At 31.4% G+C, this 72,089-nt stretch overlaps 3 protein-coding genes across 3 annotated transcripts; 2 read left to right on the top strand and 1 right to left on the bottom strand.

Moving 5' to 3' along the window:
* The first annotated feature begins 5,682 nt into the window (after positions 1-5,682).
* On the top strand, positions 5,683-12,309 carry LOC139498839 (uncharacterized). The gene is made up of 7 exons (XM_071287412.1): positions 5,683-5,806; positions 6,407-6,594; positions 7,458-7,537; positions 7,893-7,958; positions 9,422-9,508; positions 10,625-10,744; positions 11,684-12,309. The coding sequence occupies exons 2-7, from the start codon at positions 6,417-6,419 to the stop codon at positions 11,807-11,809; spliced, it is 657 nt and encodes a 218-aa protein (XP_071143513.1). The 5' UTR covers positions 5,683-5,806; positions 6,407-6,416; the 3' UTR covers positions 11,810-12,309.
* A 20,973-nt stretch (positions 12,310-33,282) lies between these two features.
* LOC139498838 (uncharacterized) lies at positions 33,283-51,696 on the bottom strand. Its single transcript, XM_071287411.1, has 12 exons — positions 51,576-51,696; positions 47,817-49,234; positions 44,364-44,501; positions 42,550-42,753; positions 41,780-41,881; positions 40,153-40,263; positions 39,635-39,816; positions 37,964-38,109; positions 36,263-36,308; positions 35,156-35,342; positions 34,241-34,367; positions 33,283-33,788 (listed from the first exon to the last, which is right to left on the bottom strand). Exons 2-12 carry the CDS (start codon positions 49,144-49,146, stop codon positions 33,737-33,739), a joined length of 2,625 nt encoding a protein of 874 aa, XP_071143512.1. The 5' UTR covers positions 49,147-49,234; positions 51,576-51,696; the 3' UTR covers positions 33,283-33,736.
* A 211-nt stretch (positions 51,697-51,907) lies between these two features.
* On the top strand, positions 51,908-64,436 carry LOC139498837 (MRN complex-interacting protein-like). Its single transcript, XM_071287409.1, has 5 exons — positions 51,908-51,962; positions 58,845-58,964; positions 60,827-60,973; positions 61,448-61,665; positions 63,435-64,436. The coding sequence occupies exons 2-5, from the start codon at positions 58,845-58,847 to the stop codon at positions 64,342-64,344; spliced, it is 1,395 nt and encodes a 464-aa protein (XP_071143510.1). The 5' UTR covers positions 51,908-51,962; the 3' UTR covers positions 64,345-64,436.
* The last annotated feature ends 7,653 nt before the right edge of the window (positions 64,437-72,089 follow it).

Raw genomic sequence — 72,089 nt, 5'->3', positions numbered from 1 at the left:
ACAAACAATGGTAGGTTAACCCAAAATAGCTTAAGGTACCCCGACGTCTACATACTGATTACATAATTCAACTCTACATTATATAACCTGCTTTATACAATGTACATGCACAAAGTTACAAGTAACCCTTATCATGCTCAATGTGTGTATATCATAGCTATTGACCGAGAAAAAATGCAATATCACTAAGCATATTTAATTTAAACGAACCGTAAAACTTAACTGCATTTGTCACAAGACGTTTGATAATGATAGTGAATTGTTCTAAAACTTTAAATATCTGTAAAACACTTATAACAAAAAAAATACTGAAAATCAGATTAAATCATTCGCAAGAGTAAACAATATATTAGGCCACACCAATTTAATTCCTTGTTCGACGGACCCGGAAATGTAATCATGTCCATTTCCCGCACCGTTTTTTATAAATATTATAAAAAGATCTCAACATTTGGTTTTAAAATCACAGTATAACCTTTATTTAACGATTTTAAACATATATTAAGCAACCCACAACACTGTAACTATATGTGAGAATATTTGTTTCAGTATGAAACCAATTTATTCCAAGAGGGAGTGCTTCGATATAAATATAACAGCGGAAATACCTGTACAGAACAAAACATTGGTGTCTTTCCCCCAGACTTATATTCCCTATAAAAAAATGTTCGTTGTTAAAATAAAGTACAAAAAAATTCTGAAGGATTTGCCTTCAACTGCAATTATGATGTATGCTGACAGTCATACACGCTGCAGGTTTGTGCACCTGTCCTGATTGATTCAGGGACCTGTCCTTCAGCAGTTATCGTTTGTTGATGTGGTTCATTGGTATTTTCCCGTTTGGAAATATAAATTAGATCGTTGGTTTTCCTGTTCGAATTGTGTACAATACTAAGTTGTGGTCCCTTATAGCTTGATGTTTGGTCTGGATCAAAGCTCTGTGTAAAAGACCGTACTATGACCTATGTTTGTTATTATCAGGTTATCCCTCAGACAAGGGCCTTGAAGGGGTCATTTTACCATGTTTACTGTTGTAGAAAAGAAAATAGAAACACTAAGGATTTGTATAGTGCTATTATACAAAACCTTTGAAAACTTAGAATTTTTTACTTAAAAAGAGGAGAAATACATTATATTTTAAACAACTTTTCTAAAAGAGGGGTCCACTTATTTTGAATAATATTAACTGTTAAAAGTAAATGTGTAAACATGGTTATAGTCCAGGAATATTAAAAAATTCTTGGACATGTTTTGACCATTTAATACCATATAGATATTATAGTTCTTTGGGGAAATATTAGCCCTTTTGTACTAATTATGTGTTTTTACAAAAAAAAATATATTTTTACTTATATTGACCCTTCATAAAAGGGATATTCATAACATAAAGGGGTTGTTCTGAACCTGATTATGATTTGGATGGAGAATTGTCTCCTTGCCAGTCACACATACATAGACCAGATTTAATTATTCAATTATTTCTTGTTGAACAGGGAAAAAATACTTCATAAATTAAAGAAATGTCAAGGTACAAGTGATAAATGAAGTTTTGATATAGTCAAAACCTACTGTTTTATGTTTACCAAAAAAAATTATAATCGCTCGCCTTTACTTTTTAAGCTTCGCCTCAAAAACATTTTCAAATTTTTGCAAATTCAATATTTTTTTATTAAAATTTTCAAATCGCTCGCTCGCCCCAATTTTTGGAGTCCAAAAATCCGTAGAACAAAAAATTAAATTGGTGTAGCCTTACCACATGATATTTAAATGTCTGCATTTCAGAAGAATTTTATTTTGTCGATGCACACATTTATTCGCTTCACTTGCTTTTTATCTTTATTTCTAATCGTGTATTTACTATATATAATCATAAGGAAACTAATGTTGCAAGTTATTTGCCTTGTGTGGTCGTTTCGATAAGGTTTTCTATAATTAAGAAATTATTTAATTCAAAAACAACAGTTATCTTTAAATACTTTGGACAATTATCTACTAGCAATTTTCTGTTTGGATTGGTATAACAGTTATATGGTCATAATTATAAATCCACTGTTTCCAAAACTTTAAATTTTTCAAATTTTAAAGCTTTTCTACCTCAGGAGTAGATAATATTTATATTTGGTAAAACGTTTAGGAATGTCTGGTCCACAGTGCTCTTCAACTTCGTATTCTATTTGGCCTGGTTAACTTTTTTGTAGATTTGAGCGTCACTGATGAGTCTTTTGAAGACGAAACGCACATCTAGTGCAAATGCTGAATTTCAATCCTGGTATCTATGATGAGTTTATTTACTGATCTTTTCTTCGTATCAAATTTTTATCTATGTATATTCTATTATCAATATTCTTATGTACTGTTTGAATGATTGATATTGCGGATAGATTTGTATCGTTTTGGTTTTTTTATGCTTTGATGACGAATTATAATAGGAATACATTTTCCACTCTGCTTATATATAATAAATATTGTAAAAGAGACCAGGCTCATAATTTTGTAATTCAGAAGCGCGTTCCGTTTCCAAAACACTCAACAGTTATGCTCGAATCAAGATCGTTAAGAGAGCAAATCAATTAAGAAGTTGAAGTACATTGAAAATCCAAAATTCGAAAATATCTCCGTATACGCGTGTTGTACTGTGTATAATAGGGTCTTATTAGGTTATACAAGCAATAGTGACACATTCCCTTATGTTAAAACATGGATTTTTTAATTTACCGTTTTATCAGAAAATATAAAGCAAAAATGTTAAATAATTGACTTTAGAATAATAGTAAATGTATTCCTCAATTTAGAAATACAGAATATAGAATCAACTATATAATATAATGTTCATACTGAATGTTAATGACATCACTGAAGAGACATGTATTGTCGAAATGCGCATCTGGTACAAGAAAATTGGTACCGATAATTTTATTACTACCACTGGCTCGATGCCTCTGCTGGTGGACTACTAGTCCCCGAGGGTATCACCAGCCCAGTAGCCAGTACTTCAGTACTGGCATGAAAATAGGGATTTTTTGTCTTATTAAAATTTGCTGTTACAAAATGATAGAAATTATTATACATAAAGGAATGTATCTCCCTCATGCAAAGCTCTGATTCCTTTCACAGATTTGGCTATACTTTTTGGTCCTTTTGGATTATAGCTCTTCATCTTTTATATAAGCTTTGGATTTCAAATATTTTGGCCACGATCATCACTGAAGAGACATGTATTGTCGAAATGCGCATCTGTTGCAAGAAAATTGGTACCGTTAATTTTATTAATGCAAAAAGACAACAGTATCATGTACAAAAGTATAAATTGTCGTACTTGTACTTAGTTTTCATTTAATCATAGTCCTTCAAATAGCTATGTTTTCTACTTGCTCTCCGCAAGATTTTCTTGATACCATTGAGTCTTTAATTGAATGTAAGATAAACTGTTCAAAGTGGTTTCATTTGTGTGCGTGTTTTACAATTATAACTATATCTACAGAATGTTATCTTTTAGAGCTACAAATACGCATATCTTATACTTAATTTTTCGGTTGATAGGCTTGTATTTTACTGTAGAATTTACTATTGTCGATATGAACATCCTAGAACAAAATTCAGAACATATTTTTTTTCTTCTTCGTGTTGTTACGTTATGTGTTTTTATATTCTTTTGATATTTCTGAATAATTTAATTTTGGATGTAACGCGTCTTCTTATTGGCTGACGTTATTTTGCTATCACCCCATAGACATAATTTAGTCATGTGACCGTGACGCCATCAACGTTTTTTCATGGTTTTCTACGGTTTGAAATGGAATTTAAAATTAAATTATAAGAAATGACTGTAATAGTTTCCCTACATGAAAACTTTGACATTGCACAACCACTAAATATTTAAGGAATGACTGTAATATTTTTTTCTGTCTATTCGAAATAACATAAAAAATGTAGAGCACACTGTTAAATAACCCGCTACGCGCGTTATTCAGTGTGCACCAATTTTTTTATGTTATTTCTTCATAGACAGAAAAAATATTACAGTCATTCCTTAAATATTTAGTGGTTGTGCAATGTCAAAGTTTTCATGTAGGGAAGTATGGGTCTATAGGAAAAACATTCCGATATGAAATGCAAAACCAAATATGAACTATATATTGCAGTCTGATATGTTGCCCTTTGACACTTCTGTTGTTGTGCAATTGTTTTTATTTCGATGACTTGATATGTTGCTGTTCAAATGTTCAAAAAAACATTGCCTTGTCATCAACTTATATTTTGGTTTTTTGTTTTGCTTTTTATGGAAGAGACTACTAGTTTACCGAAATTATAATAGATTTCTTTTAAATGAAAAGATTGCAGAAAGCGGTTATTTTTCCTTTCGTACATTCATATTTTTTTCTATAATTAACTTTGCCATTAAAACGGGAGGTTTGGTATGCCATAAAACCAGGTTCGACCCACCATTTTTTTTCTTAAAATGCCCTGCACCAATGCAAGTCAGGAAAATGACCATTGTTATATTATAGTTTGTTTCTGTGTGTGTTACATTTTAATGTTGTGTTTCTGTTGTGTCGTAGTTCTCTTATATTTGATACGTTTCCCTCAGTTTTAGTTTGTACCCCGGATTTGTTTTTCCTCTATCGATTTATGAATTTCGAACAGCGGTATACTACTGTTGCCTGTATCTATATTACTGCCTATACATTAGATACTTCCTAATTTAATTGATTCGTGCATATTTGCTAAAACGTATTAAATTTCAATGATCATAGTACATTTCTACCCCGTATTAATGAATACAGATTTCATAAATTGGATTTAAAGTCTACAAAATGCAATAAATCTAAAAACATGTCATGTGGAAGTACGATACTAGTAATGAAGGCTAAAGTTAACAAACGGATATTCCAACGCATAACAGGAAATAAGATTGCAATGCCTTGACATAAAAACAAAATAGGACGAAAAGGCAAACAGCCGTTCCTAGAACACATCATAGAAAACTAGAGACTGAGAAACACACACTCACCAAAAACCACGGACGATTTTAAGTGTTTCAGAGTTGTAAGCAGATCCTGCTCCGAAAGTGGCAAACGTCGTGATTCTCCCTTAACGATAAAACTTGAAGGATTTTTAATGAAAGTTGTGTATTTCATACTTTGTTTTGTAAAAATATTATTTATAGAACAATTTATATAATTATCTACAATTTTTTTCTTATGCCTTTAACAGACCTGCCTATACAGGCTTTAAATGTACAGTTGCAGCTAAATGATTACATCTAAGATTCCATTTTGATTAATATCAATTGGTTTAATAATAATGTAAAACTTGACTTAAAAGATTTAGTATTTATTTTATATTAAAATTTTGGCAATATAATGTATACATTAAATAATAGTTTATGCTTTAACATAGATATTGTGAATGCATAGTAGATTCGAGCGTTGCATTTGCGAATGATATAGACGATTAATCCGCTATCTTTTGTGAGTTTCTAAATGTTCTTAATATATTTTCATAATTCACTAAGTTTCATTAAAATACAAAATGATACTTCATAACACCTTGATAAGAACCTTTTAAAAAATGTCACAAGCTACAATAAAGTGAACGACGAAAGGTCAAGAGCAATATGAATTCCTTACGTAAATGTATAATTTAACGTTATATAACTTTGGTTATGCATGATATGGTCACGTTTATTTATTGAAATTTAATTCAGCGGTATAAAAAGGAAACACTTTATGAATATGTTTAGGGTTGAAAATCACATGCTGCATTGCACGTTGAGGCCAGTAGTTAAATCTTAGGATAAGATCAGGCAAGTTTTCTATTTATTTTATAATATGAAGTTCTGAATTTTTTATAAATCGAATATGAAGGAATTTTCTTATGCTTAAAACATTATAAAATTATCAGAACAAAATAATAATAAATATATATTAAATAAATATATACAAAAAAAAAATGAAAGAATTAACGGATTATGATTGTCATATTTATCATCAAATCCCGTATTGTTTGACTTTATAGTTTATTTTGTTTGGCTGCTTCCTAATTGGCACTTTTATTCTAAAACCTTCTTCTTAAAATCATCTTCAGAAATGATATCGTGCATTTTATGATGTAATCAATGCACTTATGTACAAAACATGCTCAATTCCGATTTTCGGAATTATTGCAGGTATATATAATGCTTTCAGAAATATACTTTTATATCTCATAAAATATATGTTTTACAACCATTAAGAATAGTGGAATCTTCGGTATTTGCAAGTATATACAACGGAGATCTTTTTCTTCAGATTTTATATATAAAAAGATTATAAATGTGCTTTAAGATCATTAACAGCAATAAAATGTAACTATAAAACTATTTCGACGTTGTTAAACTCTCTCCATTTACTTATCATAATCATAGGTCTTAGAAGATGAAGTACTTAATCAAGCCAAAGAGCAGTACTGCGAAGGAGAGACTGGGATCCAGTTTCAAAGGATTTGGATCAATCCAGGTGCTCTTAGGCCTTGGATGCATGATTGTGGGGTCCGTTGCAATTGGAATAGACAAAAAAAGCTTAGACAAGTCAGTTCAAAGATATGAAGCAGAAAGTACGATATATTTATGTTCCTGTCCATCTTATTATATATACGAATTTATGTAAATAACCTTATTATCAATGGTATAAGTGTAAATAAATCAATGGTAGAATTTTTGTTTTGGTAATAACTCATAAGTTTTATGTTAAGGGGCTCACGGGTATAAATCTTTTTTTTTTTTAATTTAGGATTTGGCTATATTTTTCTATAATTGAACTTTATTATATACTTGATAAAAAAATGAAATAAGATGGGGTCATCGTTCATTCAAGCTCACAATCTGCCGAAAGAAGCCTACATTTTTTGTTAATGTCCTTTTTTTCTGTTGAACTAATAGGAGAAATAGAGGTGATATCGAAATAAAATAAGAACTTAATTACAGAAATCTCTAAAATTTTACAATTAATAAGTTTATGTACAGTTTATTTGAAAACAATAATGAAAAACCGATGAGTTAAAAAAGATATTTCCATTTAAAGCCAAAAAATGGCATTTTTGCACCAAAGGGAGATAATTTGGAGCTTTTTCAATGATGTTAACATTTTATAAGTCATCTGTGGTCAAACTGAATCAATTTGTTTGGGTGAGTTTTGTACCATATCATAAGGTAATAACTGATAGTGTAATAAATAAAATTTGTAATGAAAAAAAAATAATAAATTTATTTTTTTGCTGCAATTTTGTACCCGCGAGCCTCCTTAACCGTTATTCTTCATACATTGTTTTTGTTGTTTTTCTCTTATTCTCATAAATGTTGCATTAGGATACAACTTACTACTATTTACTACATTTATTAAATTGACGTTGTTACAATTTGCAATAGATTTATTTGATACAGCATTAAAATGGATTTTTTTTTTATTTTCCGAATCTAGAAATCTCAAATGGGACTTCCTTTGACGTAAACTATGTTGTTCTTGGACTAGATGTTAGTGCTGTTGTTTGTGCCCTCTGGGTAAGTAGCATATCAAATGTTTTAAGAACTTTGCTTAAATAAACGAGCATATGAATGAAAAGTAATTATATTGAGAAAAGTTTTAAAAAAAATAAACTACTTCATACTTATTCAAATTTAAAGAATAATGATGATAATATTTGAATGAACAAAACAAGATGAAAAGGAAAAAACAGATAACACATATGTTCTTATTTGCTGATTGTCATTTTATGCAAAGATACGTGTATATAACATTGGCAGAAACCGCGAAATTTAAGTAAGCATTTTTGATAAATCCAACTTTTTAACATTTGCTATCTTTTTTATGTAAGTAGTTTTTTTTTTTTTAATTCTACATTCTGTATTTTCAAAGGTCCTTGTCACAGGAGCAGTTCCAGTTTGTATGGCAAGGAATAATGAATACAATTTGATAAAAACGGTAAGGTTTTAATCATTATTATCATGATTATATGCTGTTGTCAAATCTTGAATCCTTATTTTGTAGATCTGAAGATATATATTTCTGCAACAAACGTTTTGCGTACAAATGTTTTGGGATAAAAGAGGGACGAAAGATACCAAAGGGACAGTCAAACTCATAAATCTAAAACAAACTGACAACGCCATGGCTAAAAATGAAAAAGACAAACAAAAAACAGAACACATGACACAACATGGAAAGCTAAAGAATAAACAACACGAACCCGATATGTTCATCCAAATATCTCTTCGTTTACTAAAAGAAATGTTTTAACTGATACTTAAATAAAAAAACGATATTTCTTATTGTCTAGTAATGCTATATAGACAATAATAGTGCATTGACTTGACATATCAACGATATAAGGATGAGGCTTAGAAACGGAGAAATGCGAGGCTGTGCCGAGCTATTTCCCCGTTTCGGGTCGTCAATGCACTATTATTGTCTTTATACTGCAATCTAAAAAAAACATTGTTAACTGTTGTTTTAATGCGTTAAGATTATTAATTTGATTCAAATATTAGGGGAAATCTCCTTTAAAAAGGCCTTATATCATGCTCGCAGAGAAATATACAACGCAATGAAATGTATATTTACCTGTTGAATCAATATTTTTTTCGGCAACAAATATTTAAATATTCATGAGACAAAGTGATATCGGGTCAGTGACTTTATATGACATAGAAATATACAGTCAATACATTTTGACTGCTCAAATAGAACGAGAGCATTATAAGTACACTTATAGGACCACAGATGAATTATCACGTTATAATTGGTTAAACGCCGTCACGTGGTGACCCCCTATGGATTTTACTCACCCTCTATGGATCCGTAGGGGTCAGTAGCGAACCATATAACTTATATTAAGATGATGGTGTCAATACGTCGCGATAACAATCTATTACGGTGCCATGACTATTGTTCATGTAATAAGTGTTTGATTTTAGCGAATTAATCCAAAATTGATCCTACAAATTAAGTCGACAGTAATTTACATTTGTTCAAATTTCGTAATTTGATTCAGAATAGCCAATAATAATACACAAACAAAAACAAAGGGAATTGCATAAGCTTCAAAAGAGCAAGGCAATGTGTTTATAATTAAGGAATGACTGTAATATTTTTTCTGTCTATTCGAAATAACATTAAAAATTTGGTGCACACTGAATAACGCGCGTAGTGGGTTATTTAACAGTGTGCACCACATTTTTAATGTTATTTCGAATAGACAGAAAAAATATTACAGTCAATTCTTATAATTTAATTCTAAATTCCATTTTAAACCGTAGAAAACCATTAAAAAACGTTGATGACGTCACGGTCACATGACTAAATTATGTCTATGGGCTCATAAAATAACGTCAGCCAATCAGAAGGCGTTACATCCAAAATTAAATTATTTTAGTTTATTTTTGTAGAAAGTGGTTTTTATGGTATTTAGCATCATCTCAGCATCATTGTTTGTACCAATCATTATAGGAGCCGCCGTCGCCACCCATGTGCTCGTAAGTCATTTTTTTAAAAAGTTTAGAATATATCTCACGGAAAGTATTGACGCAATGTCTGTCATTTTATCTATAAAACTACATTTGATTTCTATTCCATGATATTCATCATTTGTCTGGAGGGCTGAGTTTATCAAAAGTAAACTGACTTTGTACAGGCATTATCATATGTAGAAAATGGTGAACTAAACCTGGTTTTATAGCTAGCTAAACCTCTCACTTGTATGACAGACTCATGATATTCCATTATATTGACAACGATGTGAAGTCTAACTACTGTATTACTAGACTGTGAACACTGGGGTTTTGAGTTCGAATCCCGCAAATGGTAGATGCTATCGACTCCGATGTGCTCGTAAGTCATTTTTTTTTAAGTTTAGAATATATCTCATGGAAAGTATTGACGCAATGTCTGTCATTTTATCTATCAAACTACATTTGATTTCTATTCCATGATATTCATCATTTGTCTGGAGGGCTGAGTTTATCAAAAGTAAACTGACTTTGTACAGGCATTATCATATGTAGAAAATGGTGAACTAAACCTGGTTTTATAGCTAGCTAAACCTCTCACTTGTATGACAGACTCATGATATTCCATTATATTGACAACGATGTGAAGTCTAACTACTGTATTACTAGACTGTGAACACTGGGGTTTTGAGTTCGAATCCCGCAAATGGTAGATGCTATCGACTCCGATCTTGATTTACTAGTTTTCCTACCAAATATCGATTGTTCTTTTTGGCACTCCGATTTCTACCATCGAAAAAATAAAGCAAACAGTAGTATACTGCTGTTCAAAAGTCATAAATCGATTAAGAGACAACTAATCCTGGTTTCAAACTAATCCGAGGCTAAAAACTGACTGTCACAAAACAGCTCAATAGGGCTGTGAGATAGATAAAGAATTCAATAATTTACCTGGAACAAACTGTAAATAAGAAAAGATTACAACGATTTTGCTTTCGTCCAAAGCACCTTTCTTGATTTACCTTCATCAGGAACACTCAAACCCACAAACTTGAGAGCCAGGGATTAACTTTTCATCCAAATTACAGCTTATTCAATCGATCTGCAATTCATAATATATTGTTAAAATTGGTTTTTTTTTAGCGAGACAGCCACGTGGGGTTGACAGCTGCCTTAGGCGTGTTTGGTCTTTTGGAATTCATAGTATCCATTGCATCATCTGTCTACTGTTGCGTATCGCCATGGGCTGCTTACAAATTTGAAGTATGTATATTATTTTGCAAATTGACTGCATATCTGCCAAAGTCATTTATCACCTTAAACACGTTCAATTTGAAAAACCCAATGTCCCATAGAAGAACTCACATCTTTTATAAAAGTTCTCGATTCTGTTAAGCTAACCATTACAGTAGTACAGCTTCAGTTTGAGTTAACAGCATTATGTTCGTATTTCTAAAATGGTAGTCTAGTCGCGTATGGCTCAACGGATTGTCTTTTTTTCTAATAATAAGAAGGAAATTTTTCAAACAGAACAAAACAACCTATGTTTCTATGTCAATCTTAAAAATGATAGTTATTTGTCGAATCTTTTTCTGAGACTTTAATTTGAATTTATTTGGTATTTCCTTTTTTTATTATTATTATTTTAACATTGAAAGTGAGCGTTTCGACTAGTTCATCGGATATACATTACACTTTCATCCTTTATAAAGCGAACATTTCAAATATTTTGATTCAATAGAAGCTATAAATTTCAAGGGAATATGCACATTTTTTATAAAAATCAATCAACTTTATAACACCATTCTAAAAAAAGTCATACACGATGCACATGTAAATGATTTGCGTGTACCAAAGCTACCAATGCTTTTTGTTCATATCTAATTTAAGATATAAATTTCTGTAGAAATTCATATAAACGATATAAGATTTTGTTTTATATAAAATACCGTTTTAGGAACATAATTTCAATAATGCATGTAATGTTCTAGTATCAAAATGATAATTAATTCCCTTCGTTTAAATCCATACAGCAACTAATTGACAAAAATGAACATGTGTAACCTTTTATGAGGCCACTAAATCAATCTCAATACTGAGAGATTTTTATATGAACTTCATCACTTCTTGCACACGTCACTGTCCTACAAGAAACTTCAGAGTATTTGTTCTTGTGTATAATCCAACTTTATCCCTGTTCAGAAGAAGAATAAAGAAAAGAAAAAAGAAAAGAAAAACAAAGAAAATGGTAGCTACGAAAAACAGATAGACAAGGAAGAGCTTCCAGAGTATACCCCAGATTGCAAAAAAGAAAACATGTTACCTTAAACTTTCAATTCGGCGTTTCAGAATCTAATGCATTCTGGCTAATATTTTCCAAAACGTACACCAAAGCGTTGTGATTGGTTTGAAACGTTCTAAACAATGGAAATTCAACCAATGACGTGACGTTCTTTTCATTTTGGTGTACGAACAATAAGATTACCCATAGTTCTTTAGATTCTGGAAAGGCGAATTGAATATGTTGTCATCAGAGCATAATGTTTGCTGGTATAACTACAAGGGACTAACAATTTTTTCATTGATATACATGTATTTTATATACAATACGCAATGTGTTATACATAACATGCTTGAAACAAGTAAGCTGTAGAGGATTACTGCAATGTTTCTACCAATAGACATGTAAGCTTCTAAACAAACCCTGTTCATTTAGTAGTGCATCTATGAATTAATATTTTTTCATTATTTCATTTTTTTTACTTTTATATTTTCTACGTTCATGTATTATGTTTGCTTTCTTTTAATAATAAAATTAAATTTTAAAATGTCTTATATAAAATTACTTTTTATACGAACCAGAATATATTCAGGCAGATAAAGGTATCGTAATTTTCTGATCGTGTTGAATCTTAACATTCAGATCGTAAATTAAAACTCATAATTCAAAGACAAATTCACAAAACCGTAGCAAAAACAAACTTGAATCCAGTAAAAGGCAATCATCAGCATACACATCATCAAATAGAAAATCAGTAATAGCAAAACAAACATTGAACTGGGCATGGGCTCTGGTGCTCTGGAAGAGTAAGAAGATCAATGTGTAAAAGTAAACCATTATGTGTCAACGTACAGTCTTCAAAACAGAGTCTTGGCTCACACCAAACAGCAAGCTATAAAGGGCCCCAAAAATGACATGTGCAAAATCATTCAAACAGGAAAACCAACAGTGTAATCTATATAACAAACGAGAAACGAAAAACTTCTGAACCACATCAGCAAACGACAACTACTGAACATCTGAATCCTGGCATGTTCGTTAAGTAATATTCCTTTGTTGCTAACATGGTTGTTGAAATAAATTCTTGGTATTACTTCTCTCAAATTGGAAAATGAGACTACCTACCTACTACCTACTAAATGATTGCCAGATCTCAATTGCATTGGCTTGGTGTCAACAGACGAGAAGGGTACTCTTATATAGGGTGGATCTGAATAAGAATTTTGTTATAGTGTTCAAAATGTGCACATGATTTATTGGGCCAATTCACACGTGAGAAGCGTACATGCAAGTCAGTTGAATAACATGAACAAGTAAACTCATAAAAGATAACAGGCTAAAAACCGTACTCCAGGGGACAGGTAGATAGGAGAATTACGTACTGAATATAAATGATAGTAACCTACAAATCTATAAGAAACGAAAAACATAGCTATACGCAGCTATGCACAAATTATCATAGCTTTCTAAAATCGACGTAGGTGCAAGTTTTACTAAATGTATCTTTATTAAATGCCTTGATTGCTGCTAAAGTTGACACGGTGAAATTGTTGGTTGCTTCTGTTTAAAAATTAGTCTACGAAACAGTGTCTTGGCTTACACCAAACTGGTCACCTCGTTCTGAACTCTGAGGAAAATATAAAACGGAGAGTTCCTAATCAAATGGCAAAATCAAAAGCTCTAACGCAACATACGAATGGACAACAACTGTCATATTCCTGACGTGGTATAGGCATTTTCTTACAGAGAAAATGGTGGATTAAACCTGGTTTTATAGCTAGATAAACCTTTCACGTGTATGACAGTCGTTTAAAGTTCTATCATATTGAACAAATCAAACAGACATAATAGGAAAAAATTTCAAAAAATGGCTTCAGCAGTCAACGTTGTGTTATCTTAATCACTATGAAAACAGATATATAAACAAACACAATAAAGTGATGTATAAACGCAGAGCCACGTCACATGCAAGAAAGAAACACAGGTGATGGAATCACTGGTTCAAATATGTCCTAAGAAATCTGGAGATGTTTCTCTCGTTGAGTTATGATCTCTCCTGATGGCCCATATTGACCTTTCGGTGCCTTCCTTATATCTGCTACGACAATGTTCCAGTCAATTAATGCAACATTGTCGCTGGCCTTGAAATTTATGCTTTATGTACAATCCTTCGAGTGGATTCTGATAATGTTTTATGTTGGGGTTTTTGTATACTCATGGTAGGTAACTGTGTTTTTCCTGCTGACTGTAGCTGGTATCGTCTCGATTTGCTGTTTGTCGATTCGTTGTCTATTGAGATGTTTTTTTACAGAGGGTTGTCATGTGATATTAGCGAGAAAAACAAGAAACAGATCCGAATGATGCAAGACTTCAACGGAACATTAAACTAACCTAGTGATAATAGCAGATAAAATAGCAAATGCAACAATAACATTTAGATAAGAGTACGTAAAAGCAAGCGACAGTAGGTTATCGATATCAAAACAGGTCAAATTTCATTCACTTATTTGGTTCATCTTGTAAATGAAATAAACCGTATTAATCACAAGAATCATTTTCAAATGGACCAGGTTTATGATTTGATACGCCAGGCGCGCGTTTCGTCTACACACGACACACATTTGACGCTCAGGTCAAAATAGTTAGAAACAAGTAATAAAATGGAAGAACTTTTAGCAACCAAGAAGACAGCTTTGCAAATTAATCCTAAAGTATTTTCAACAGTTCAATTCTCATTTTTCAAAACTACCGAATTCAAATGAAAATTTAAAAAGGAACAGTCTATTGAACTGACAAAACCTAACGCTCTATTATATCAACCAATGGAACGAATAAAAAACAATTCTAACATGATGTCCTTCAAACGCTTTGAGTACACACCCGTGGTAAAATATGAAAATATAAATATGGGCTATTCCGATTGTATTCCCACGTCATATGCTTTTTTTTATGAATGAGGTACCCGACGTCATAGAAAGATGACGTAAGAATATAGGTTGCATTTCTGTAAATATTGACAATTAAATTTCTCATAGGAACTCCTTTTACGGATAAAACTGTACCACTTTTACTATGAAGTTTTGAAAAAAATCCTATCCTAGAATTGAAAGTTCATATGCAACACAATTTTTTTTCAAAGGTCAAAATATAGGGCTGTGCGGAATATTTTCAACGTCTATATGCCCTGAACTTCTCAGAGTTTAAACTATCACTAATTTTTTCAACTACCCCTACCTCAAATGAAAGGTTACCACAGATTTCAATGTAAACAATATGCACATGTATATTTACTGTTAACATTCCCAAGTTATGTCTCTGTGAAATGGAACACAGAGAGCATAACTGGGAACCAGTATGTAAACAAAATTAATTTTCTATGAATATTCAAGATCTCCCCAAAGGAGGCGTGTTTTGTGAAACAGCTGTATTTACAAAGTGCAACCTATAAGTATTTTACGGGAAAATCCACGCTTGTGAAACATAAAATCATCACAACAAGAAAACGTATACAAACGATGCTAAAATCTGGTATACGCCAATTATTTTTATAAATATAATACATTTACGTAAATTATCATTAAAATTCATCCAAAACTATAGAAATACGTTATAGAAAATAGTTAAAGCACGTCACTAATTTAGTTTGCCCCGTTCTTTTACGCCAATTTAATAGTTTCTTTATTTATGGGAACGGGAAATATTGTCCTCCACCTAGGCCTAGAGCGCTTCGATCCAAAAGAATTGCCGTATTTGTCCTATTAGAATTGAAATAATTCATGTGCGCGTCAATATATCGGATTTTACCACGGGTTGTCCCTTTATGCCGATATTATACCCCTCGCTATCGCTCAGGGTAAAATATTTGTCATAAAGGGCCAACCCATGGTAAAATCACAATATATTTAAGCTCCATGAATTATTTCTTATTTGTCATATTTCTTACTGTTAACGGGCATTTTTCGAAATAAGTAAGAAGTAGCTCAGAGCGCAACATTTTTATAATTTATCTCTTATATAAATAGTTAGAATTCAAAGGTACCAGGATCATAATTTAATACGCCGACGCGCGTTTCGTCTACATAAGACTCATCAGACCGTTGTGGACCTAAAATTCCAAAAAGTTGTGCCAAATACATATAAAAGATGAGAACATGTTCATAAGCTTTAGAAAACGATTTTGATTTTTAAACACGTGATTCAGTGTAACCGGATATTGTTCTGTTTTATCATTCTGGTCTTATATCATGCGTACACGGTCTTATTTGTATAACATTTATGATTGATTTTCTTGTGTAACATATTGTACATTAATATCGTTTATCCTTGAACCAAAAATATTTTTGACGACTGCAAATTTGCATTTTAATTTTATTGAAAAGATGAATCTAATAATTATAGTTTTCATCAAAATCAGTTTTTGAAAACTGCTTAATTTGTGGTAGTTAAATGGGTCAACAAGAGAAAGTTGCTCAGCGTTACCTGCAACGCAATTTCACACTCATTTAAATGTCACAATCGGTAAAACTAATAATATTGTTAAGGTGCGTCATTCTTTTCCCCTACTTTGTTAACGTATATCAAACATCATAAAAACACCATGTTATAAAATTATGTACAGTATAGTACAATCATGCAAGATTGTAATGTTTTTAAAATTATGTATAAAATCCATACGATCTGGTATATTGAATGTAATTTTAGAGAAATGGAAAGTTGACAATTGTAAAGTTAAACCACCTCGTTTGTCATACTTTGAATTCGTCCATATGTGTCGATGGTAACTTTATAAATGTAGATTTAAAGCATACCTTCCGAATAATTCAAAGTTGTCTCACTATGTTGAACGTATCGCCTTTCCCATCCGGATCACCTGAGATCACCTCGAATTTTTGGTGCGGTTCGTATTTCATATATGCAATATGTCTTTAGTTTTCTATGTTGTCTTGTGTATTAATTATATTGTTTTTCGGTCTTTGATCTTTTTTTTTTTTGGTAATGGCGTTGTCAGTTTGTTTTCGATATATGAGCTCTTTTCTTCTAGATTTGGAAGAATCCTAAACCTCAACTTCATTTAAATCTGTAAACAAGTGAAATAAAACAAATGCCGAACTCCAGGAAAAAATAAAAACATAGATAAGAGTCCTTTATCAAATAGTAAAAACTAAAGCTGAAACCCAGCAAACGAATTGAAAACATCTGTCATATTTCTGACATGGTATATGCATTCACGTTTGTAGAAAGAAGGTGAATTCAACCTTGTTTTATAGAAAACAAAGCCTCTAACTTGTCATGCAGTCATGTAAGATACACGCAATTACTAAAATGATAATCAATTATGGTAAAATGGTGAAATTGTTGTTTGTTTTTTTTTTTTAATTATTCAATTGCTGAATAACGTTTATCTACAACTTGGTGAAAATGTAGCGATATAAAACCAGTTTCAATCCACCATTTTCTACAAGAAAATGTCTGTACCAAGTCAGGAATATGACAGTTGTTATCCATTCGTTTGATGTGTTTGAACTTTTTATTAAGCCATTTGTTTAGGGACTTCTCGTTTTTTTAATTTTCCTCAGAGTTCATTATTTCTGTGATTTTTTTTTTATATGACTGTAAATTGCAATCTACCTCCATCTTAGAATATTTGTTGTTTGGATAGTAAATTATTTGTAATTTGATTTGATGATTTGTTTGTGTAAAATTTAATCATTCTTTGGTTTTTTCTTGGAGAGGCACATTTTGCCAAAACGTTTTTCATTAGTCAAGCAATTATTACGAATATAAAAAAAAGTCTATTAGTGACCTAATTTCACACATAGACGGTCGGTAAATTTTAGGCTTTCGCCATATCAAGTAACTGGTAGACTTTGTATTATGTAATATTCAGTTTTAGTTGAACAATTTTATGTATATAAATTCATAATCTTACGAGGAAACATTTGTGGTATTCTATAGACAGCTGTTTGAAATTCATTCGGTTTTTTTTTTGTTTTTCTTCAGTTTATGGCTTTAATTATACCGTTAATATCATCTGCCTTTTATTTGCCGTTTCATTCCATTTACCAAATTCATGAAATTGTTTAATGTGTTGTTTTCAATTATTCTACTTTTATGAACATGCAAATAGTTTGCATAAAATATTTTCCAGCCTAGTCAGCAGTTTCATTGTTATTGTAGTTTGTATTCGTCCCAGTGTTCAACATTGGCTTATCTAACATTTTAAATTATGACCTTTATTTTATAATTTTTTCGGTTATGTAAAGCTTTTAAACACGTTTTTGCATTATAAATTTTTATATAGAGTTACTAATCTAGCACGAAATTAACAGTCATGTGCACTCTGTTTGTATAACATTTTATGTTTTCTGGTGTAACATAGTGCACCTAAAAACAGTTTCCGCTTTTATAAGAGACATAATTTTTATTGCATTATAACTATTCAAACGATATAAAATTATTTTTGTGAAAACAAAATCACTCGAGCATATTGATTCCGTTTAAATAAATCAGTTTATACGCACCATTATCCATTTTTAGGCTATTAACTTCTATATAGTTGGGTGTACCATTGAAATATAAACCATTGTTAAGATAATTTACCTCTATAAAGTTATAGTGTCATCAGACAAACTTGTTTAACCTTTATCAAAATATTTGAGAGTTCTTCTGTATTATTTAATGTATTAGGTTATCTTTTTTAGATCTGTATACTTTTTGCCAATTTTTTTCTCTATTTGTTAAATTTTAGTATCCGATTATTTTTTTTTATTATTATTACTTTTTAAACCATCATTATCTGCTCTATTTTCTTGTCTGTAATCCTCATTTATATATATCTTAAACATTAATATATGTATTTTTTGTTTTGGGGTTAAGCTATGCAAACCTGTTTTGCACTTAAAATTTATATAACACAATAAGCTGTTAATATGCACTGTCATGTGCAATCTGCTTGTATAACATTAATAATCTTTTGTATTTCATTGACATGATAAGATATTTGATCTAATCATACTTATCAGATAAAACATTTCTCCTCAATTTTGTACACATCAGTAGTCGGCACTTTTGTGCTGACATGAATTATCATTGGTATGGTTATATTTGTAAATTGACTTTTTACAAAAATTTCTAATTTCTTAAATACTAAGGCTTTTCTACCTCAGACATAGATTACCTTCGCTGTATTTGGCAAACTTTTAGGAATTTTGGTCCTCAATGCTCTTCAATTTTGTATTTTATTTTGCATTTTTAACTTTTATGGATTCGAGCGTCACTGATTAGTCTTTGTTAGGCGAAACGCGCGTCTGGCGTATTTACAAAATTTAGTCCTGGTATCTATGATGAAATAATTCATTGTGTGAGTCTTATGATGATGTATTTCTCATTTTCTATAAACTGTTGGGAAATTGAATAGTAGTTTGAGATTTATAAGAGCAATGTCATAAATATTTGACTGAGACATAAAAAGTTATATATAGTATTTTGTCATATGCACATACATGAAGACCACTAGTCACAATTTGTTCTATTGTTGTATTTTCTTTTAAATAGACGTGCAACTTAAATAGATAAATCTTTCTGGAGATAATACACTTCTCTACAAACAATGTTGTTTTAGAAATGTATTAATATATTTTTAGTGGAGATAAATCAGATTTTTTTCAAATTTGTAACATCCCCAATTCTGGGTTGCTTGATTTGCTAAGAATTGCTTATTTATTAAGTTCAAACCATGCAAACATAACTGAAAAAGGAGAGATGCAACGCTGTCAAAATATTTGTCTCTTAACTTTCTAGATGAATAAGCTATTATAATTCAGTGGGAGTGTGGAGATAAAACAGTTTAGTTCTGACAAAAACTTGTAGAGATACAAAATTTAGTCCAGAAGATCAGTAAAAACATTGGGATGATGATCAAACCACCAAATTTGGCATGGTAGTAGTTCTAGGTGTTTCAAGCAATATTACCTATCATATGGACCCACCTCAATATGGCAGCTGTTTTAAAGAAATTCGACTTTATAGATCTCTGGGCTTCAGAGTTCCCCTCTAAAAAATTTAAAGCATTTTGCTATAATATTTAACATTGCCTAAAAGTGTGAGGTTTCGCTAGGCACAAAACCAGGTTCGATCCACATTATTTTCTTAAGATGTCCTATACCAAGTCAGGAAAATAGTCATTGTGATGTTATAGTTCGTTTCTGTGTGTGTTGCATTTTAGTGTTTTGTTTCTGTTGTGTCGTTCTTGTCCTTTTATATTTGATGTGTTTGCCTTAATTTAATTGTGTAACCCAGATTTTGTTTTAAACTACTGGCATTACAAATTAATATAACACTTTTAATATTGTACTGGAAAGAGGATTAACTGTATAGGTATATACAAATTCAAAGATGTTCAGTATCTATCAAAATTATTCCAAGACTGATATCTAGAATTTATTTCAATATACATATTACTTAAGAAAGTATCTGGAAAATCCAATCCAAAACTTGCTAAGCATTATCTAAAACCTCAGGATAACAAAGAGTTTAAATTCAGACATTCCAAGAAATGAAAAAATGTCAGAAATAAAAACAATAAATAAGGAAACGACTGAAAAACAACTATCATATTCATTGCTTTTTACTGAAATTTTCTGAAATTAATTAGTATTAACTCATAACACAACTTTTTATTAAATTTATATCAACCAAGGAAACGACTGAAAAACAACTATCATATTCATTGCTTTTTACTGATATTTTACGAAATTAATTAGTATTAGCTCATAACACAACCTTTCTTTTTTTAATTTATCACTTATATAAGATAAGAACATTTTTGAAAGCCTCAGATTTTGTTTTTTAAACAAATAATTCAGTGTAACCGGATATTGCTCTGTTGTATCCTTCTTATCCTATGTCAGACGCACACTACCTTAGGACAATTAAAATTAATTGATAGATTTTCATCCCCACCCGCTCCTCTGAAATCCTCCCGCCCCGATTTTTGTATTTTGAAAAAATTACGATTTCCGGATTTTGTTCATGTCCGTTACCGGTAAACATCGATAATTTCGTTTCATTCAAAACTTCCTGTTTCAAATTTTGGTTTTTATTTCTTCGAGTAATCTAACGTAAATGATTAATTCGACATATTCTGCAGCTCTATGACTTCAACATAATGTACCGAGAATACAGATAGATTACGAGAAGGGCATGAAATATTCGGGTTTATACGAGTTGAACGCTGTGTCCAAGAACGAAAATCGCGGTAGGTCACAAATGGTTACGGAAAGCCGTTTTTTTTTTTTTTTAATTTATACAATGACTTTGTGTCAGGAAATTTGGACTATGAATTCAATGATATCGAAAGCGCAAGTATCGTTGAACACATTGGTACAAAAAAACATGTCAGGATTATAGAAATTGACACCAGCACGAACGTGTTAGATTGATGACCGTTAGTGAGCTCAAACAAGGGTCAACAAACATTAATATTATAGCAATTCGTTAGATCTTAATACACATGGCTATCGTTTTTTTTGTTGACAAACAGCTTAACACCCTCTGTCCCAATACCCTCAATATAGTCATTAAACAACAACTTTTTTTTGTTAAGTTCATGTTTTACATCATATTTGTATATGCATCTTGCTTTAGCACCAACCCTATTACTTTCAACATTGTTGGAGTTTTCATTTAATTCTGTATTCATAATACTTGTATTGCATATATTTGTACAAGTTTGCTTAATTTTATGGGAACTTCAAACCATCGGTTAGAAAGCCAAATAAATTTGGTGTAGGTATAGTCCAACTGAAGAGAGCATTAATTTTCTCCATGTTTTTGATGTTTACTATAGAAAATGATAGATAGGTTTCTAACGTGGCAATTACATGTAAAACAGTCAATTGTGGTTGCCTATCAGATATATTTATTTTTAAAGAGTTTGAAAATCTATGAACGTTTCCTTATACATGAGTCATACATGTACATACATGATATATTAGCTTATTTTACACTTGTTTATACCCCTGCGGTATATAGAACTCGTCACTAGAGGGTTTCTTATGAAATAAAATTTCAAAAATAAAATCCTCCCACCCACCCCATTTTTTCAAAAATTTGGATGAAAATCTACTAATTAATTTTAGTTGGCTTTATATAACATTCATTATTTTCTTGTGTAACATATGGCATACTAACATCGTATATCCTTGAACCATATATATTTTTGACAACGGAAAATTTGCATTTTATTTCATTTGAAAGATGAAATCTAATAATTATATTTTTGAACGAAATCAGTTTTAAAAGAAATGCTAAAGTGGTAGTTAAATGGGTCAACAAAACAAAGTTGCTCAACCTTACCAGAACGAAATCTTAATCAATATAAAATTATATAAATATCTGTAGTCAGCTTTCAACCGTTTAAAATATTGTACACATATATCACCCTAAAATTCTGATCCTTCCTTGGGTGTCATAAAACGACCGGAGTAAAAGATATTATGTTTGTAGTTATACATATCATATTCTGTTAATAAATACATTTTAGTCCTTAGTCCTTATTATAGTGTAGTGCTAAAACAGAGGTATGACAGTCGCATAGTGTCATTGTATTAACGACGATTGAACAAAACAAAAAGACATACTATGTAAAAATGTGAATATAGGGATACAGCAGTCAACAATGATTTATATTCGTAATCACTATAAATACAACCAAATATGTAACAAAAAAGCACATTATTTGCAATATGATTTGATAATTTAATTACTATGATTTTTTTTGTCTACAAACCTCAATCATGTTTTTTTTTCTTTGTTGAAGAGACACATTTGCCAATAACTGTTTTCATTAGTTGAGCAATTGTTATGAATATAAATTGAATTTTTCCAATCATATGTTAGTTGATTCATTTTGTTTCACATAAACTCCTATTCAATCAACCACAACCACTGCTGCAATCCACTATTTAACCATATTTTATGTATACAAACCACGTTTTTGTTAAGCTAAAAACTTAACTATATGAGCCATCAATATATATCTAATCTATAAGAGTATTTTAATGTAACTTGAAAAGATGTACAAAAGGGACGAAACTCACAAGGCCATACCGACACATTAAGGGAGCTGGATTCTCAGTTTCAAAGTAATTAACTTTTCAAAACACTAGCATATATTGATAGGGAATTGATAAAGGAATCAAAAAAGCAAAAAAAAATATATAGGTCACCGTGTTGGTTTTTGAGATATTAGCCATTGAAATTTTGGCGGGAAAATGTTCTCTCTTGACTTTTCATAGCTTTATCATTGACACGTTGAAGTCTTCAAAAACTATTAAAAAGTAATTAAAATTTTATAAGACTTTAACAGACAGCTTATCATGATACATGTAAAAGAATTATAAAAAGAAAAATGGGGGTCACCAGGCAAATTTTGTTAAGGCATTCAAATGGATAAAACCAGAGGATTCCGAAAATCTGACCAAAATTCCAAAACATGACAAGCGAGCTTCCTTAAATAATGTGTACATCAAAGTTGTATTTTGTTCAATATCAATGAAAATTATGTTTATCAAATATTCAAAATTATCTCTAAAACAACTTTTCACAATTTAGACTAAGTCAACCTGGCCTTGGGGTATAGGCAGTACTATCTTTTCTAAGTATGCGATCAAATATTTATTTGAGAAGTCACCAGAAACTGATTCTCTGGATTTCCACCAATCGAGTTTTATTTTTTTGTTGTTGGTAATATTGATGTGTGAAACACCTACTGGTGAGTCCTTTTCACACATCCATATTACAATAGTGTGTTATCAATTTCTATTCATTCAAGATTTTGATCTTTTACAACCTTACTTCCATCTGCATAATTAACATTTTGCAAATACTTTCCACTGACGAATGCATAATAAAACAGTACCTATAGTTTAATGCCCTTTAACAAGTATTATACGCCATGAAACTCTTTATGCAGAACAATGCTGTATGATCTGACGTCGGTCAAGTTCTTTTTATCACAATTTTAAAAACCGTTCTCTGCTTAATGCTTAATTTACAAATAAAAATATCAATAACTGAATTAAACAGTTTCTAATCATTTTTCATTCAGATACCACATTTTTGACAATCTACATATTCAAACTATCAAATGGCGGATCCATCGAGGGGGATGGGAGTTCGAGCCCCCCATTCAATGCATTTGAATGAAGACATATATCTGATATACACATCAAATAAATTGGTTAATACACATTTCCAGTTTAGCCTTAAATGCATCTGTCACAACCTTCATCCCCACTAACAATTTGCATCTGTGTCCCCACTTGTTTTATGAATATAAATATAAATGTCTATAAGTAACCTAATATTGCATTGAACGGTCGGTATATTTTACGCTCTCACCATACTAGTATTTAGTATATAAGTAACTGGAGGACTTTTTATGTGTAGGCCTCAGAACACAATTATTCTTCCCCTTAGCTACAATGCATTTTTAGTTTAATTCAAATTGATTTAAAAAATTTGCACAGCTACAAACATGAAATAAATTTAACTGCTTATAAACCATTATTATTCTAATAAAATATGCTTGTCCCAGGACAATCCATCAGACTGAGTGCTTTTTCTTTTGAGGATCCTATTATCATGCTAATGGTAGGATTTGAATCTTGAATAAATGACGAAGACTGATTTCTACCCTACTTTCATTTTGGCCAAATCACTACTTTCACTTTCAACAATAATTTTTTTCCACATGTTTTACTGATTTCAATATATATGCAACTGATAGGACCACTTAAATAGTAAACACTTCAAAGAAAACAGTAGACAGATTACTTGGGAAGAAATACCCCATATAATAATTGGGAACTGTATTCCTAGACCATGAACAAAGGGAATTAATTGTGATCTGAGGCCTATTATAATATTTAGTCAGTTGAGCCATTTTATGTATAAACAAATTTATATCATATCGATTATATCGTTCCAGTGTTAAATTGGCTTATCAAACATTTGACATAATAAACCTTATTCTATTTAACACGATATTTACAGCCTTGCATACTCTGTTTTAAAATTTTCTTGTATAATATAGTGCACCTAAAACAGTTTTCGCTTTTAACATGTTTAAAAAACACATAATTTTTATTGCATTATAACTATTCATATGATGTAATTTTTTTTTTGTGGACATAAAATCACTTGAGCATGTTGAGACTTTAAATAGATGTGATTTAAATTTAAAACATTTTTAGGTTATAAACTTCTATATAGTTAGACGCACCATTGAAATTGAAACCTATTTTTTTTTTAGGTTATTAACTTATATAGTTAGACGCACCATTGAAATTTAAACCTTATTTTTAGGTTATTAACTTCTATATAGTTATAGTGTCATCAGACAAACTTGCTAACCTTTATTTAAAAAATGCGTTTTTATCAATATGTAAGGGTTGTTCATTTCTGTATTCTTTAATGTATTATGTAATCTTTTTTTAATCTTTTCGTAAGATTTTATCAACTATTTTTTGGGACCATAATTCTCTGCTTTTTTTTTCTTGTCCATTATTCTCCTGTCTGTTACCTTCTATTATCTATTTTCTAAACATAAATTAATGTATTTTTGTCTTTGTGTAGAACTTAAAAAAAATGTTTTGCACTAAAGCTTTTTTTTTTTTTCATGGTTTTGTTTGTTAGATGTATTTTGTGTATGCTTATATTCTTTGTCTCAAACTTATTGTTCAGAGTTTATATGACAATAAATATTTTAATTTGAAAAACTAAAAATTTATATAACACGATAAACTGTTAATATGCACTGTAATGTCCAATCTGCTTATGTAATATTTATAATTGTTTGTATTACATTGACATGATAAGATATTTGATGTAATAACACTTATCAGGTTAGACAGAATTTTTTTTCTCCTACAAAACATTTCTCCTCACTGGTGTACACATTCATTGTGTGAATTTTATAATGATGTATTTTCCGTATGCACATACATGAAGATCACTAGTCACAATTTGTTCTATTGTTGTAGTTTTTTTTTTAAATAGATGTGCAACTTAAATAGATAAATCTTTCTGGAGATAATACATTTCTCTATAAACAATGTTGTTTTAGAAATTATTAGTATATTTTTAGTGGAGAGAAATTAGATTTTTTTCAAATTTGTAACATCCCCAATTCTGGGTTGCTTGATTTGATAAGAATTGCTTATTTATTAAGTTCAAACCATGCAAACATAACTGAAAAAGGAGAGATGCAACGCTGTCAAAATATTTGTCTCTGAACTTGATATGCATCTGTCACAACCTTCACACCACTGACAATTTGCATCTGTGTTATGAATATAAATATAAATATCTATAAGTAACCTAATATTGCATATACACGGTCGGTATATTTTACGCTCTCACCATATTAATTATATAAGTAACTGGAGGACTTTTTATGTTTAATATTTAGTCAGTGGAGCGATTTTATGCATATATATCATATAGCCATCCTATTACGAGGAACCATTTGTGCAATGCTCTATAGACGGTTGTTTGAAATTCGTTCGTTCGTTTTATATTTTTCAATTGATCGCTTCAATTATACCATTGATATCATCTGCCTTTTATTTGCTGTTTCATTCCGTTTACCAAGTTTCTACTTTTGTTAACATGCAAATAGCTTGCATACAAGTTAGTTATATATAGTTAGACGCATCATTGAAATTGAAACCTTTTTTAGGTGTTTTTTTAAACTTCTATATAGTTAGACGCACCATTAAAATTTAAACCTTTTTTAGGTTATTAATTTCTATATAGTTATAGTGCCATTAGACAAACTTGCTAACCTGTATTTTAAAAAATGCGTTTTTGTCAATATGTTATATAATCTTTTTTTAATCTTCATATTTTTACACATTTTTATCTTTTCGTAAGATTTTAGCATCTGATTATTAACTATTTTTTGGGACCATCATTCTATGCTTTTTCTTTCTTGTTCATTATTTTTTTATCTGTTACACACTTTTATCTATTTTCTACACATAAATTTATGTATTTTTGTCTTTGTGTAGAGCTTAAAAAAACCTGTTTTGCACTTAAAATTTATATAACACGATAAACTGTTAATATGCACTGTAATGTGCAATCTGCTTATGTAATATTTATAATTGTTCGTATTACATTGACATGATAAGATATTTGATGTAATCACACATATCAAATTAGACAGAATTTTTTTTCTCCCGCAAAACATTTCTCCTCACTTTTGTACACATTCATTGTGTGAATCTTATAATGATGTATTTACCATTTTTCTATAAACTGTTGGGAAATTGAATATTAGTTTTGAGATTTATAAGAGCAATGTCATAAATATTTGACTGAGACATAAAAAGTTATATAGACAATAACTGTTTAGTGTCTTTAAATATCAGCTGTATTTGTACGAGGCTAGGAAACAAGGCGTATGCGAGCTTTTAGCGAGCTACTACACCTGTTTCGAGCCGAGTACAAATACGACACTAAACAGTTATTGTCTTTATCCTGCAATTAATTCTGTATATTGTTTGTGTTTTGAAAGACACAAAAACTAACATATTTAGCATTTATTTTCGATTTGTAATCCCTTGAGGCCAGCGTAGTAATATAAAAATCACACATTACGCTGAAAACGGGTTCGCAAAAAAGAATCTCGAATGGTCAATAATAATACATTGCTCAGGTTGAATAATTATCTATTTTAACATAACAACTAATTTCAACAGTAAAAAAAAATAACAAAACATTGTCAAATTTGAAACAGAAGTGTACGAGTTGTCCTACGCTTCAGACTTGACATTCACTAAACATGCATGCTGAAATTGACATGGTTGATTTTGTAACACAGTCATACACATTCAAATTTTGAAATCGACAATTGCCAGCCCATCGTCATTGGAATGCAACTGGAATACACATTCTGAGGTCACACAGGTTCAAATAATACTCAGTCCGGCAGTGGGCAGAGCTTTAAAGCGATATCTGTATAGTATACAGATACAGCATAGTGATATCTGTAGAGCTGTATCTGTATAGTAGGACACCCAATTGCAGGATAAATAGTATTTTCCGTATGCACATACATGAAGAGCACTAGTAACTGTTCTATTGTTGTAGTTTTTTTTTTTAAATAGACGTGCAACTTAAATAGATAAATCTTTCTGGAGATAATACACTTCTATACAAACAAATGTTTTCAGAAATGTATCAATATATTTTAGTGGAAATAAATTATAGTTTTTGTAAATTTGTAACATCCCCAATTCTTGATTGCTTGATTTGCTTAGAATTGTTAATTTATTTAGTTCAAACCATGCAAACAATCTTAAGAAAAGGTCAACTAAGATGATTATTTAAGGTGGTACCTAACACTACAGGGAGATAACTCTGTAAAATCAGCTAAACGTTTTAATTACGTTGTGTTGTAAAGGGAATAATAAGCTTCTGAAAGATTAAAATTAGAGTTTGTCAAACTGCTATATAACCAGTGTAATTTTTCTGACAAAACAGTTGGTTCAAAATTTTTGAAATTTTTATATTTTTGTTAAAGGGTCAAAGTAAATACTTTGTCAAAATTTTATCAAAATTAAACGAGCCAAATTAATTTTAGTGAAAGTGTTAGGTACCACCTTAACAGCAAACATAACTGAAAAAGGGAGAGATGCAACACTATCAAAATATTTTTCTCTGAACTTACTAAATTAATAAGCTATTATAATTCAGTGGGAGTGTGGAGATAAAACAGTTTAGTTCTGACAAAAACTTGTAGAGATACAAAATGTAGTCCAGAAGATCAGTAAAAACATTGGGATGATGATCAAAGCCAGACATGATTCTGGCATTAATAAAAACTGAAAATTATAAATTTGAAACACTAACTCCCAAAGTTTAAAAAAAATCGGAATCAGACAATAGACAAAACGAAAAGTGGATTACCGCTTTAAAGCAGAAGAATATCATGTCTGCGATGAAAGCCCCATATGTGGCATGGTTGTAGTTATGGGAGTTTCATATGATTAGCTATGGCCCCATCAATATGGCAGCTGTACTAAAGAAATTCGACATCATAGATCACTGACAAGGGCCACAGAGTCCCCCTCTACACAATTAAAAGCATTTTACTGACATTACAAATTAATACAACACTTTTAATATTGTACTGGAAAGAGGATTAACTGTATAGGTATACACAAATTCAAAGATGTTCTATATTTATGAAAATTATTCCAAGACTGATATCTAGAATGTATTTCAATATACATTTTACAAAAGAAAGTATCTGGAAAATCTATACCAAAACTTGCTAACCCTTACCTAAAACCTCAGGATAACAAAGAGTTTGTATTAAGACATTCCATAAAATAAAAAAAATGCCAGAAATAAAAACAATAAATATTTTTTTACACTTTATTTAAAGTCATTCAAAAACAGCAGTCTTTTTTTCTCTAGAGGTATGAAGCAGTAGACATAACAGAAAAGTTGGAAATATTTCCTTTGAATCCAGAAGATATCCGGTAGTCACAAATTTTACTATGGTAAACTCATCATCACACATTTCTTACGTTCATGGTAGTCACATATTTTAAAAAATTTTCACTAAGATAAACTCATAATCACATATTTTTGATATGGTAATAAAAATTCTTTTCTTTGGTAATCACAATTTTTCAATATGGCAATTCTACTGTAAATTCGGAGAGTATTGCGATGTTATATTTTTGTGAAAAATGTGACAGGGTAATAATCGCAAAAGTTTAAACATCACATTTTGAAATTCTTTTAATATATGAATTAAACAGGGTTTTTCTAAATATCGCAAAGATAACAATCGCATTTTAGTCCCAAATGTCAAAATCACAATAATAAATGCACGCAATAATTTCTAAATTTATAGTATTTTTTACTTTGGTAAGCACATAGTTTTAATCCTTTATTGCTTATTTATTAAATCTCATTATTACTATAAAATTACCATGATCACATTTTTATACATGTTCTATCTCTCTATATGATAATCTCATATTTGATTTTATTATCACAAAGTCAAACATTTTTACCATGTTTTAATCAATTAAACAATTAAATTTAGTTGTAAATCTGAGTGTATATAACTGTGCCCTAAGATGATGTTCAATATTGATATAAATATTTCATAATTCAGTACATAATAAAAAAATACTAAATCATGTCATTGGACATTCTGTGAATATAAAATCAGTGATTTTACTGGTAATATATTAGTGAAAATGTTTCTCAAAATCAGTCTCATTGCGTTTTTTTTTTCTGGAAAAATGAAAATTAGTGAATGTTCTTGTTTATAAGTATCTCAAAAATCAAATTTCAAAGTGTGAAGAATAAATTAATTTCCCCTTTAGAATGTGGTGAACAAAATAATAAAATTCTTAAAAATCAAAGCTGATATTTTCAAACTTTATCAAATGTTTGGACAGAGTAACAGGAAAATATTCTGAAAGAATGTTTAAAATGAATCTACAAAAAGGATAAATGGTGAAAAAAAGTCATGAGTCTTCATATTACAAGCATAAATTTAGAATTAAAGTTCAGTTACAAAAAATATTGAAAATTTGCAAAATATGAGAAATTGCCTTTCTCAAAAACAATATGGCACCTTAAAAATCTTTTGCACAAGCAATTTTTGAAATGTAAAAATATAGTAAAGAAGTAGACAAGCACAATAACACATAACAGTTGAGCAAACAATTTTTAACTACTTGTTTTGTCATTAAAAAAACATTTTTGGCATTTGCCGCACTGCAGTTTGGCAGCAGGTTTGCAATCAACAAACAAAAAGCTTAATAAGATGCTCAACATGTATAAAGTTTCCTTCATCGATTTTCTCTTCATAATATATGAAATATACTATATATTATAAAATATGTACATAAATACACAGTGTTAATCATCTAAAAAGATCAGTGAGTGTTATTCAATAACTACTAATATTAAATGCTATAATTAATTTTTCATGTGACCATCTATTCAATGCAAGCAAAGAATTTCATACGGACATTTTGAATTAACAAAAAACCTACAAGGCAAAATAATACATCAATAAATGCACTGGTCAATGAGCAACAACAATACTTTGTTTCCTTCATCGATGACAAGATCAGTGAGCATAACTAGCAAATAATCTCCCTTTAACTAAGTTTGATGTTTCATGCTTATGAATTGTCTCCCCTTGGTTGAAATTACATAAATTAAACATAAGGCTAATAATTGATTGTTGCATAAAACATTTACTAACTGAAATGCATGTAAAGTAAAAAATATAATATTTATTCGATATATACAGGTAATATACTGTTACAATAAAAATGTTGTTCAAAATCATGCACCTATTTGGAAAGAGTGGTGGCAGAACCTTTATTTTTATGTCTCGATTAGACCTTTGTTTCTGTTACGGGATTTGGTATTCAAATTAAACTGTAAAGAGTAATCATATTTTGCACAAAATGTTGTGGCGGAATGCTTTCCTGATATCTTTCTTCTGATGAATTGCAAAAAATCTTTCCTGTTTGTGTGACATCATCAGGCAAAGTCATCAAAGAGTTGACATCATAAGGGCATGTCAACAATAAAAAATATAAAAAAATAAAACCACAAAAGGTTATTTAAATATATCAGTTGTAAAAAAATTCAACAAACTAAAAATTACACAAATTGTTTTAAAGATTGCTTGTTTCAGGCAGATATTCTGATATAAGGGAGGCAACTCTATGAATTAGAAATCATTTTCATTGGCCAGTTTTGTCATTTATTTGAGTGAAAAACTTAGAATACATATAAGAATCATTGACAAAAACATACAGGTAATTTATCCTAAGGTTACTCCTCAAGTTTGGACATTTTATATTGCACTAAGAACCATAAAACTAGAAAGGAATTAAATTTCTGTTGAATCATTATTATTTGTGGAATATCATTTTTTGAGGATTTTCTGGCAACAAGTTATAACCACAAATGAAAATGTTCAAAAGTATAAATTTTCTATAGGCCTGTAAAACCAGAAAATCAAATACAAAAAAAAAAGAAATATAATCATTCATAACAATTTACAATTTATATTTATAAAATATGTATATAATTAACAAAAAAATCAACAAAATAATAGTACCTGTACTGAAAATAAGATATAAAAATCTAATAAAATAATTGCAAAAACAATTTTCTCATAGATTAATGGTTCACAACCTTTAAATAAAATCATTTATTTTATAGCAATGTGTTGATAAAATTTAAGATTTCTTAATTCAAATATAGTATTTATGTTCAAAATAAGTAATTTTACACATTTTGTCATAATTTGAATATTATAGGGTTATTGCTTGAATATTGGGGAATATTGTCCCGAGTAGAATTTTATATTGCATGAGCTTGCGAGTGCAATATATGTTCTACGAGGGACAATATTCCCCAATATTCATGCAATAATCGTTTTATTGTATAGCAATATAATATTTGAAACAAAAATTGGTTTAAACTAAGATTTTGTCATTGATGACTTCATGAATTTTGAAGATTTATTGCACTAGTGCAATATTATAATTTATTGCACGCTAACTTTTGGTTACTTTCTGTGGGAAATATTATATTGCTATGCAATAATATTGTATATGTGATAATAAAAAAAATAATATGAGGAAGATAGGGCTATGATAAAACCAAACGATAAAAAAAAGATAGACAACTTAATGTACAAAAAAAAAATTGACTGCAAATTTTCAGTTAATCATAACTTAAAATTTAAATGTTTGATTTTCCAACCTACTTTGTATAATTCTTCCATTCATTTCAGATCCAAGAATTTGTAATTTAAGATTACACTTTATGAATATAAACATAGATTATATGTATGAATATACTATGAAACATAATTAGTATAACAAGTAAAACATAAATGGATTATACATTGTTCTATGTAAAAAAAAAAATGTTAAATGCTGCTACATAAATCCCATTTTCTTTTAAATAAATCTCCCTTCTTGAATAAGGTAAAAAAAACCATTTTATTTCAAAACAAATATTTGCACAGAACAAAGTATATACACCATAAATTATATACATAGTATATCATTAACAAAAAAAGTTACAAAATCTAATCAACTAAAAAAATAACAATTTTTTAAGAAACATAAATGAAATGTTCTGTCATGGGAGAAAAAAGAGGAATGTTAATTGTTATATATATATATATCATAAACAATAAAATAAACTATGAATACAAAACAAAATATATATTGATAAAAAAAGTAGGAATGGTATACATGAGCTTGACGATAAAATTGTAAGAAAGATTTCATATTCTTTAATCAATGGCCTTGAAAACTTGTTGTTTATATTGTTTCAATTTGAGAAAAAAATTCTAGATTTTGAAAAAAATCATCCATAATCCTTTGACATCAGTTTTCTTCAGTTATTCAAGTTCTTTCAAAAAATAAAGTAACGCTTTGATCCTTTGGATTCATTATTGCTTCATGCTCTTACATAAAAGAAATCTGGTCAATAGGAACCAGTTAGCAGGAATGCAAATAAAGATTTATGGAACAGGGATTCAGTTTAACAAGTTATCATTGTACAAGTGTTAGACTTTCTAATCAATCCCAGTCAAAAGGAACCAGTTAACAGGAATGCAAATAAAGATTTATGAAACAGGGATTCAGTTTAACAATTTATCATTGTAAAAGTGTTAGACTTTCTAATCAATCCCAGTCAAAAGGAACCAGTTAGCAGGAATGCAAATAAAGATTTATGGAACAGGGATTCAGTTTAACAAGTTATCATTGTAAAAGTATTAGACTTTCTAATCAATCCCAGTCAAAAGGAACCAGTTAACATGAAAACACACACAGATTTGTGGTACAGGGATCCAGCTCAACAAGATGTCAATCAACAAACAAGAATTACACTTCTTAATCAACCTTGATCCATCTCTGTATTGATTTGGACAGCGCTTCGACCCATCTACAAGAAAACAAACACATTTGTATTACAAATTTGTAAATAAGCAAAAATTCTCTGAATCCAATAAAAACAGTCATTAAAAGATCTTTAAAGAAACTGTGATTTAAAGATTTTTTGGCGAAAGTATGAGTTGTTAACCCATCTGTTTTCTTGGTTTTCTTTATATACAAATTGTTAATCAACCTTTGAACTTCTTCACTATTTTTAGTTCAAAATCTGTAGCCAAATGTTTTGCTTGGAACTATGACAACATTCATGCTAAAATCTTATATCTTGTTGTGTTATTAAATGTCATGTTTGACCAGCAACTCATTTCACAAAAAAAATCTTCAGAAAAATCCTTGCAAGACATGAACATTTCAGTATAACTTCAGATAAATTCTTGTCGTAAGTTTTTTTGTGAAAAGACTATGACTGGTATACATTTAGTATCTACTTTAATTGATATTTACCTGTTTTTGTCAGTTTCATTGTCAGCAGCAAAAGTAAACGGTTTCATTTGAGGTTCTGGTGGTTTTAATGTGAAGGAAAACTTCTTTGATGAATCATGTAATGTGTATCCATGGAGATGAGCCATTCCTAAAAATATTAAAACATTAATAATCAACACCAACCTACAAATTAACATATTTAATTTTTATACAATTCACAAATTTTTCTTTATTATTATATCTGATTACATAATTGTTTGCATGTATTTTTGAGACTGAACTTTTGATTTGCACAAAACTTACATAGCAGACAACAATGCCCTGAAATGGAATGTAGAATTGCTATGACCCTAGATCTCTCACATGACTTTTATCCCAGGCTCCACAATAAAAAAAAAAACAAGTTGAGCTGTGAGTTAATATTATATCCCCACGTCAAGTGTTTGGTAATCACTGGCTTAGACTTGGGATCACTGCAGAACCCCTGTTGAAAGTTTTACTTGAATAATAAAGAAGTATGTGAAATTTTAATAGAAGGGCACATTTGGCCTGTTGTTCAGATCAGATTTTGGTACTACACATGTATCAAACTTCGGGGAACCAGTACGCTCTAATATGTAATAAAAGGTATGTTGATTCTTTCAGCACAAGTCAGGATAAGGTACAGTTTTGACATAAAATAACTGCCTCTTTATTCGAACTTAAGACAATGTAGCAATAAATGATTGAAATTGCAGAATTTAACATAGAAAGAAATGGGGCTATGAATTAGTGGTTTTATACTTATCAGCGGGACAGACAGAGGGCCGATGGACAGACGGACGCAGAGACCAGAAAACATAATGCCCCTCTACTATCATGGTTGGGGCATAATTATAGAGCAACTGAGCAGGGTGGGAAAGGTGAAGGGATGCAATAATTAATACATCTTCTTACCTTGAGCCCTTGGTGAATACATATTTTTATAATAATATATACAAGCATCTTTTAAGACACAATATCTTTTCTGCCAAGTCTTGGTAGCTCTAGCACACTTCATTAAAGATCCTGAACACTCAGGTTTTCTCACTTCAAGGGCAGGTAACCCAACATTATGGCTTGTGACATCCATCCAAGACTCTTTCTGAAATAAAAATTTTTAGAATTATAAAAGCCACTATATTGAATGCATAAATATTTTGTAACTTCAACAGTGATATTGTTTGCCTTTAATTACAGCCGAAATTCGGCTTTTTCCCCTAGAGAAAAGCCCAATTACTACAAAAATGGCTTAAAATTCCTCCCAAAAAGTTTTACATTTTCCCAAAACAGTGATGGCATTGGTAGTAATGTTTGTAAATATCGTATTCATGTTATTATTTTGATATTAGAAAGCACTTTTGAGATCCAGTTTTCTGATCAGAATCATCATGGTGTTTGTAACACATGTGGTATTCAAAGAATTAGGTACCCTCATTGTTTATGTTTCTTTCCCCTCTCCCAACAGTACCTTTCAGGTTGAAAATGTCTGACAATTAAAATATACATGAAAACACAGTGCAAAAAAGACAGCAAAGGTCAGCAAAAAATCGGAGATGTGTTAAGTATAACATATACAAGTTTCGCAATTTCAATAAAAAATATGCATTTTTCCCCAAAAAAAAAACGGTAGAGGTAGTTTTGAAAAAAGACAACAATATCACTGTTCAATTAGGACAATAAAACTGTATTTCAGTTTGATTCGTAAAGCTGAGTCAAACAAGACTTAAAAAGCCAGTATTCATGAATAATCTGATATTGATGTGATTTTACTACATGTACAAGTATGTTATTGTTCTTAGATGTTGTTGGTTGCAGGTTTTTGAAATCTCTGTGTTAAATATATTCACTATTTATCTATATAATCAAAAGTTTGGTATCCAACAAATAATAATAAATCCATTGTATTCTTCACACCTACAATGTACTTTTATTCATTTATATCAAAGAATTTTATCTTTGCAGTGATGAAATAACTGCAAAGAATATTTTGTAATTTTGTAAAAAAAAGTAACTCATCCCTACCCTTTTCTTAGATGCCATTGATGCTTCATTCATTGCTCCAACCCATCTAGAAAATAAAACAGAAACATATAGACAACAATCAAATGGCATTTAGGAGATTTATTGAGGTAAACCTCAACACCATAACTAAAATAGATTGAAAGAATTTATACCTCCTTCATTGTTTGTTGTAAATATCCCTTCAGCTCTTTTAAGGTAAAAATTAGCATTATTGAATAACTGAACATAATGGACTAATTTGAAATGTTCTCTATAATCTTAAGTAATTGCTATTCAGACAGTTGTCAAGCTGGTCTTCTCTTAAGGATGTACTTAGGTGAGGTTAGGTGAAAATTAATAAATTAAGAAGTTAAAATTGATACTATAAGCCGGTAGAGCATCAATTAAGGATAAAAATAAGCTAAAAATATTGATAAGTCATGGACCTCCTTTTCGAGATATTTGAGATTTAAAATAGGGCGGGAAAAGGCTGACTCAGACTTTTACCTTATATTTGCATTGGTATTATTAGGTCTCAAAACAAAAGAAAGAAAATTAAGAATCTTCTAAAATTTTGGTAAATGACCTTTCATGAGCTATTAAGTCTTGTATGAAAAAAAAATGGGTGTTATGGGGCAAAATATTTTACATTGTATTGTATGGAAAAACACCAAGGAGTCTGAACATTTGACACAAATTCCAAAACCTCACCTAAGTACATCTTTAATATGACAGTGATAACTTATTCAGATGATATTGATGGGTGTACATTTGACAATATCCCATCAAAATAGACTAAAATAATCAAGGTCAAATATTCTGACAAATTTCTGGAATTTTGCAGCTTATAGTAAATTTTATGCCCTACTATAATTCCATTATTTGGAAAGTTTTTTTAGCATTGGTCAACTTCACAGAAATCTTTTTTTAGTGAATATTTTGTACTGAGCATGATAAAATAGTTCAGTCTGTGGTGTATGGGAGATAACTGTTGGTAATAATTTCAAATGAAAGGCAAAGACTCAGGTTCAATCCACCATTTTCTACATTTGAAAATGCCTGTACCAAGTCAGGAATATGACAGTTCTTGTCCATTCGTTTTTGATGCATTTTGTTATTTGATTTTGCCATGTGATTATGGACTTTCCGAATTGATTTTCCTCTGAGTTCAGTATTTTTGTGATTTTACTTTTTATGTAAAAACAAGTAAAAATTTAATGAAAATTCCATGTTTTTGCAACATTCTGACTAATGATTTTGACTATGTGTAAGTAAGAATGTACAACATTGGATATATTTGTTTTATGTCTCAGATAAATGTTAAGCTTACATAAGTGCAAAGCATAACTCAGTGATACATGCATTAATTATCACTTGATTTTAGATAAAACTATGTTCAATTTCATAAGTAATTCTTGTCACAATACATGTCTGCAGTCAAAAAAGAAATAATAACAATCAATCAGACTTGTTAAAGCATGGCAATCTTTAACATTAATAAAAAAAAATCTAAATCATAGTTATTTCCCCTTTACCACAAAGGCTACACAAGTGGATCTGATGGAGGAGAAAAAAAAGATACCAGATCTCAGCTACTATGAAATTACAGAGATTATCTTTTAAGAAAAAATTAAGGGACATAATTATTCCAGTGTTATTTTCATTTTCAGTTCCTACTTGGGATTTTCCTAGATAAGCTGCAAATTATTTTGACTGACTGACCTGGCCATATCTTCTCTGTTCTCTACACTGAAATAATATGTCTTTGCTCCATATTTCTCAGCTTTAAAACAGAACTCTTTACTGCTGTCTTGATGACGAGAAACTGTGTAGTTCAACATTGGTATAGCACCAAGAGGGTCTGCATCCTGCAAAAAAATATATATATCCTGTAATTATTAATGAATTCAAAGCTAAAGGTGACCATTGTCTCTGTGTTGAGACGCTGTGAAATTTGACATTGTTTTTCCCGCCAAAAGGGTATGATTCTTCTAAGTTTAAAAAACAAATAAACTATTTAATAAAATCCTCAAGTAAATATCTGATAAAGAGAAATAATTGTGTGGTAATGTGTTGATTGAATGTTTAACATGAAGAAATTATGCCTAAAACATTGTAAAATTGAGAATGGAAATGGGGAATGTGTCAAAGAGACAACAACCCGACCAAATAAAAAAACAACAGCAGAAGGTCACCAACAGGTCTTCAATGTAGGGAGAAATTCCCGCACCCGGAGGCGTCCTTCAGCTGGCCCCTAAACAAATATATACTAGTTCAGTGATAATGAACGCCATACTAATTTCCAAATTGTACACAAGAAACTAAAATTAAAATAATACAAGACTAACAAAGGCCATAGGCTCCTGACTTGGGACAGGCGCAAAAATGCGGCGGGGTTAAACATGTTTGTGAGATCTCAACCCTCCCCCTATACCTCTAACCAATGTAGAAAAGTAAACGCATAACAATACGCACATTAAAATTGTGCATGAGTTTCATCAGTTATGTATTCTGTGTGTTGAATTTTAACCCTATATTTTTTTGATTTAAAAGAAATATGTTTTTGAAACAAAAGTAAGTTATAGATGTCCCTATTTTATCAAACTTATTTTAAGACTGATATCACAAAAATGATGTCTGCTGACATACAAAACTCATGGGCTTACTGTAAATTAAAGTCATAAGAAACGAGTGACCGGTGAAAAATAAAGTTCTTCCAATTCTTGAACCAATGCAACTTAGTCTTCTGTGAACGAATTTATAATTTTTTTTGCGTAAATTTGGTATAACGGTCATTTTTTTTTTTTATCGGTCAGAGTTGTTGTGAAAATATGGCAGGTAATTAAAGTTCGTGTTTTGAAGCCGAAGTTTAACGATGTCCCCTGTTTGTCAACAATCGACAAAAAATCAACAAAAAAGCACAGAAATTGAGCATGTGTTTAACATGTAAATTCAGATAATAGTTTATTTTAAGGACATCCATGCGTATTGTGATCACCGGATTTTTACGAGATGGGTCACACTGAGGTCACATACAGAAAATATGTCGGGGGAATTGCTGCAATTAAAATAAAGTAAACTTCTTCTAAATATGAATAAATTAAAGAATTTTCATCAGAAAAAAGTATATGTACATAAGTTTTATAATGAAAACTATCCATTGAGTTATAAAAAAACATATACATTATTTTTTTTTGATTTGAGGTTTCATATGACTTTAACAATTAACATATCCATTATTAATTTTAATGCAAAATATTTTTTCCTTCATCTGTTGTTTTGCTGACTTCATTTTTTTTTTTTTCTAAAGGTGCAAAATTAGCAATGAAATATAAATGGTCATTTTGAAGCTTTTTTTTTTTATTATAAATAAAAAAGAGTTTCATTCCTTACCCCTTGGTGTTTATAGTAGTACAAACAATTGTCCTGCCTCATTACACAGTATCGTCTTTTCCAGGATCGAAGGAATGTTGAATCTTTTTGTTTATACAAGTAACCAGATATCACTGGTTTCTGTAAATCTCTGATATAGTGAATATCTGCATTCGCTACCTCTATCTGCAATGTCTTAGTACCTGAAATGTAACATGAGATATGATTGGCTAAGTTGTTAATACAGATACCCTGATTGGTTGCTTAGGATGTAAATGTTTCTGAAAACAATATATGTGCAATTGCAAATTCATTCTTCAAGACTTTACCGTGATCTACAGTTTTAAAATTAAATCACAATTTCTGATGAAATTATTAACAATGTTAACTTAAAATCTTTTGAATTTCAGGCAATTCTGATTGATTGATTTAAATAATACACTGTCTGCTTTTTTTTCCATCATGTGTATATTAGAGTACAGCCATATCATGTCACAGACTGTTACAGAAAAATGGCCAGGCTAATAAATAATACCTACTCTGTTGTGTAAGGGAGATAATCCTGTCATGGGTTGCTTCTAGAACTGACACACCATTTACCATTAGTAAAATCTGACCTTCCTTGACACCTGCTCTAAATGCTGGACTTTCTGAGAAAAAAAAAACATATAAATTTATGTAAAATCAAACCAAAATAAACAGGAATTGATAAGGTCATAAAAAGTCTTAAAGATAAAAGATATTTCGGTAATTTTATTCAAACTTTTGACACCAGGCTGGAAATGATGCACACGTGCTATAAATGACAACTTCTTAAAAATATATTCGAAATAACTATAGAAAATACAACATGACAATGGAAATAAACTAAGAGCCGTGGTGTAGTGGTTAGTGCATCGGACTACTAACACAAAGGTTCCTGGTTCGATTCCCGTTCAGGATGAAAATTTCAGGAACTCAATTTTCGGCTCTCCCTTGACACCATTTGCCAGTAATGTCTTGAGGAAACGATGATAGTCCGTCGGAAGGGGACGATAAATGACTGACCCTTGTTAAGAGAGAACCATATCTCTTGCACGTTAAAGACACCCTTGTAGATTTCGAAAAGGAGCAGGCTAATGCCACTACAAGGCAGCACTCACACCCGCAAAGTGGAAAGGGATTAATATAAGTTGTAAAACTTGTTTCCCATTCCACTATAAATAAATATGTTTAAACTAAACTAAGAATATAATCTCAAAGCATTTGCCTCTGTTTATAATCAGCATATTACAAAAATACTAGCCCCTTCATCATTATTGAAAACCAAATTATATGTTTAAACAAGATTCGAATATAATGTCTTCATGTTCACCAGACATTTCATTTTTTTATAATTCCAAAGTTGTTTCTTATCTTTTGAATTGGTCTTTTTTATGTGATAGTTTCTCTAATTTTTGTGTTATTTTCACATTTCTTGAGCAGTGTAAGAAAAATATTTCTTGTCACTCTTGAAAAAAATCTGTTCTCAACTTATGATTGGTCGAAATTTAATTATGACATATATTTTCTTGATTTCTTCTGAATTTCCTATTTTGTGTCATGAAAAAAGGCGGCCATGTCTAATGACATCATAAATAAGAGCACAACTTTCTTCAAATCTTTAAAAAGGAAGGATCAAAATTATTAGTGAAACAGATTCAACCACTATAACTCGTGTATTACAATATTTCCTTACTCTAAACATTTCAATTTTAATTATTTTAAACTCTCAGCTGGCCTTGCACTTTAAACATTAAAATTTAACTCAAGTCTCAAGTGTAGAAAATCGTAACACACTATTTGCAGTGGTGAAATCTATATTTCTCTAATTCAAACCTCATTCCTTCATTATGAAATACTCATATGATATTACCAGGCCATGAGCTACAGGACTGAATTAACAACTACTGTGGATTCATTTATTTTCGTGGGTATCAATTTTCGTGGATTGCTGAAAACTTGCATTGTCGTGGATATTGGATTTCGTGGTTTTGTCAGTCTCTGTATACAAAGCCTATTGAAAAGATGATATTCGTTGAACATTTGACTTTGTGGTTCCACTGTACTCACGAAATCCACGAAAATTGGTATCCAACGAATAAAAATGAATCCACAGTAGGTTCTTATATCTATATTTCCCCTTACCTGGATCCACTCCGGAGACTATAACAGGATGTGTATCTAGAATATGTAATCCAAAACCATTCTCTTGAGATTTCTTCTCCAATGTTACTATTCTTTCATTGTCTGAAATAATACAGATATCATAAGGTTAAATAATAGTTTTGTAGATAAAAACAAACAATGAATAAATTAAACGCTTATTTTTTTTTTTTTATAGCATAATTCAAATTCAAATTTATAGTGATTTGTTACTGTGTTGAATGTTATAAAGTAGACAAATATTTTATAATGTTCATCTGACCTTAGTACAATTGAGGCACTTTCAACAATAAATCAATTTCTTATTAACATGCAATTTTTTTTGGCTTTAAAATCATCAACGTTTGGGATTTTTTCTTTTCCATCTAATTTTTCCACATTTTTTTCTTCAAATTTTCTATCTATTCATTACAATTCTTTCAATTTTCAAAACAATAAATAATATATAGATATTGGTTTTCCTAAACACATTTGCACTGAACAAAACATAATTAGGCCACAATTAAAAATATTTTGGTTTGCCCAAACCCTACCCAATGGTTGAGACAGTGGGTAGGTAGGTATGCATTTTCTTTTTTTTTTCAAAAAAAGAAATTGAAGTATCGGGTGTTTATTAGTCTTCATACCTATCTGATTAAAAAAAACTTCTTCAAATCAGGACAATTAAAGAATTTTAGTAGGCAGCTTTTTTCTGAGTAGGTAGGGTTTGGGCAAACAAACCTATTCTTTTTTATGGCCTTATAACTACATACCAAATACTCTACAAGACATCCGTTCATATTCCTGTTGACTGTTTTTTCTTTGGATAAAACATTTACGTCTAGTTTGGAAACTCCGTTTAAATTCACTCTCTGAGGCTGTGGTAGTCGTAGAATCAGATCGCTTATGATGTGGCTTAATCCCATTAGATGTCCCATTCATGATTCTTGGTGATATGTTATCAACAAAAACATCATCTGGAATAGAAAAAAAACAATATGAATATCTCTGCAAGTATTTAATGAGACCACAATTAAAAATATTTTGGTTTGCCCAAACCCTACCCAAGGTTGAGACAGGGGGTAGGTAGGCATTTTTTTTTTTTTTTTTTAAGAAATTTACGTATCAGATGTTTATTAATCTTCTTGCCTATCTGATTAAAAAAAAGACTTCTTCAAATCAGGACAATAAAAGAATTTGAGTAGGCAGCTTTTTTCTGGGTAGGTAAGGTTTGGGCAAACAAACCTCTTCTTTTTTATGGCCTGATTATGGTTCTGCAAACATTGGAAGTTTCTGAGCTTCAGACGAAACACAGCAAAGAAGTTTCTTAGAATTTGAAAAACCATTTAGATTAAACATAAAGTGAAGTGGTATGATTGTCATTCAGACAACAGTATGTGTATTGCTATTTTTTTACAATAGATATTCATTTACAATGTATAATATGTATATGTATATATACATGGTATATATGCCAAAAAAATTATTACAATTTTACTTCTTTCTAACTCTGAGAAATTTTTTTTAACTGTTGTTTCTGTTTTGTCTTCTCGAATAAAAATATTTTCTATCATGTCTATATTCCAAAGTTTAATGTATATATGATTTAAGAGAAAATGACAGAAAATAGTCAGCATCGTTGTCCTATATCATGTATATGGTTGTTCATATACAGTACTTATTCTTGTCAGCAATATGTCATACCAAATCTTTCTTTTTTCTTAACAAAAATCTCAATGCATTGATATTATTCTAAATAGAAAAGTACACCTACCCATTGCTACTGCTTCTTACATTTTGTCCAAAGTAACACATACATGACAAAAACAAATTAATTGTACAAATAGTCATTTTACACTTTTAATTGACAATTTACCACATAAACACCTTTTAGACAAATTATCTTGTTTATCTATCAATTAAAACACCATATCTCTGGTAGAACCAGTATTACTTAGTAATGATGTAGGTAATTTAACCATTCTCTATTCTAATTTAATAGGTAATTTATTACTGACATTTTATACCCTGCAGGAAAACAGATTTATATGTGAATGATGGGAAGATAATAATGGCTTAATGCTTATTGAGGATTTGGGACTTCTGAAATTTCCCAGGGCTGGAAAAAAATGCATTGAACTCCAAAAACATCCTTCAAATAGTAAATATTATGTTTAACTGATTTAATTTATGATTTTCAATTAATTTATTATATCTAGTAAATGCGCTTTAATTTAATAATGGTTAAAAATACAACCTTCTTCCGGATTATAAAAAAAAATCATACAGGCTTTTACCATTTGCAAATTATGATGTGTACAACACAATAGTCATGCATGCCTTTTGCACATCATAGAATGATTATTAATCAATTGTGAAGGATTAACATAAGTTAATACAAATATATATTTTTCAATAAGTTTTGTGTTGGTTCATTCATCTGACCCATTCACCACTGTATAAAGCCAATTTTCATATTTTTGATGGGTTTATGAAATACAATGTATATCCAGCTGGAGACCATTTATTTTGAACCCAGTGCTACCCTTCTACAGGCTGTAGCTATGAGTCTTATGGGTCTACAAACCTGATCTCCTGCCATCTACCATGTCCTCTCCATTCTGATTGTCCTCGTCAACTTCATCAATGGATTCCTGCATTACAGGGTGAGGTGTGTCGTCAACACAGATCCAACAGGAATTTCTGAAACTCTCATTGTAAATACCTGAAATGATCAGGTAATTTTAAAACATTTTTAAGCATATAAATAACATTAAAGATTTTAATTTGGCCACCCTCCCTCTAAGTCTCAGTCACTCAACATTCACCTAATAGCAGTGGTCAATAACATAGATGCCAACCCCCTTTTGACACAATCAGTAACAAACTATCAAATTTTCCGTATTTTTGAAAAGTTTACAGTAATCATTTATAAACGTGCATTTACCAATCAAAATTACTGACGAGTGGTTGCAAAGTGATGTACACTAAAATTTGTCATTTAACATGTTGTCTGTAGTATGTATTCCATTCATTAATTGTTCAGATGTTCTCGACTCAAACATTTTTGTTTTGTCAAGGAGAAGTAGAGAAAGGGAAAAAGCTACTTAATAAAATGCAAGTTTGACTCTTCGGAAGTCAATTAGTTACCCAACAATAGGTTGATAACTCCCGAGAAACCGGAAGCATTAGATTGGCGTTTCCTAAATACTGGACCCGGACGGAAAAGTAATGATAAAAATCCGCGTTTTACAAAATTGAACATCGATGATTGGGAATCCGTAACTATTCGACTTTGACCGTAATAGCGTAGTTTATATCGCAAAATCGGAAAAACTACGGAAAAATCGTAATAGTTGGCATCTATGCAATATAGAAATTTTCATATGTGGGACCCCACTGACTGCCTAAGAGAGGGCCCATTCCAGTCTGGCTTCAGTATCTCTATACAATCAACCAAACTTTTCCGACATAAAAGGTGGGCCAACACGTGTAAGCAGTTTTAAAACATATTATTATATATCCAAATCTGAAATATTTCACCAGTTTATTTCATAATACATCTTACCCAATTTGTACATACATTCCAAATAATTAATACCCTATAATAGCTATTTATTATATGAAGACATGCCTTATTACACATGTAACACCCTGTTTATGACTTTAATTATCATCTAATATATCTAATAATTCCTATACATTTGTTTATAAGAGACGATGTACATGTATGAATGTGTGGCACAAGCCACAATCATGACAATCATTATAAATATATATATACATACATTTGTCATGTTTGTAGTAAATGGAAGGTTAAAAAAATCAGTTTCAAAAAGATTTTTTTTTAAAAGCTCATGAAATATATATACATCATTGTACATTGCAAATATAGAATTTTCCCATTTGTCCTAGGTTCAATAATATTATTATTAAGAATCTGCTGTCAACTTTAGCAAAATTTTTTGTTCTAAATGGAAAATTGGGCAACATAGAGATCCCTTGTATTTTAATGCAATGATAGATAGTTAATATGATAATAGGGTGTGGTAACTAATATAGGTAAAATTCATCCAGTACAAAAACAAACTTTTTTAACATCTATTCAACATGTATTAAATTATATATAAGTAAATTCCACTTCCTTGTCAACTATGTAAACACAACAAAGTAAGAAATGTTTCAAATTAAATAGTGATTACTTATCCATGCAAATTGATAAATCTGATAATTAACATAATAAACAGTTTCATCAAATTTATCCCCCGCTTTATTTAATAAAGAAATAGTTGGGTCAACATGCATACCACATCTTACCATGCTTACCTGGCTTAATATATTACTGCTTCCCAGGGATGATTCCAGGTGTTTTCAAATGGGTCCCTTGAACATCAAATTGGGAATTTTTATTCTAATTGGGAATTTTTTAAGCATAAAATCTAAGACGAAATAACATTATTTTCCTGTAAAAACGGAAAATGTATATTATTAAGTTTAACCTGTACACTAATGTTCATGTAAGTTGTAACATTTTGAATAATTCTTGATGGGCTACTGTTATTACATGAATATCATTGAACATGATGTACTAGTCTATCAACTTAGCTATAGTTACCTAAGCATATTACAAAAACATATCTTTCAGCTAACATAAACCACTGAAAAAAATCATTTATCGGGTATTTTTCAACAGCAGGTCATCTCTATAAATTTACCTTGATTCAAATGGATTTCAAATTGAACTGGTCAATTGTCGAATTCAGAAAAGCAATTACAAAAGTTCATATACTTAATTGATAAGATATTTAAGCATTGAACCAGTTTTCTTTAAAATTATTTGGATCATCTTCAAATCTTTTGAAATAGTTCCATTATAATGACATCGTATTTCATGAATGGATCATCAACATTATTTTCAAAAAACGCTCAAACTTTTGTCTTTTGAGGAAATAATTTCTTTTACAAAACAAGTTTTCATCATATTATATATCCAGCTCTGCTGGGCAATCTGCTTTTACGAGATCAGCGCCCATTAAACTTTATCCATCAATGTTATATTAAAATTTGAATTTGCTCTCTGCCGAGGTCTGCTTTGACACCCATTTTTATCAACCTGCTGGGTGATCTGCTTTTACAAGATCGAATACTCCCATAACATATTAATCAATTGAATTCGGCTGCTAAAATTGTTTGCCACATGTTGACATAATTAAATCGTTGTTAATAAAATGCGATCGTATACAGCATTCTTATCCAGATTTTAAAACATTTTGACAACAAACTATGAAAAATTATAGTTGCCTTAATCGGTGAACAAACTTTTCCGAAAATATCGATTTTATTTTATTTTCCTGAATTGGGAATTAATTTTCATGTACAATTTTTTGGGGCCGCTGGCCTGTTTAAGGGCCGCTAAGCGGCCCTAAACTATATAGTGGAATCATCCCTGCTTCCTTAATACAATGTAATAAACTAAGATTTATAAATAAGATAGATATACATGATATATATACATGTATTGTAAGTAACCTAATTCTTGTGTAAAAATTAATTTTACCAAACTTTTGTTTTCATAATAATACTGTACATGTACTTGTAATTCATGTAATTATATGTGTGGACATGGTGTATATCATACAAAGAAACAACAAACAAATATTTCATGAAATACATGATATTTCAAGTACATACTATTTTGATCTGAGCGTCACTGATGAGTCTTAATCTCTCTTATGTAGACGAAATGCGTGTCTGAGTATATTAAATTAAAATCCTGGTACCTTTGATAACTATATACATGTATATATACCATGCACATTATTTATGCAGTCATTTAAGTGGAATAAAAAATGTACAGGTACATGTAGCTAAACGTACATGTACACAAGTCACAAGAGCATCTTTTCTATAAGTGTAATTATCTAAAAAAAATAATCAAACTTTACTCTTTTCTAAAATCAACAGATGATCAATGAAAATCTGAATTCCTAAATAAAATTAAAATTGGAAAATATTTTAAATGGTTGCTATGGTAACTTACCTGTATCTTCATCAGAAGAATCTTCGGAGTTCTGATCATCATCCATATCTTTATGAGATTTCTGACGTCTGACTTTTGGCTTTTTTACTTCCTTGATTGAACTTCCCTTATCAATTGAACTTTCACTGATAACTTTATTGTGTTTACCAACATCACCACTTGACTCTCGACTCCCCGACAATTTGTTGACATTTTCCGTTAGCTTAGGAATCTCTTCAGGTAAGTTGGACGATTTATATCCACTACTTCTGCGAACATTTTTGTCATCATCATCATCACTGATTTCCTTTAGAAATCCAAACACATCACTGACAATTTGTGTAGTTCCTCGTCTAGGACTTGGTATTGTAACAGATTTTGGACGAAGTCTGACTACTTCTTCCTCATCTTCAGCATTATTATTGCAACCATTATTGAGAACTAGGTCATTTCTCACTGTATTTTCCAAAGTCTCCTTACTCAAATTTTCTCTCATAACCTCTGTTTCTGAATGCACTTTGACAGGTACGCCATTTTCCTCAACTTTATTTTTGCTAATTTCATTAACTTTATTTTCAATTTTTTCAACAATATTATTTTCATCAACATTTTTTGCATTTTTTTCATTCATATCATCAACTTTAATTTCATTGTTTTCATTAATTTGATTTGTGTCAACTTCATCAACTTGATTTTTGATATGCACTGCCTTTTTTTCTCCATTTGTTAATGCTGTTGCCATGACTGCATTATCATCTATTGATGTTGATGATAGCCTATCACAACCTTCAACTTGTGACCTTTCAACTGATGACCTAATGTCTCCACAACCAGAATCACAATCATCATTTTTTGTCACAACCAAATTATTTTGTGAGCAATTACAATTTTGATCAGGATTATTATCTCCCTTAGATTGTTTTTCTTCAGAGTTATCTCCCTCTAATTTAAAATCTGTAATGTTTATTTCAGTGGAGCCATTCTCTTGCTCATTGATAATTATTTCTGAGTTTTTATCAAATGATTTGTTCAACAAATTTTCCATGTCTACGATTTCAGACGATTCTAAAGCAAGATTACAGTTTTCATCCTCTTGATTACATTTCAGGTTACCATGGCAACCAAATTCATCATTTTCTACAATGTGTCCATTGATACTCTCTCTATAATAAATGTTGTGATGAACTTTTGGGGTTATTCCAGTCTCACTTACAGCTCTCCTCATACAAGGAGTTATGATAGGCGTGGTATGTTCCGGTATCGCGTATTCGGCAGATTCCAGAAAATCAAATGCTTCATTAATACATAATGTTGTCCTCTGCCCAGGTCTATTATGTTGAATTGGTTCCATTTTAATAGTTATCACATGTAACAAAAAGTCATGATCATTTGATTTTTATTTTACCATGTTACTGATTTCATCTCGGAAATTTCCACATCTAAAATCAAAATAACAAAACAAAATTGAATTACTGTTATTGAAAAAAGTTTCGCAGATTCTATAAAAGATTTATTTGTAAGTAGACTAATTGCCAAAGCAAGAATGTGAATACATTTGAGAATACCAAAATTTAACATTTTTTAAATTGAGGCTGTAATGGCCATTTCACAATTTTTCAGGCTAGCACATAAATTCTCATGTGATTTTGAAAAAAAAACCAAACATATTTTCATCATTTTCTTTGTCATCAATGGTCATTACAAATTTGCAATTTAAAAAAAAAATATTTTGTAGTTGATATAGTTGACCAGTAGATTTTTTTTTTTTTATCTCTGTTCATTTTTCTTGACTCCAGGTGATTTAGACATATATATATTGTCTATTGCTGGAGACGTGTTTACCTCTAATTATCTATTTGTGTTGCTGTATTGCTGCCTTAGTAGATAGATAGATAGTTTATTCTCATAAAACCATGCAAGTACAAAGGTTACAGAGAAGTTAAAAAAAAATAGTAGATCAGTTACATGAAACATCTTTGAGGATTTATATATATACATGTAGGAAGATTATTTACAGCAATAATCAAATAGTTCATTTAATTACCATGTTTAAAACTCTTTAAAATGGAAATATGACATGTATGAAATGGCAATATGATGCTGGACAGTTGTTTCATCTCAAACAACCAGTTAAACAATGTTAAATGCATGTTCAGAGGCAAAAAATCTATGACATGTTTTTTTATTTTTTATTTTTAACAGCACTAGGTATATACATGTACCTCTGCTGATTGACTTTTAGCCCCCAAGGGTATCATCAAATCAGTAGTTAGTTTTTCGGTCATGTCGGTACTGACATGATTTTTAACAAACATTTCTAAAATTGTCTTTTTTAATTTTTTACTTTTAAAGAAACTGAGGTTTCAACTCTCTCAGTCAAAGTTGACTATAGGTGGATTTGGCTATTTTTAGATACCTTTGGTCATCAGTCATTCAGTATAACTCGTAAATAACATGAATAAATGTCAAAAGTCCAAACAGATTCTCAGGTAAAGCGGAACAGATTTCCAAATAGTAATCATTAAGGTGTATGTAGATAATTAAGGGATTCTCTGGCCGGTAGTCCTATAATATAAGACTCTGAAGGTTCATATCATTTACATTCAAAGTTTGAGGTTCAACATTGATAGTAAAAAAAATATCCAATAAAAAACGTTGAATGTAAATGATATAAACCTTCAGAGTCTTATATTATAGGACTACTCTGGCCGGATGCATGTTTTAAAGAGAAAATAACTCAAGACACATCATCTTAAGAGGGACAAGGTTATATGGCCACCAGTGGAAGTTCTGGAAAGAAACTCAAGCTCTATACAGGGGTCGAAATTAGCGCTGGTCCGAGACCAGTAGAAATTGCGTTGGACCAGTAGATTTTGTTAGCTGGTGGTCCGGCAGACCAGTAGAAATTTGTTGATAAAAATCCCTGACTGCATTAATCATGGTTTGTTTACAAAAAAAATTACCTGCGAAATCAATTATACGGTATTTGGTATACTAATTGAGTACATGTAGTATACATAACAATTGATCAAGTTAATTTTATATCTCAGGTAAGCTTCCTTCACAACAACACAAACTACAGAAATTTTTGAAAGGATTTAAATCCCCGGACAAAACAAATAAAATAAGAGACATTCAAAAGGAAGATAGGAATAGTTTTATGAAATTGACAAAAAGAAATGTGAATATCAAAAATCCTGGGGGGAAAATTGTGAATGGTTAAATCATATAGTGGATTGCAATGTAATGAATTTTGTAAAATGTGAAAAATTTGCAATGAAAGACCTAGATAAGAAATTTATTTTTATAACGGGATCTTCAAATTTTAAGTTATACTGGACTTGCTCTTGAACAATCAGAACAGCCCAAAAAAAGTACGGGAATGAAGGATAGCAAAGCAGTTTTTGTCTAACATATATGTAAAAGAAAACATGAAAATTAAAGAAAACTTCTATCATTTATAAAATTTAGTGTTTAATTAGCAAATGAATGACATTTTTTGCAGGACCAGTTGATTTTGAGCCGGACCAGTAGATTTTTCAGTCCACTGGTCCGGCTGGCCAGTACACAAAAAAGCTTTAATTCGACCCCTGTCTATATACTACATAAATGAGTAAATTGTGAGAAGTTAAAGATATCCAATTTCAAAAGCAGAACTCATCCACACTGACCACAGACACTTGTTTACACATGAATCATGATGAAATCCTTGGAAATTTGCCATCTTGTCAGTCCTATACTGTTCAGGCTTTCTTGTTAACTAGAATACCTATAACTTACCATTATAAAGTTCTTAATTAAGCCTGTATATATTCTAGATAACCAGCATTATTTCTTGTTGTGGTTTATTCTCATTAGCAGAGATCAACTTCCTTGTTCAAAAAGAGGCTTAAGGGATCCTGACATTTTCAATATATTTTACTGTAAAAAAATAATGATTTGTTGCCAAATTGTTAGAAATTAACTTAAATTTGAAAAGCTAACATTATATTTTCTAATTATTTCGTAAAATAATAGACATTGTTCTTTTAAAATTTAGGTAAATTACTGAATTTGTAAGTGGTTTTCTTTTGCACAATAATGACTCCACATTAGGGAATTTCCATAAACATTAAATTTAGCGGGAATTTTAACTGGCGATTTTTACAGAATGAGTGTATAGTGAAGGTATACATCTCTCCGAGAAAACAAAACTCGCTAAAAAAATCATCTGTAAAGCTATAATTTCCTAATCATATTGTATACACACTAATTGATCCTTTACATCATGTCTATATAAAAATCAAAACACAAAAATGTAGAGAAAATGACTCTGACAGGATCACAGGCACTTGTTTCTGTCAATATGGGGTTTTCTATCCATACTCGTTCGAATTTTCGTACGGTTATGGATAGAAACCCCCATATTGATAGAAACAAGTGCCTGTGCTCAGGATCCAGGCATTTTTAAAAGTGGAATTCCAACCAAGGATAAATAAGGGTTCCAACTTATATGTCCCCATTCAAATGTGTTGATTGTTATAAAAAAGAAGGGTTCCAACCCCCTTCATGGGCGTCTGATCCTGGATGCCGCTTATTGTTTAGTGAGAATTCCATATCTCATTGCCATACTATAGCGCATTAAATTTTCCATGTCCCGCTGTACTTTGTTTCCTAATTTCACGCTTAATTATTCAACTTTCACCTGTCAGGCTGAAAAAAATTGGCCAATCCCACATCACACTTAGACCCCAATGAGACCCACCTTGATTGGATACTAGCTGTCCTGATGCTGATCTTAAGGTCAAAATTGACACAGAATATATTGACGGAACTTGATACTGCCTAATTATAGCTGATTTAATATTTTCGATCATTATGATCAGTAAACAAGGGTTAATAAAGACACATTACAGAAACCATTAACCAGAGACATATGATTGTATTATATATTTCTCTGCATTAACACACAATGACACACATGTTTAAAACATATACTTTTAATTATTTCTGATTATATATCTATAAATATCATTCAAACATGTCAAACTACCAGTTTAAAATTGATGCCAGTGTATCAAACTTGTTATCTGTCACATTAAATTTGTTATAATTGCATTCATTTTATCACAGAATGCTACAGAATGCAAACAGGGTAATAAAAAAATAGCACCGATTGCGTTCCCAAATTCGAGATTCACTTGTTGTCGAGTATCGAGTTGCGAGTTAAGAAAATCGAGTTGCAAGTTGAGAAAGTCGAGTTGCGAGTTATGAAAGTCGAGTTGCGAGTTAAAAAAGTCGAGTTGCGAGTTACGAAAGTCGAGTTGCGAGTTAAAAAAGTCGAGTTGCGAGTTACAAAAGTTGAGTTGCGAGTTACGAAAATCGAGTTGCGAGTTACAAAAGTCGAGTTGCGAGTTGAGAAAGTCGAGTTTCGAGTTACGAAAGTCGAGTTACAAGTTACAAAAGCTGAGTTGCGAGTTACAAAAGCTGAGTTGCGAGTTACAAAAGTCGAGTTTCGAGTTACGAAAGTCGAGTTGCGAGTTACAAAAGTCGAGTTGCGAGTTGAGAAAGTCGAGTTTCGAGTTACGAAAGTCGAGTTACAAGTTACAAAAGCTGAGTTGCGAGTTACAAAAGCTGAGTTGCGAGTTACAAAAGTCGAGTTTCGAGTTACGAAAGTCGAGTTACGAGTTACAAAAGCCGAGTTGCGAGTTACAAAAGTTGAGTTGCGAGTTAAAAAAGTCGAGTTGCGAGTTACAAAAGTCGAGTTGCGAGTTACGAAAATCGAGTTGCGAGTTACAAAAGTCAAGTTGCGAGTTACAAAAGTCGAGTTGCGAGTTACAAAAGTCGAGTTGCGAGTTGAGAAAGTCGAGTTTCGAGTTACGAAAGTCGAGTTACAAGTTACAAAAGCCGAGTTGCGAGTTACGAAAGTCGAGTTACAAGTTACAAAAGCCGAGTTGCGAGTTACAAAAGCTGAGTTGCGAGTTACAAAAGTCGAGTTTCGAGTTACGAAAGTCGAGTTACGAGTTACAAAAGCCGAGTTGCGAGTTACAAAAGTCGAGTTGCGAGTTACAAAAGTCGAGTTGCGTAAAAATTTGGAAACTAAAATATTTTAATTTTTTGGTGTAACTGTATATCTTTATGGAATAATGATTGCTTATAGAATTGAACACAGTGTTGTTGATTATTTTTGTGGTTTGGACTTTATCTGAGTCTCTTGTAAAAATAAAATGGACTAGATAATAACTACGTACAATATTTTCTGAAGAAGCAGATAGCCTTTTGAAATACAGCAGATGGCTTGCAGTTTAATTTTTTTTAAATTACATACTAGTAGTTTTTTACATAGCACCGTCGTATTAAACGTAAAGGGAGATAGCAACTAAACTATAGTACATATATATATGTAAAACACCCCTTCTGCAGATTTTGTTTAAAGTGGGTTTTTTGGGGCAGCTGCAGAGCCGGGCAATATTCGTTAGGGACTGCAAAATTTATTGTTTGTCAGTGACACTTATAATTGAGGATGTTAAAATTATATATGTCTTATACATTGGCTAGAGATGAAGGGGATATGATGGGCGTGAATAAAACCAGTTTAAACCCGCCGCATTTTTGTGTCTGACCTTTGTCAGGAACCTTTAGCCTATGTTGCTCTTGTATATGTTTTAATTTTGGTTCATCTTTATATTTACCAGCATAGAATGGCGTCTATATTCTTGATCTATCTAATATTGTGTTTCAGGGCCTGCTCAGGGCTCCCTCTAGGTGTGTGATTTTTCGCTGTGTTGTAGACCCAATGACCTTTGGTTGAATTGTATATTTTGATTTGGTTGCTGTCTCTTTGACTCATTCCCCGTTTTTATTCTTTATTTTATAAATGTAGCTGCCAAAGATACTAAAAACTGTAAAAACTACATTTGCGCCATTTTACAGGTGAGATTTAATTGGAAAGTATAAAATGATTATTGCTACATCGTGATTTCATAAGTATTTTTTTAAAGTATTGGGTAACTTATTAAACTGAGTCACTTACTAGGTTTAACTTGAGTTATATAGTGTTCACATGTTTGATATTGTCAATTATAAGTGATTTTTAACTTAAATAAAACCGGCAAAATAGCAAAACTCTATATAAATCGCTATTCTGCTGGAGCTGGTAAAATAACTCTGAAGGGCGCCGACAAAACAGCCACTGCCATATTTTATACGTTGAAACGAAATATTATTCTAAATAAGTCGCATACATTTAATTCAAGACAGGACCTGAACTATAAAATCATTACAATTATCATTGTTAAGTAACATATATTTGTTCCGGACCATATGAGTATTTGGACCATACGCGTATGGTCATAACCATATGGGTATATACTCATATATTTCATATATTTTAAATTGGATTCATCTAAAAAATCGTTCATATGTAAAGGTGCTGTAATAAATATTCACGTTCTTTCTGGCATGCTGCAGAGATAGTTTTGAAACAGGTTTTATTGTATGGTCATATATATATATATATGTTATAGAGTAAAATTACTTGGATTGTCAGATGATGAAGTTCGCAATTTGAATATTGCTTATAGTGATTTTTTGTATAACTCTCCCTTTCCATGCTTTAAAGTCAATATACATTTTAAACCTAGATACTTATAATTGTAAACACATTCTTTTATATCTTTTTCGCAATACAAATATTCCTTCAAAAGTTTTCCAGGTTTGTTAAACATATTAACTTTGGTTTTAGATAGATTGGAACTAGACAAAAAATAACAAGATCCTCTGCATACATAAGCAGTCAAATCTGCTGCCATTTATATCAACAGCATCTGGGTTTACATTAAATGCATCCGGTAAAATTCATTTATAAAAATCTTGAAAAGGTTGGGATTCAAAATATCCCCTTAGTCTACTCCAATTTGGGAATAAAAATAAGAAGTAAGCACATTGTCTATTTTAGCACATAATTCACTTTTATTGTACATATCTCTCACGATTGCATGGAAATTACTACCTATGTTTGGCGGCAAAAACACACGTTTTTCAAAACGATGGATGGAATAATGAAAACGGAAAAGATCGATCTTCAATCGGTCTTAAAAAGTCTACTTCCAGATGTCGATGTAGTTTTAAAAAGATCAATCTTATTTGAATCGATCTTTTTTCAAGTGTAAATGCTTAGATCGATCGCTTTTTTCAGGTGAATGTTATATTCAGATATGAAAATAAATCTGCGCATGTTCGGCGTGTTTAAAAATGATGGATGGAATACGAAAAGTAAACATGCATAGATTCGGGGTTTTTTTTATTATCTTCTAAATCAATAAGTTCTATTTGTTTGCTGTAAATCCTCATCTCCAAACGCATTGGCCGTTCGTTATTTAGCGATAGTCTACACACATATCTTTGTTTAATGACTTGTGATGTATGATCCAAAATAATGATTAATAAGTCCATACGAAATTCCAATGAACAAACTATTTTCTCAATGATATTGCAATGTGTTATAGTTCGCGCGAGATGCAGAATTTCCTTTACTATTCTAATTTTAGGATTATTTGTTTACGAAAGGTAATTTATGGTCAGATTGGTTCTTTTTATGTTGTAGTGTAAATGCATTGAATTAAATAAGATCGATCTCGTCTTTTAAGGATACATTTATTTTGTTTAAATGCTTCCAGAACTTAACTTATATTTGACTCTTATAAATAAGTATCACATAAAATGTATAACTGTATCAAATCCCACAATCACGGGAATAACTAAGTTCGGGTACATGCATGTTTTGTTTATCAAATGTGAATCAAATTCGGTGTAAAAAATATTTTTGTAACTCGCAACTCGACTTTCTTAACTCGCAACTCGACTTTTGTAACTCGCAACTCGACTTTCCTAACTCGCAACTCGACTTTTGTAACTCGCAACTCGACTTTCTCAACTTGCAACTCGACTTTTATAACTCGCAACTCGACTTTCTTAACTCGCAACTCGACTTTTGTAACTCGCAACTCGACTTTTTTAACTCGCAACTCGACTTTCTTAACTCGCAACTCGACTTTTATAACTCGCAACTCGACTTTCTTAACTCGCAACTCGACTTTTATAACTCGCAACTCGACTTTCTTAACTCGCAACTCGACTTTTATAACTTGCAACTCGACTTTCTTAACTCGCAACTTGCAACTCGACGATAAGAAACCCTCCCCAAATTCAAAAAACATCTTAAAACACTGACTTGACATTAACATGATTAAATAAATCACAATTATTTGGGTAATTTGTTTTATGACAAAATATATTTTCTTTATGATAAAACTTTATTTACGATTAGAATTATGTGAGTAATTTATTGAGCAGGTCTGATAGTTTTTTAGTTAGAGCTACCAAAATCCACAAATCTTGTGGAGTCTAAGATTTTATCAATTTTATATCTAAAAGCCTATCAGATTCATTCCCTGATAGATATATACTGTTCCCTGATTGACACAAGTTGTCTTGCTAATACATGTATAATCATTTAATGGATCAACATGAGATTTATACTATACATGCTATAAAAGATGTGAAAAATACCAAATGGATATATTCAAAGTCATAAGTCGAACATATAAAACTGACAACCCTATGGCAAAAAGAATTAAAAGACCAAAAATGATATATACATACCAAACACAACATAGTCAAAGATTTTAACTAGAAACTGAGCATCACAAACCCCACCATACAATCAGTGCTTGTTTTGGGAAAATTAATCTATTCTTATTACATATAATTTGCTGTCATATACATCCTGTACTTTTAGCTCCATTTTTTGTCGAGCCTGCAACTTTTGTTGCAGAAAGCTCGACATAGGGACAGTGATCAGGCGGCGGCGTTAGCTAATCTCTTAATACTTTCTATTTTAGAAGGTGGAAGACCTGGATGCTTCATACTCTGTATATAGATGCCTCATGTTACGAACTTTCCGTCAGTCACATGTCCAATGTCCTTGACCTCATTTTCATGGTTCAGTGACTACTTGAAAAAAAAGTTAAGATTTTTTGTAATGTTAAATTCTCTCTTATTATAAGTAATAGGATAACTATATTTGGTATGTGCGTACCTTGCAAGGTCCTCATGCCCATCAGACAGTTTTCACTTGACCTCAACCTCATTTCATGGATCAGTGAACAAGGTTAAGGTTTGGTGGTTAAGACCATATCTCAGATTCTATACATGCTATAAGCAGTAGGTCTAGTATATTCAGTGTATGGAAGGACTGTAAGGTGTACATGTCTAACTGGCAGGTGTCATCTGACCTTGACCTCATTTTCATGGTTCAGTGACTGTGGTTATAGTTAAGTTTTTGTGTTTTGTTATGTTTTTCTTATACTATATATGCAATAGGTCTACTATATTTGGTGTATGGCAGGGGTGGATCCAGCCATTTAAAAAAAGGGGGGGTTCCCAACCCAGGACAACTTTATGTCCCCATTCAAATGCATTGATTGTCCAAAAAAAAGGGCCAACCCCAGGAATCCTCCCCCTGGATCAGCCACTGTATGGAATGATTGTAAGGTGTACATGTCTAGCTGTCAGGTGTCATCTGACCTTGACCTCATTTTCACAGTTCAGTGGTCAAAGTTAAGTTTTTGAGTTTTGGTCTATTTTTCTAATACTTTATGCAATAGGTCAACTATATTTGCTGTATGCAAATATTTTATGATCTATATGTCAGTCGTGCAGGTTTTGTTTGACCTTGACCTCATTTTCACGGTTCATTGCTAAGTGTTATGCATTTGTATTTTGGTCTGTTTTTCTTGATTTATAACCAATAGGTCAACTATATTTGTTGAATGGAAGAATTGTAAGCTGTACATGTCTATCTGGCATGGTTCATCTGACCTTGATCTAATTTTCATGGTTCGTTGATCAATGATTTGTTTTCTTGGTTAATGTTGAGTTTATGTGACAGTTGTAATAAAGCTTTATATTTAGGACTATCAACATAATATCAATGATTAGTAAAGAAGGCGAGACATTTCAGCGTGTGCACTCTTTTGTTTTATTATAAAATTGTATTTCTGATTTTAGATGCCTCAAGAGTTCAATGTTTTACAGTGCTACAAGTGTCAGACATTTCAAGTCCATCAAGTAAAAAAATCTACAAAATGGAACTGTAAATTATGTGGTGAAAAACAGTCCATTAAAAAGGTAATTATTAAATTTCTACCTATATCAAACATAAACTCATTCCAATGGCAGTTAGGAGCCTTGGTGGCCAAGTGGCTCAGTAGTTCTACCAGTGTAATCACTAGCATGACTAGCCGGTCAACACTGATGTTGTGACTTCAAACCCTGCCCATGCTGGTGCACTTGACTCCAATAATAATTGACTACTATTGTCAGTTTTCCTATCGAAAATCAGGTGTTTTTCTGGGCATTCCGTCTTCCTCCTTAAATAAAAACTGACCCGCCAAGAAATAGCCCAAAAATGGAGTTAAAACACCAACAATCAATCGATCAATCCAATGGCAATCAAATCTTCCTGTCCTTTGGGCCACAATTAAAAATATTTTGGTTTGCCCAAACCCTACCCAAAGGTTGAGACAGTGGGTAGGTAGGAAGGCATTTTCTTTTTTTTTTCAAAAAGAGAAATTGAAGTATCCGGTGTTTGTTAGTCTTCATGCCTATCTGATTAAAAAAAAACTTTTTCAAATCAGGACAATAAAAGAATTTGAGTAGGCAGCTTTTTTCTGGGTAGGTAGCGTTTGGGAAAACAAACCTATTCTTTTTTATGGCCTTGCCCATTAGTCCACCCAACTTGTTTAATCTACCAATGCATGAAATATTTGTCTATGGACATTATAAAAAAGTTATTATTACGATTAAAAATACCTATAGACTATTTTTTTGAACATATTGAAAAAAGAGGGCCCTCATGGGGTTTTTGATTATGTGATTACTTGGCCGTTTTTTTAATGATTATTTGATTATTAAGCCAAATATTTCATGATTATTTGATTACCTAGGACTGTATTTTTAGTTTATGATTATTTGATTACTAAAGATAAGCAAATATTTAATGATTATGTGATTATATTGGCAAAAAAATGGTGATTATGTGATTACTAGGACCCCCCCATGAGGGGCCTCAAAAAAGCTACAGTCTACACAGTCACCAAACCCAATCTAGCATGTCCAGTCACTTATATCTTTTCTTACAAATACATGTACTTAGATCTTAAATTATAGTCAATGATTAAAAGATGGGTATATCTATATGAAAATATATAACAAAGTTCTAGTTTTTATCTCACTTGTCTTATGTTTTAGGAGAAATACATACTGTTAGAAAGAGAATTTTTCACAAAAGATATAGTTTCGCTATTTTTGTAATTCAGATGAATCATGTAAGGGCTATACCAGAAAAAAATGTGTGGGGGGGTGTAAGGCAGTTTTTGTCAGCACCCGCCACCCAGACAATTGTAATTGAGAATTATACTGCATTATAGTGTGAAAAGTTGCTCTGCTACCCATCACCCATGTATTATTAATACAATGTGCCTTCCAACCCCCCCCCCCCCCCCCCATACATTTTTTCTGGAATAGCCCTAAACAATTCCCTACTAAAACAGAAATTGTTATGGATGATCAAAAACAGCTATTAAAAAAAAAACCACATAAATTTAAACCTTTGACTTGAAGATATCTGCTTTTTGTTGTAAATATTTTTTGCGAAAAATCTCCAATTGAATGATCATGTATTTAACCATTCCTGCTCATATATCTATATTACAAACCATCACAGTTATGATAGAGGGACAGTCAAACTCGAAATCGAAAATAAACTGACAACCATGACAACACCATGGCTAAAACTGAAAAAGACAAACAGACAAACAATAGTACATTTGACACATCATAGAAAACTAAAGAATAAGCAACACAAACCCCACCAAAAACTTAGGGTGATCTCAGGTGCTCTGAAAGGGTAAGCAGATCCTGCTCCACATATGAATTGACAAGTGCTAATATAACCCCTTTAATTCTTTAATGTGTTTACATTTGAGCAGGTATTTGGAAGAGGATCTGGTTATGATTGTAGACAGCATGTACAGAAACTAAATTTGTTACGAGCTGAACAAGGAAACAGGGATACAATTGAAAACCAGTGTAGCGCCTCAACAGATGCTGGTCAAAGCAGTTGTTCATTCATACAGGTAAATACAGTACGAAAGGTCCCGGAAACAGTCATATTTGCCAAACATGACTGAATCTGAAATCAATATGTCCTAAAACAACATATTTGGATTTAGGTCAAATTTTTATTTCTTTATAGAAATAGTTTTGATCATTTGGTTGGGTCTGGGTTTTTAATCGCCCTTTGCATTCATTTTTGTTTGATTATAATATTATAAATAAATTACAATTCCATGACAACTACAATCATTATTCAATAATTTTTCAGCAATCACAATTGTCAATTCTGATTTAAAATTAAAACTTAATTTAATTTAAAGGGGGGAAAAAGTAATTTTTCACCAGTAACATAAATGTTTTATGTAGTAGGTATTGAATAAATATAATCTTATTCAAAACATGTTCAGGGGAGATAAGGGGAGATAACTGAATTTGATTGGCAAAAGTATACTTTTATAAGTTCACTAACAATTCTGGTTAATTATATTATTCAGTATGATAATGATATTAATGATGATGATGAAGCTGAAAGGAATGAAAAATTACCTCAGACAGAATCAGGGAAGTGGTCAAAGTATGTGGATATTACAGAAGAAATGGGAGATAACTCGGAAACAACAAATCAGCCAGATGAGTCAGGAGAAGAAATGTACACAACAGATAAAAGTAAATTTGATGGTTTTCAAAAACAAAAAAGAATGGCTAGAAAGAGGTAATTAGAGTCTTTTGACAACATTAAACGCCTTTTAAGGTGTTAACATGGGAGGAAGTCGGTGCTTTCATTAAGAGCCGGTACCCGGTACTTTTACCCGCCTACGGAAGCGTCTGGTACCGGCAGAAAAAATAAAAATACCAAAAAAAATAATGTGTAAAATTCTTTTGAAATCGTTTGGTTCAAATCTAATTTCTTTCTTTCCTAAAGTGATAATCTCCGTGTACGCCGTTCATGTGTATGTTTAAAGGTGTCTTCGTCGAGGTCCGCGTTAAAGTATAGATATATCTTCTGCCAATTTAGGTACACCTCCAAAGTAAGGAGAAGTGATACTTATAAACCACGTGTCTGTATCTGTATCGTAAGAGTGCTTTAAAATGCAATGATTTAGCACTATATTTTCAAGCAGCAAATTGTTGATGAATTTAAACAACAACAACATAACTATGTCTAAGAAAAGGAAAGCAGCTTGTATCACAGATTATTTTATGAATAAAAGGTTTAATAAAGGTGAACATTCTATGAAATTCAGAAAATCGTTAATTGTATCAAATCAGTTCGTTTTCCGTTGGACCGTACGTTGTCCCTGATCACCGTTTTCTCGATATGTGTTCTATGTTGTGATTTAAATGACTGCTGTCTGCAGGAAATTTTTAGTGTAAGACTTCGTGAAACAATCTGAAGTAACATATATAACTGTTACGTTTACAAAATATACTATCTGACGAGATTTTAGACCATACATATTTTATAACTGATTACAAAATAATTATAAGCAATGTATTTTCAGATAATTACTCTAGAAAAAAAAAACAATTCAATGTTAACTTACCCAAAATTGAAGCAAATATTACAGACTTTTCCCTATTTTTTAAAGTAAAAAATTAAGGCTGAAATCCCTAAAATCCAGGAGCTTCCGGGGGGCTTTGCCCCCCTGGCCCCCCTACCAGGGCTAGCCCTGGACCCACTGGGGGCCTTAGGCGGCCCCCAGACCACTCGCCCTTTGGGTTTGGTTCCCCCTAAAATCTGAAAGGTACCACCAGTCTAAAAAAATAATGAAACCCCTGGGAAGTGAGAGCTGTTATTCAGACCAAATCTAAAAACATAAAACTTCTTTGGCACTAAGTTTAAACATATTTTATTGTCCAAAAAAAACATTGACAATAGGATTGGACACAAGTTTTACAACTTAGAACGTCTTCTCCATATATGTCAAGTGGCACTATGTAGATGTGCATATAGACAGGAAATTATGATTCAGATTTTTTTCTAGGAGTTGCGCCCCTTTGAACTTATTTGCCTCAATATACTACTGCAACAGTTTAACAGTTGAAATTACAATGAATCGAGTTTTTTTCTAGGAGTTGCACCCCTTTGAACTTATTTGTCTCAATATACTACTGCAACAGTTTGTCATTGCAACTCCTCTGAAACCACACAACATAATTTCATGAAACCTTTTAGATTACAAGGATATACTTAATGTAGATGTGCATATCGACCACTGATATCGACAGGAAATTATGATTTAATTTTTTTTCTTACAGTTATTTTGTTTGTCCAGTGACAATGTGGGGGCGTGGGATATGTTAGCCCACTCAGTAAGGTTCTTTAATTTCAAATGAAATGTAACATTCATGATGACACCAGCTTTCGCAATAATGTGCACAGGTAAATAAATGAAAACCTTGAAAGAAGTGGTATTTTTATTATCCTAACAAAAAAGTGTTTTCATTTTATCATAATAAGATTATCGTTATTTTTTTCAGAAACTGGCAACAAAATTCCAAAAGAAGTGATGAATATTCCAAAGACAATCCTACATCATCTGCAAACAATTTTAGGGCTATACATCCTTTCAAAGAACAACAAACTGTTGCTATGGATACAGCATCTGACGAGAATATATACAACAAAATCAAAAGTAGAAATAAGCTTAATCACAAAACAGATAAACCTTTTGCAGAAGGTAGTACTAGTAAACAAGATTTTTCTAGTTTAACATTTACAGGTCAGAGTGCAAAGGTTAGAGGTTATGGTTACCCATCTGAAGGTGTTAATGACACAGGAATAAACAATTCATCAAAATTGACTGATATTTTTGACTCCAGGATAAATCAAGAAGAAACAGTAAAATCGAAGGAATCAACAACTACCATTGAAGCCAAGAGTTCTAAATGGGGACAATTTGTTGAGGACGAGACCATGAGCTCTAGTGATGATAGTGATGATGATCAGGGCATATATTTTACTGTTAATCCCGTCGAAAAGTTTCAGGAATCTCAGTCATCACAAGAAGAAGAGTCTGACTCTTCAAATTGCCAAAAATATTTTCATCATAAAATTGAGAGGTCACCTAAAGGGTTTGTCACAAACAAATTTCCTGCCTTCAAGAAAGAAGAGTTATTTTCTCCCAAAGTCATGAATGGGGTCAAATTGTCCCAAGACAATGTTACTAATTTTTCAAGTAATGTCTTATATCCTATAAATACTAATACTAATGCAACAGGTTCTATTATGAAAAAGGGAGGTAACTCAGCAAACAAACAAAAGTTTCCTCTCAGCAATAATGCAGATGACACAGAAATCGTCATGAATTGTATCCAGAAACAGCCAGGTACAAAACATTTGTTTAAAGTTGATGACTTGAATGATGAGGACCTAGATTTTGAAATTTGATAGAGTTCAAAATATTTTATGTTAATGAATGAATAAATTATCAGTTTAATGTTTCAGTGTTTATGCCTCTCTCACTGTTTTATGAGATTCCATGTTTGTATATGTGAGGTACTGTCATCTTGGATATGTTCAATACATTCAAGATACATTTTACAAATAAAGAATAGAAAAATATAATTGTCTGAATTGAGGATTTGAAAATGTCTTCAAGTCTGATATATACAGGTATATCTTTCTGCATAGGCATGTTCATTTCGAAGCAAGATCATTAGCCTGGATAGTACTGTAAATCTACCATTTATTTTTTATATTCTGTTATATTTTAAGAAAACAAGATTGAATTTATTTTCAATTTTTATTTTTTGATGTGACAGATCAAAAACTCTATATATTTTAAAGAATGGGATTTAAGTGGGCAAAATACAGTCTTCAATGATAGAGAGCTGTCTAAACAATATCAAGCTATAAATCTTCCTATTAAAGATTAAAAAGTGAATAATTTAAAGCAAAGTTATCAAAGACCTTGATTTAACACCTAATTTTCTAAATAATAAGAAAACATTTAAGAAAGGCCAGAGACATATATACACATATATCTCTGGAAAAGCATATACACCAACACATGAAAAGGTTCTTATCTGTGTTCTTAAACAAAATGTCTTGTTAAGTTAAGCCTCAAATGCTGTAATGTTATGAAGCTATATATAAAGCTTTTAAGTTTCATGAATATGATTGAGAATTAGACAATTTGAATTTTGCTAACTTACTATTAGCATTGCATAGCCACATTTTCATGGTTCAGTTTTAAAAGCTTTTAGCAAGATTTTTTATCCACAGAGACTATTGTCTTACTTTAATGACGTGAGGAGTGTTGTAGGATTTGAGACATGGTTACTTATATAGAAACTTTGAATAAAAAGTTTGTTTAGAGTTTTATAAACAGAAAGTGGAAAAGCTAAACAAATTATATTACATCCATAAACATGCCTTTTGATGTTAAGGTTCAGTCAGACATATGTCGCATGTCCTTGGCCTCATTTTCATGGCTCAAGGAATGCATAAAAGACTACATAGGTTGTTGTGTTCTTCAAGTCTTTTGACCATCATGGTAATGTGATGATAAATTGTGGGAATGTGATGCTATTGGTAACGATTTTTGTCGCAGAAAGCTCGACTAAGGGAAAGTGTTCTGGCCACAGCCGCTACTACAGCGGTGTTAGCTAACTTCTTAAAAGCTTTATATTTTAGAAGGTGAAAGACCTGGATGCTTCATACATACTTTGTATATAGATGCCTCATGCTGCGAAGTTTAGGTCTGTCACATATCCATTAATGTCCTTGACCTCATTTTCTTGGTTCAGTGACTACTTGAAATAAAAGTTAAGATTTGTAATGTTAATTTCTCTCTTATTATGAGTAATAGGATAACTATATTTGGTATGTGCATTGCAATGTCCTCATGTCCGTCATACAGTTTTCACATGATATCGACCACATCTCATGGATCAGTGAACAAGTTTAAGTTTTGGTGGACAAGTCTATATCTCAGATACTATAGGCAATAGGTTTTGTATATAATCGGTGTATGGAAAGAGTTACAGGTGTCAATTGACCTTGACCTTATTTTCATGGTTCAGTGGTTTATATAGTTAAGTTTTTGTGTTTTGGTCTGTTTTTCTTATACTGTATGCAATAGGTCTACTATATTTGGTGTATGGAATGATTGTAAGGGGTACATGTCTAGCTGACAAGTGTCATCTGACCTTGACCTCATTTTCATGGTTCAGTTACAAATCAGAGTTAAGTTTTTGAGTATTGTTCTTTTTTTCTAATACTATAAGCAATATTATAGGTGTACCACATTTGGTGTATGGACATATTTTATGATGTACATGTCAGTCTCTCTGGTTTTATATGACCTTGACCTCATTTCCAGGGTTAATTGCTCAGTGTTCAGTTTTTGTGTTTTTGTGTTTTGGTCTGTTTTACTTAAACTGTAAATTAGGTCAACTTTATTTGTTCATTTATTGTATGAAAGAATTGTAAGCTTTACATGTCTGTCTGGCATGGTTCATCTGACCTTGACCTCATTTTCATGGTTCATTTGTCAATGTTTAGTTTTATTGTTAAGTCTGTTTCTTAGAAACTATAAGCAATAGGTCAACCATATTTAGTGTATTGCATGATTGTAAGGTGTACACGTATTTCTTATTTGGTTTATATGACCTTGACCTCATTTTATCGGATCATGTTAAGTTTATGTGATATGTAGTTAAGCTTAATATTTAGGACTATCAACATAACCATAAATGATTAGTAAAGAAGGTGAGACATTTCAGCGTGTGCACTCTTGTTCTGAACATTGTCTAAGATATAGATGTGACGCTTTATTTTCTAGAAACAAAATAGTATTCTAGAATTACTCTAACTAGGATGCAATATTATTATTGGGAAGGACAATGTTTAAATAGGTCTTTTCTCTTCTACAACTGCTATGTTCAGTTAGTTTGAGTACAAGGTCAACTATTGTATTTATATTAATATTGCAAGGTATGCTGAAGGACGCCTCTGGGTGCTGGAGTTTCTCGCTGTATTGAAGACCTATTGGTGACCTTCTGCTGTTGTCTGTTCTATGGTTGGGTTGTTGTCTCTTTGACACATTCCCCATTTCCATTTTCAATTTTATGTTTATCATCTATAACCTTGACATGTTTTCATTTCACTATTTATTCACTTTCCTTTATCGTTGACCTCATTTTCATGGTTCATTGGTCAGTATATTGATATTTTTTATCTTTCCTCGAAGTAGAAGAACAGTTAGAATGGTTGACCTCTAACTGATATATAATTTAGTGTAAGTCCGTCCAATTTGGTCTTCAATTCTGAGGGTCTAAATATCCATCTGGGAGAATTCATCTGACTTTGGTCTCTTCATGGTCCATAAGTTCGTGTTATAAGGGGCCTGGGCAGTTTCTGAATTACTAGTATTAGTAAAATAAAAATTTTAAGAATTGGCAACTGTACGTGATATATATGTTATCCGCATGATGACTTGAGGGCAATACAATACAATACAATACAATACAATACAATACAATACTACAATACTACAATACAATACAATACAATACAATACAATACAATACAATACAATACAATACAATACAATACAATACAATACAATACAATACAATACATGTACAATACAATACAATGACAAAATATAGAATAAAGAAAATATATGATTCATTTGACCTCGAACTCCTTCACATGTAAGTATTGGTGAATGCTAAGTTATTACATCAGACGTCATTTATCAGTCAAAATATGATGTGTTGTAGTGAACCAATATAAAGTGTTTGTCATCTTCCTTGGACCTGCTATTTAAGGGCAAGTTACTGTATTACTTTTAATTAGACGTTCGGGCTGAACAAAAAGCAGAAGATACCAAGGTGACAAAAATTGAAATAGAGAAATAGAATGCAATGGCTAAAAAGGTGTAATTACAAAACAATGCATAGAAAACTACGTTGATCAACATGACCGTCGTCAAAAACAAAGGTGATATCGAGTTCTCTCGAATGGTAGGTTGATCTTGCTCCACTAGATACACATAATGACATCAAAGACATAATCAAAGAAAAGGGGCGAAATTGTGGCTATGACAATTGAAACATATTTGTGGTCTTCTTTAAACCTCTAGGACGAATTCTCAACCCTTGTTTCAAATCTTGCTTGTACACAGCAACCATGCCCATCAAGGAAATCTGATAGACCTCGAAAACTCTGGAATATATGATCCAATCGCAGGCACTGCTGAAATGTTAATTCGTTATTCCAGAAAATCTCCTGTGTATAGGCAACCTCATATGATTGAAGGAACATTTAGGGATGAAGTGGATCACGTTAGTTCCTATAGGAATGGTGATTTGAAAAGCACGTTTTCCAAGCGTCACAAATATGTTGTCAATAAAAAAATATGAGATTTTTTCATTACTTGGCGTCTGTCGTCCGTTATCTTATATACAGAAATAGTCTTTGATGAAACTATTGTACTAACTTGGTCACAATCATTATTGGGGTATCTAGTTTTTAAAAAATCTCTCCGATGACATTATAATTGCTTCTCAATCACATAGAAATGGAACACAGGGGTAAAATGCAAGATTTGTTCAGACATTCTTTTATCTTGAAGACCGCTATAGATAGAAAACTCCATATAAAACTCACAGGCACTCGTCTCAGAAAAAAATTCTATATAGAAATAGGAAGATGTGGTCTGAGTGCCAACGAGACAACTCTCCATCCAAATGACAATATATAAAATTTAAGGTAAACCAGTATAAGTTCAATATAAAGGTATATATAGGGGAAATAATTCTGAGTCAAGTGCCTATGATAAAACTACATAAAACATTTTTAATCATTATCTTGAAACCAATCATTGACAAAATGAAACTTTGAATAGCAAAAAGGATTGATATTTAAGACAAATTTAAGTCTCTGAAAGAGGTCAAATGGCTTGAATCGACAAACGAATTGGAGTTATTGTCCTTTAATGAAGATTTTTCCAACTGTGCGTTTTCGTCTGTTATCTGAAAACTATATTAAACAGACACAGAAACTATAGACTGCAAATTAAATTAAAGATCATCACCCAGTTACGATCTACAAAAAAGTTAATTGACGAAATCATCAGAGGAATCATTTAAGAAGTTATTGCTCTTAAATGACAAATTTTTAGCGTTTTTTTGCCGATTATTAAGTTGAAAACTGTAAATGATAGACAGGCACTTTAAAAATGCTAAATTAGTCAGCAAGACATGATCTACATATAAAAGTCAATATGGTTTATGTCAATGATTTTCATCAGTCGATTCCTTATTGGAGGATCCGTCTAATGACAGTGATCACTATTTTTTTTGCGCTTTTGCAAAAATGACCAACAAGACATTATCTCACTAACAATAAGTCAAATATTGCCGAATTCGTTAGCAGACACATACAAATTTTCAGCAGTAAATTTTAAATTGTCCGTTAATGACGATTTTTTTAAATGTTTTTCTGTGTTTTAGGCAAACACTAAAGAAGATAAGTAACTTTGTAAACCAGAGACATTTAGTCCATGGCTCATGGTGTACATAAACCTAGGTGAGAGACACCGCTAAAATTGAGAATGGAAACGGGGACTTTGTTAAAGATACAACCGTCTGACAATAGCAGAAAACAGCCCATGCATGACCACCAATTAATGGACCTCCAACGCAGCGAGAAAGTTCTGTACCCGGGGGCTATGGTTTTTTTTGGAAAAAAAGGGTTGTTTCCAGTTTTTGGAGAAAAAAATTATTTGTTTTTGATTCTGAGAAAAAAAAATTGTTTGTTTCACCCTCAGCTGCCACTATATGTAATGCTAAAATTGAAAGAAAAAAATTGTTTTCGACTTGTCGCGAAAAAAATAGATCGTAATTTGTCCAGAAAAAAAAACATAGCCCCCCCCCCCCCCCCCCCGAAAATCAAATGGTTGCTGCCTTAGACGTTCGGGGCTGAACAAAAAGCAGAAGATACCAAGGGGACAAAATTGAAATAGAGAAATAGAATACAATGGCTAAAAAGGTGTAATTACAAAACAATGCATAGAAAACTACGTTGATCAACATGACCGTCATCAAAAATAAAAGTGATCTCGGGTTCTCTCGAATGGTAGGTTGATCTTGCTCCACTAGATACACATAATGACATCAAAGACATAATCAAAGAAAAGGGGCGAAATTGTGGCTATGACAATTGAAACATATTTGTGGTCTTCTTTAAACCTCTAGGACGAATTCTCAACCCTTGTTTCAAATCTTGCTTGTACACAGCAACCATGCCCATCAAGGAAATCTGATAGACCTCGAAAACTCTGGAATATATGATCCAATCGCAGGCACTGCTGAAATGTTAATTCGTTATTCCAGAAAATCTCCTGTGTATAGGCAACCTCATATGATTGAAGGAACATTTAGGGATGAAGTGGATCACGTTAGTTCCTATAGGAATGGTGATTTGAAAAGCACGTTTTCCAAGCGTCACAAATATGTTGTCAATAAAAAAATATGAGATTTTTTCATTACTTGGCGTCTGTCGTCCGTTATCTTATATACAGAAATAGTCTTTGATGAAACTATTGTACTAACTTGGTCACAATCATTATTGGGGTATCTAGTTTTTAAAAAATCTCTCCGATGACATTATAATTGCTTCTCAATCACATAGAAATGGAACACAGGGGTAAAATGCAAGATTTGTTCAGACATTCTTTTATCTTGAAGACCGCTATAGATAGAAAAGTCCATATAAAACTCACAGGCACTCGTCTCAGAAAAAAATTCTATATAGAAATAGGAAGATGTGGTCTGAGTGCCAACGAGACAACTCTCCATCCAAATGACAATATATAAAATTTAAGGTAAACCAGTATAAGTTCAATATAAAGGTATATATAGGGGAAACAATTCTGAGTCAAGTGCCTATGATAAAACTACATAAAACATTTTTAATCATTATCTTGAAACCAATCATTGATAAAATGAAACTTTGAATAGCAAAAAGGATTGATATTTAAGACAAATTTAAGTCTCTGAAAGAGGTCAAATGGCTCGAATCGACAAACGAATTGGAGTTATTGTCCTTTAATGAAGATTTTTCCAACTGTGCGTTTTCGTCTGTTATCTGAAAACTATATTAAACAGACACAGAAACTATAGACTGCAAATTAAATTAAAGATCATCACCCAGTTACGATCTACAAAAAAGTTAATTGACGAAATCATCAGAGGAATCATTTAAGAAGTTATTGCTCTTAAATGACAAATTTTTAGCGTTTTTTTTGCCGATTATTAAGTTGAAAACTGTAAATGATAGACAGGCACTTTAAAAATGCTAAATTAGTCAGCAAGACATGATCTACATATAAAAGTCAATATGGTTTATGTCAATGATTTTCATCAGTCGATTCCTTATTGGAGGATCCGTCTAATGACAGTGATCACTATTTTTTTTGCGCTTTTGCAAAAATGACCAACAAGACATTATCTCACTAACAATAACTCAAATATTGCCGAATTCGTTAGCAGACACATACAAATTTTCAGCAGTAAATTTTAAATTGTCCGTTAATGACGATTTTTTTAAATGTTTTTCTGTGTTTTAGGCAAACACTAAAGAAGATAAGTAACTTTGTAAACCAGAGACATTTAGTCCATGGCTCATGGTGTACATAAACCTAGGTGAGAGACACCGCTAAAATTGAGAATGGAAACGGGGACTTTGTTAAAGATACAACCGTCTGACAATAGCAGAAAACAGCCCATGCATGACCACCAATTAATGGACCTCCAACGCAGCGAGAAAGTTCTGTACCCGGGGGTGAGACTCTAGTTTTGTAATAGTGTTGTCGCATGGTTTTTTTTTCTCTATATATTTTCGAGTTTTGAACGTCTGCCTAGGCCTCTTTTTTCATTATTTCTCCTTATTGTGTAATTTCTTTATTGCTTTCTTCAACAACAACAAAAAAGTTTTAAAAAGTCATACCTCTGTCGAATGACCATAGCATAAGTATGCATGGTGCAGTGATACATATTGTACACATCAGTTTGACTTATGTCATTAATAGCATATTATATACACAGAGTATGTAAAGTTTGTAAAAAAATTGAGATGAAGAGCACGTTTTCCTTCATTGCCAAGTCAACCATTAATATTTC

The sequence above is a fragment of the Mytilus edulis genome, chromosome 12 (assembly GCF_963676685.1).
Source record: "Mytilus edulis chromosome 12, xbMytEdul2.2, whole genome shotgun sequence".
In the NCBI taxonomy this organism is placed as follows: Eukaryota; Metazoa; Mollusca; class Bivalvia; order Mytilida; family Mytilidae; genus Mytilus; species Mytilus edulis.
This window is presented reverse-complemented; position numbering and strand designations above follow the sequence as displayed.

Coding starts and splice junctions, on each gene's coding strand:
- LOC139498839 (XM_071287412.1), top strand. CDS start 6,417: ATGAAGTACTTAATCAAGCCAAAGAGCAGTACTGCGAAGGAGAGACTG. Junction 7,959..9,421: donor AATACAATTTGATAAAAACG/GTAAGGTTTTAA, acceptor TTATTTTTGTAG/AAAGTGGTTTTTATGGTATT. Junction 10,745..11,683: donor GGGCTGCTTACAAATTTGAA/GTATGTATATTA, acceptor ATCCCTGTTCAG/AAGAAGAATAAAGAAAAGAA.
- LOC139498838 (XM_071287411.1), bottom strand. CDS start 49,146: ATGGAACCAATTCAACATAATAGACCTGGGCAGAGGACAACATTATGT. Junction 44,502..47,816: donor TTCTTCTGATGAAGATACAG/GTAAGTTACCAT, acceptor TGATCATTTCAG/GTATTTACAATGAGAGTTTC. Junction 33,789..34,240: donor AATGAAACTGACAAAAACAG/GTAAATATCAAT, acceptor GTTTTCTTGTAG/ATGGGTCGAAGCGCTGTCCA.
- LOC139498837 (XM_071287409.1), top strand. CDS start 58,845: ATGCCTCAAGAGTTCAATGTTTTACAGTGCTACAAGTGTCAGACATTT. Junction 60,974..61,447: donor GCAGTTGTTCATTCATACAG/GTAAATACAGTA, acceptor TATATTATTCAG/TATGATAATGATATTAATGA. Junction 61,666..63,434: donor AAAAGAATGGCTAGAAAGAG/GTAATTAGAGTC, acceptor TATTTTTTTCAG/AAACTGGCAACAAAATTCCA.